This window comes from Macrosteles quadrilineatus, unplaced genomic scaffold (genome assembly GCF_028750875.1).
Source record: "Macrosteles quadrilineatus isolate MER2022 unplaced genomic scaffold, UCM_ALF_1.0 Scaffold_7__1_contigs__length_78375512, whole genome shotgun sequence".
In the NCBI taxonomy this organism is placed as follows: domain Eukaryota; kingdom Metazoa; phylum Arthropoda; class Insecta; order Hemiptera; family Cicadellidae; genus Macrosteles; species Macrosteles quadrilineatus.
The window spans coordinates 19,668,676-19,729,623 of NW_026542600.1; the positions used below are offsets into that span (position 1 = coordinate 19,668,676).

The window sequence follows — 60,948 nt, forward strand, 5'->3', positions numbered from 1 at the left end:
CATAATTACGAGTAAAGGAAAAAAGTGATGATAACTAAAGTTACTAAAGTACTTACAATTTACAATCTTTTTATGCAAATTCATTCTAATAATTTATATACTTTTTACTCAAAATTAGAGCATTGGTAGTGTGTTTGAAATTATAATCTTTTTAACAGCATTTTTTATTTCCAAGTAACGTCATTAATAGTTTCTTATACTACAAGAAAAACTATTGCTATAAAGAAACCAGTAATATTACTTGAAATTTATATTAATACATTTATAAAACTACACACATTTTAGATACAAAACATTTCTTAGATCTAACATGTACGGGAGACAAAAACAACTCAATTGTAGATAATAATAATCATTTATTTGCTCTTTCAAAAAATCTCAAACAATATCAGATCAAGAAGACCTGAAAACTTCCATTCTACAATGTCCATAGCACCTTATCCATACATAGTCTATCGATAGGAATTTTGTTTATGTCCAGCGTCCTCTAGCGAATACAAGTTGTCAATGTGTCAACACTTGAAAACCATTTGATTATCACATGATCCAAAAAAATGTTTAAACTATTAGAGATAACAATAACGGATTTAGATTTACAATAACTAACTAGTAACCTAGAATCATATCTTGAACTGTATCTATTTGCAATGAAACAGAAGAAAAAGTCAAAGTAACGAGTATTTTTTATAAAAAGAGAATTGACAATTCTCTAATGTTTATTACTAGAGAAATACAGGTGAAGCGCTATGTCTAAGTTACCAGCTGTGTAGAGAAGAGTGTAATGCCAACATTGCGAATAACAGAAATATTTGCTCCTCTTTTTACAGTTGAAACACGCAAACTCAACACATTTTAGACTCATAGGCTGTTGTTATTGTAAAGTCATCAAAATTATTTACTGTCTGAAAAATTTAATGAACATTATTGATTTGAAAATTATTACTAACTTAAAATGATTGCACATAATTATTTTGGCAAGCAATATTGTAGTGCATATTTGAGGAGAAATTAAGAAAACATTATAAATTGACAAAAGCTTTCCAAAGAGTCAAGTTTGTGGGACTCAACTATATACTTAAAACTGCATGCTATTTCTGTATTAACTGTTTATATTTATTACAAGGCATATTACAAAAAGTCTATTCATTTTATAAACTAATCTAGTTTCAAAAATTGACTGATTGAAACAAATTTGAAAAGTAGACAAGTTGAAAGATATGCCACAAACATTACCAGAGATATAACTTACTTATTAATTCTATGCATTTTTAATACGTGCTATAAAGGATAAAATAAATATAAGTATATTTGACATATTTGTACTTTTTGAAAGATTTTGTAATTGAATAACCATTTTGATATTAGTTTAGTTATGAAAGCAAAGAGTTGAAAATGTTAGTTTACAAACATGCATCATGATTATTTGTTTTTTTATCACAAGTTAGGTAGTATTGTATTTAATACATCATAACTATGTACCTTAAACGGGTTTATTCCAAAATAATTTAATCATGATAACAGAAACAAAGAATTGTAATGTTTTGCTCCATCTCTTTATCCTTCTACTACAAAGAAGGGCAATGGTAATCAGGATCTGCTCAATGTAGTCTGTTAGTTCAATTTGTTTTCAAACTTTATCAGCAGTATTACAAATAATCCTTTAACTCGTCAACTGTGCCAATCTAAGGGGCAGCTTTTCAGTTGCTACAAGTACAGCCTGGGTAAATGTTTTTAAAAATTGAAATTTTGTTTACTACTAGTATTTTAAATTGTGATTTATCTTAGCAAATTGAGGTTTTGCTCTGACTTGTAGTCTACCTAATTTGGAGTCTTCTAACACTACAAGGGCAAGCAACGTTCAGACTTTATAAGATCAGTCAAAGCTAATGGGTAATGGAATCTGGCCAAGACAGTTGTCATGACGACGGAAACAATCAATATTACAACTCTGATGGTGAGGAATAACCTATTCACATGTTATGTTTAGTTTACACTGTGTATCTAGGCTTCAAGTTATGCTGCGTTTATGCAGTGAATAGTATACAGATTTCCGTCACCTATTACAGGATTTCAACACGGTGGTAAAATATAAGTATGTTTAAAGTTTGTAATTGAGTGAGCCTTTAAAAGACGTAATTGGAGTCATTACACACTTTGTGTGGCTCTAAGAAAATACTTAGTTTTTACTAGATTTTCACAATTTAAAATCTATAAATATGTGCTTGAACTGCGGAAGAAGACTGTTCTTCAACATTCTATATGTTGAACTCCTTAACATTAAGTCTGTAGACAACAAAATAAAAACGATCCTTTATGAAACTTCCTTCTTAAGCCCCCTTCCTCTACCGTCATGCATTACATTTACTGTACCATTCATGACCTTAGAGCCATCACTGATCCAGCTTAGCACAGCGTGAACCCTGGTCTTTTACAGTCCATATGTAAAAGCCGAGAAAGAATAAAAGACTGACTGCAAAAGTTTCTTTAAAGAAAACAGTGGATTTAATAAACAAACAATCATGACGAAATGTGATAAAATAAATACATTTTGTGAGAACTCTATGATAAATACTGACAAGAATTTAGGAATTGCTTATCTCTTTGTATGTATTACACATTTTATTTAATAATTCCTTATATATATTGTATATTATGATAATATATTAGTATTCAATATTATGTAATTCATTATGTATTAGTATGTACTTTAAATGGATTCATCACGAATAAAGAAGATACAATTAAAATTTTAAAGAAGAGTTTTTTTAAACATTAATCACTCCCTTAATATAAGATTATACAATGCATTAAGCACTATTCATTTGATGAAGAATAAAATGTCATGAGTATGAATAAATGAAATGACTTTACCTAACTAAATAAAGCATTACAAGAAAGTAATCTAGAATTATACCATACAACAAACATGTCAAGTATTATGTGTACATTGCACTCATTGTTTGTGAAGCTAAAAGAAAAAAGATTATAATATAAAACGATAAAGACAAGCGAATATAATTGATCAACAACATATTCCAGCTATAGACTTATAAATTCTTAAATTATATTTCTTTTTTACATGCAAAAAATATTTCCATATAGTACAATAATATTATGTAACTAAGCATAAAGTTATACAATGTGCATTAACACAAACTTTACAAATGAATCTTTAAACAAAGATTGGTGAGTCATTTCAGAGGAGTCCAGAAAATTTAAACGAGTTAAAATATTTTATTTCATCACTTTGAAGATTCTTTTTGACAGAAGCTCAAACTTAATAGCTGAGGAAAATCCAAGGTTATAAAATGAGCAGGGGTCAAAAGGACTTTACGAATTATTTATTTGTCATACTGCATTATTATTAGGCAGGCTAAATCGCAAAACAAAATGATGTATGTTGTGTATCATCTTAACAAATCAGCTCTCAAAAATGTGTTTACAGTATCTTGTTTTGTTACATGAATAAACAGCTATTCTGATGTGCTACACTATTTGGTTGTTTTGGTTCTATGAAGTAAGTAGGAATGAAAACAACTACTTTAGTCCCTCAACATATGTATACAAACAGCTGTTTTTGCAGCAGACATATGTAATCAGCTGTTTTTTTTTTTTTTATAACAGCCAAATTACAACTTTAAGTTGTCCTTTGAGCAAGATGAGTTCTAGGGGTTTTCAATAAGTGCAAATTTTAAAATAATTTAGTTTTAAGTTAGTAATTAAGTTCTAATTGGGGTCAATTACATAGAATCATTTACTGAATAAAAAATCCTTTTTAAACAGAGTTTTCAGAAAGTTTTTATTTTAATTTTTACTCATCAAATTGAAAAGTTTTCCATAAGTTAATTAATTAGTTTTCTTTTTACTGAACTCCATTTCAGGTGGATGCATGATTAAGTAAAATTTAATATTACTCAGAAACAAAATTTTTTACACAGATGTTGTACTAAATTATCTTTTTTTTTATTAATTATAGCCAATTGCAAATGGTAGGTTTGGGTTAATGCACTATAACTGATATAAGGAGCGATAAGGATAGTGACAACTAATTGAAAATTAACATTCATAAAATATTCAATAACATGATAAGATCAAGAGACTCTCAAACATTTATGAAAATTAAAAATATCATTAAAATAAAAGGAAGTTAGTATTATGCAATTTCATGACTCTATATATTATGTACTGTATTGTAATTACAGTTAGTATTATGTATGTATTATGTTTAATTCTTTGAAATGTGAATGTTTAGTTATCATAGTAACAATTCCACAAGCCTGTTTTGGAATCTGGAATGTTTACTCATACGAAAGATATCATGAAAAATTCTTTTTGTTATACATATTTTAAAACTTAATTAATTTATTCGTAAAGAATGTTTTATTTAAAATTTACAAAGATTTTGGCACCAATTAAAATTATAGTTTTTTACTTTACCTGTTTTACCTAACAATATTATGCAAAATCATTAGAACAAAAAAATATTTAAGCTACATCTTATCAAAAGGTTAATATAAACTAAAACTTTACAATATACAAAACATAAAACGTGAAACATAATAAAATAAATCTACTGTATATAAATAATACATGTGGATTCAGAAGCTTTGGTAATAAATAATACAACAGCATCCAACATGTATCAATTCAATTCACATACTCAACACATTTCAAGTATTCTGCAACAACAAGGTATTTCAACACTAACACTATTATTTACATATTTTTATTTTAATACGATTTCTTACAAGTATATTACATAACCCTACCAGTGTCATTGTCGAATTATCTGCAAAGTTTATAATTAATCTGTGTAGGGTTATGTTTTCAGTATTATAACAGAGACTTAATAATTTTTACTACTATCTTTGAACTCTCTCTGGATTATATTTAACTTACAGAAATGATAATAGATCTATCTAACAAACTAAATTAAACAAATATACATAACAAAATTTAAGCCGGTTAATGTGTAGATAGAGTTTTTGAAAGTTGTTATTTCCTCTAACCGATTTTGAAACCTGATTTTGTTTTTTAAATTTATAATTCAACATAAGTAATTTAACGAGTGTTAGTATATCTGGATGCTTTCAAACATGGTATTAAACATGGAACGATTATTACACATCACAAAAAAAACTGTCTTCTTGTTTTGGCTATTTAAGACATTCTTAAGTTCCTTACAGGTAGATGTTTTCTCATTTTTTTTCTTTTCATTTGTTAACATTAATGTTTCTTCCTTGAAACTTTTGGTGTAAAGAACTTTAATTCTGAAGAACTGACACCCCGACAAGCTTTGAAAAGAACTTAGATCTTGACAGACGGAATTAGTGTTACCAACATAACTACTTCAAAACCAAATATAGGTTCCTAACAAGTAAAAAATGTCATGTTATTTGACAAACCATCTTAAAAAACATCAATGAAGAAATCCATTATCGCTTGCATTTAGTACCAAACACTCTTAAAATTACATAAACAAATAAAAGCCAACCTTATTTAAATATTTTTATTCATGAAAAAATACTAGCATATTTTCTTTACATTTTCATGTCTAGAATTAAATTAGAGGAACAGAATTTCTGTGAGATAAATTGATTTTCCTACAGTAAAAGCCCTCTAACAAGTTAATGTTGAATCCAAGGTTTGGTCCATAAATCATCTAAGCTGGACAAAATTATACTTAGATATGAGTTATCCAACTGGTATTACTTCATGAACTATAACAAAGAAAAGCCTTTTTAAAATTATATAAGACATTACATAAAGATCAAGTTGATCCAAAAGTTGATTGTTTCAAAAGTTGTTTTGTTTAGAATAATGGTTGGTCATTAATCTTAAATTATTCAGCATCAAAACTGTTTTTATTTGAATGAATTTTCCTTGAAGGAAGAAAATATAAATTACATCATTGCACAATTGAAATTTAAACAGAGCTATAGTCAATCTTAAAAACTTAAAAACATAGTTTAGCTGTTAAATGGGCCTTTACTGTAAATGGGACAACTACTGTAATTTGTATTGTACCTTAAAAACTGATAAAATGGTTCAACATAAATAAATTGTCATGATAAAACTGTTAAAATGGGGATAAAACTAAGTGAAAAAAAACATCCACTTAAAATGTCCAACATTTATTTTTTGCACTTAAAAAACTGGCTGCCATTTAAGTCTATTAATTAGTATTTTTTGTGTTTGATTATTAACTTAATTAAATATTTATAAAAGATTGAATTTTAATTTTTGATTGCTCTGAAGCAAGTAAAGATTTCACCATCCTGTTTTCTAAGGAGTGACAAATTAATCAAACGCAGACAATCTATAACCAGCAAAATCTGAAGACAAATATTTATTGGAATTTTAAAATCCAAATACACGAACAGAATCAATAATAACAAAACAAGTAACAAGTGATTAAACAAAAGCATAAAAATTATTTTTTTACATCAACAGATTTAAGTAGTATTCTAAGACAGAAGTAAAACATAACTAACACTGTATTAAGCCTTTACAAATAATATTTTGATTACAATCAAATATATTACAATTTACAGAGCTTAGAGTTACTTTAAACTACATATAGCCTGTGCATGTAATGGGCAAATCTCTGTAAATGTACATTTCTCCATTGGCTTATTTATACTGTGCCTGATCAAACAGTTAGATAGCCCAAAGTCTTATGAACAAAATTCTTCACATGCTAGTCAGAATACATTCTTACAGGAACCCTGTATATATAAATATATCAGTAACCCTGTCTATAAAAGACATATCTTGTAAAAAAATAATTATGTTTTTCACACAACAGAGTATGTAAATACTATCACTGAAAGTACACTAAAACGAATATAAATACATTATTATGATTCCATCTCTAGACATACTCTTCCTCGGGCATTGAACCTAAAACAAACTCAATTTATGTAGTGGTCAATAAAGTACTATTTGTCATTATTTGAAATGAGATTCAAATGCATAAAAACTTTAAATTGCAATAGATAAGCACTCAAAGTAAAGAGTCCAAGAAATGCTTAGTAATTTATATGTATCGAACCCAAAAAATTATTTTGCAAACCAACAAAAACTTAAACAAGTGATATTTATAACAAACAAATATTATATTACAACAAAAATAATGTAATTCTGTACAATCTCAAAAGTTCGACAAATGTTCAAAACGGCCAATCCAAATTCCACAAACAACAGGTTTACTGGAATCTGTTTTAAGTGGGATGCATGGTTATTAAGAGTTGTGGATAGTAGAACATAAGCTACTGGTTCTGTTGCACTGAGCGGATGTATACACCAAATCAACATCTTCATCTACTTCCACTTATGATACAGTGCTAGGTAGTAAAACAATGCACAGAATACAGTATCAACATCAACACCATGACATATTCACTAGCACAGATATTTCCTCTACCTTGCAAATCGTAACCATTAAATGAGTAGATACAGACAGGGCCTGATTAAGGCTCTAGTCGCCAGTAGGCTGACGTTTTTCGCGCCCCCTCCTCCTCCCTACCACTAGCCCTCCTCTCTGCCACCACTTTCAAAATTTCAATGTATGAATATTAATTCTGAATTCAAAAATTAAAAATTACCAAAGGCATTATACTATATACTACTATTCAGTTTATTTAAAAACAAAAGAAAGCTGATCATAAATTAATGCATGGTTTGATTAGGAACTTTTAAAACTGCAAATCTTTCGACTTTGAGATAATATTTCAAATTCAAGAGCTAAACAATATGACATAGTCATAGGCACTATTAATTCTGGTCGAGTATAGATACAGAAGGTAAAGATATTGTTTGAACTAAGTTCACAGTACGACCTTATAAAGCTTCGTTTGCACTAGGGTGGCACGGCACAGTAATGTATTTATTTTACAGTTTATTAAACATATGATTGTATTAAATCAAAAGTAGACCTAACCTAAAATATCAAAAAACCAAACAATAATATACGTACTTTCTAAATTAACTGTTAATCACCTAGGCCTAAAACAATTTTATTAGGGCCTTTAGATGGGGCGTTTACACCCCCAGTCACAACTTTAAGTCTTAGCTGTCTGGCGCCCCCCCTAAAACACTTGGCTGACTGGCGCCCTAGGCTCCAGCCTAATTAGCCTAATGGGTAATCAGGCCCTGGATACAGAGTGTCAACCGATAAAAATCACATGTTGTTTGTTAAATTCAGAAATCACTCAGAAATTTGAATCACACAATCGGTAATCGATTTCTAAAAGAACTTTTTATTTAATAAATAAAAACAGTAGAAAACTCCCTAAACCAAACTAATTAGGACTAATCAGTAATCAAAATTAAGGTTAGGCAACGTTTTATTATATGATGTCAATTTAGTAGACTCCCTCTTATCCGGACACCTTTTCACCGGACATCAGTTTAACCGGACTACACTTGGTGGGAATGACATTTCTTTAACTGGACAACTTTTATCAGCATATCGGTTTAACCGGACTAGATCAGCAGGAAGTGGGCGGTACTGAAACGACTGTTCTCGTGGGAAAGATTTGAGACCAGTGATCACGTGTCTAAATACAGTGCTCTCCTAAATTTAAGTCAAATACTGTATACAGTATGCATTTAAACGGTCCGTTTTAACGAGTTTTTGGGGACGTCGGTTTAACCGGAAAAAATGTTATCCGGACTGGCCTCGGTCCCGAGGAGTCCGGAAAAGAGGGAGTCTACTGTATTCAGTTTATAAAGGGTCAGTGGCGGTTCTAGGACCTTGTCAACAGGGGTTGGGGGGGGGGGGGCTAACGGGGGTGTTTCAAACTAGGAGGGAGATCCGGGAGTCCTTCCCCAGAAAATTTTCTATTTAAAGCCGTTTGGTGAATTTTAAAACCATTTTAACGTATAGAACTGTGTCCAAAAACCAATGTTAAGTTTTTATGAAAAAAATTATGTTTCAATTTTCCCTAGGCTCCAACTTGGAACCGCCACTGTAAAGGATATTAAGAATCTGTAAAAAAGTGTAAAATTTTAAGGCCATAAATGATGTATTCTAGCAGGCCTACACAACATTTAAAACTGCATTGTACAATCAGGGTATGATGTATATGACAGGATAGTGCTTAACACGTTCAGTGCTGACTACATCAATTGATGTAGTCGCGCCACGAGCGGCCTACATCAATTGATGTTGTAGTTGCGCAACTCCCACTTCATTAGTTCAGTATGAGCTCAGCCATTGCCGGGGAATGTTAAAATCGTTGCTAGCCTGTAGCTTAGAATGAGAGCTTTATTTGGGTATTAGGTTGGTACTAAAATTTCCCGTAAAATCCCGTCTGACAATGATTTTGTCCCGGTTTCGGGGATTTTCTCTCTTCAAGCCATATTACAAAGCCACTGACTACTGATCCAGGCAGTGCTGCTACCTTTGGGTGTTTTAGGGAACTACGTCCAATCTCGGGCTAACATAGTACAATCGCCGCTGCTCTTTTGTTATTCGTCAGATTGAAATATTTGAATGCCAATTGCGTTCGCTGTTACGGTATCGCGCCTGGGCTTCGCCCGGACCTCGCCGTCATTGGCGAGCGCCTGTTGGAGTGCCTGCCGCACTGAACGTGTTAAGATGCAAGAAGGCGAATGACCTAGACCCCTAAACAATTCTCGTAAATTTGTATGCATACTAAATGCACAACTGAATAGGGTAAGGCAGAATTGTTTGCTAGTAAAGTAAGGCATGTTTTTTTATCAATGGTTCTCTACTGTGAAAACATACTACTTGACCTCCTTGATAGTGTGTGTATAGTTTGTGGGTTGTGGGTAAATTCTATAAGTTTACTCACCAGCATCCTGTTAGGAGTCTGAAGACGAGGATGAATGATTCTCATTATTTTCATCGTTATTTTCACTACCTTCAATGCAGCGATTCTTATTATTTGAGCCGTGACAAATGTATTTTCCTGTAAAATATTAATGTCACATAATAATAGTGAAATGAGTCATTATATTTAAACTAAGAATATTCATCAAAGGCCTTATTGGATAATGGATTATTTCTATCAGGTGATGCCATTAATTTGTTCTGTCATTAAAATTGTTTTCAACAGAAATCACACCTGTGTATCTTCTCAAAATGTAAAGGTCGCAAGACTTCAAGTTTTCTGTCATAAGTCATTTTTCTTCACTATTGACATCTTAGTTATAGACATAATTAATTTCCTTTCCTTTTCCTAAATAAATGCATAATATCCATCTAATCAAATCCCTGTTTTGCTTCAGCATACGATCTCAAAATATAGTATCTGTACTTCTTGTACTAACCTGACACAAATCTCTTCTTGACCAAAGACACCCTAAATCCAGGCCCTTGCAGTTCTAGGTCCACGCCAGAAAGAGTAGTTCCCTCACAGTTGAACTGGACAGCGATGATGCCGATGGAACTGGGACCTTTGGCCACCTCAAACCTGGCACGCAATGAGCCAATCGGACCATTCTCTGTGAGATCCGATAGCTCTGTGAACCTCCAAACTGCGCAGTTGTTGTTCTTGTCCCTGAAATAAATCCAAAATGTCAGTAAAAAGGTAAGTATTGTTAAACAATGAAGAGAAGTTATCCAACCTGCTTCTTCACTCCCCTTCCCCAAGATTGCAGACACTGTGACGATCAACTTTCCAAACCTTTAGATAAGTGTCGGACAGTAGATTTTGTTACAAGGTAAAGTTTCAAATTGTGTGTAGTTTTTGTCAGGAGTTTTGCTATTCAGGTTTCTTTTAGTCCCTCACTACAGTAACTAGATGTAATAAATAAGAGAAGGCTCGTACCTTAAATTTTCTACTCATGTCGTTAACACTATTTATGGGTGTTGCATACACTACTTTACCTACGACAGTGTAAAAATCACTAAGTACTCATAACTTCTAAGAGAGGTTATTGTTTTTGTTTATAACCTCTCATTGCCACTGACGGTGATGCAACGAAACATTGTACCAAACACGAATTGCACCACTCAACAATTAAATTGGCCTGAACAGCTGATTAGTTAAAGTTCGAATCATTTCAATTTTACTTCTTCTCTCTTAAACCTTGAACCTCATTGGTCCGTTACCCGTGTTGTTATCAGTAAAACTATGCTGCTATGAAAGTAAACAATGCTGTTATGTGAAACTTTTCAATTCAAAGAACTGAACTGAAACGGCTACTTTAAAAAACTGTTATAGATAAATAAATAAACCTATGCGTTCAAATGGTTAAAACTTTTACATAATTGTTTTGGCGTAGCAAGTTACCAGGTTAACATTGCCAAAAATGGACCAAAAGTGTATTATCTATTCTATTATAGCAATTTAGATTTTTCAAAATTTTTTTGTATTTTTAGTAAGTGAAGTAACTATCTTGGGAAAAAAAATATATTTAAACTTAAGATTGTTTAAATTTTTTTAAATGAATAAAACAAGTTACCGTTCTACAATGGTTGAAAATTCATGATGGTATTCCAGTTCAAAGAGGCAAAGTCAAATCTCTAGCTATACTAATCTACCCTTGCTATTTATCTTGAACATTTTGAACACACATATTTTAGTTTTGAAAATGAATAAAGTGAGTTACCATTCAGCTTGAGGCTCAGCATTCATAGCTTTGACATCCCCGTCTACAGGCACCGACACTGATAGGTTCAATAGAGGGGAGGGTGATCCCATAGCCTTCTTGTTATACATGTAATCTACCCTGATGTCTGTCTGGTTCTTCTCACACTTCCAATAAGCCACTAGTTGGAACGGACAAGATGCAGCCCCTATAAACGGTTTCACCTACAACAGTAAACAATGTATTAGATATAGGTAAATCAGAGTAAAAGTTAGGTTAGGTAATGTTACATAGTTGTATGTCCAATGGCACCAAACAGTCACCAAACATGAACTAACCTTAAAATTTCTTTCTTAAACCTTCTCATACCACATAACAAAAATCTAAAACTTCTAGATGTTAAATATTTTTTCCTACGGTTACCTAACAATGTACATGTTCTCTCACTGATTTGAGAAAGCAAAGTGGCCAATTCGCTCATCAGTGAGACAATGTTAACATTGTCTCACTCTAATTACTTTGTCTCACTCCAGATTTGCAACGTGAAGGCACGAAATAGTGAGCGCGTAACAAGCAGGCAACGTCGTATGCGCGCGAAATACGTTGGCAGCACTGGCTGTAAATCAGCTGGTCAGCTGTTGTACTGTTGTATTTGTCACTTCACGTTAAATGTAATATTAAAAGTTCACTTCTGTGTAAAAATAAGTTATGTTTCTTCACCAATTTATTTGTTTTATGGTAACTGTAGGAAAAGTATAATGTGCAACTCGAGTTCAAAGTACAATTGCCTCACTCGAGGCATGTATTTATATATACAGAAATATACAGAAAATAATAACTCGCCTACGGCTCGTGAGTAAGGATTTCTCTCGAGTGAGTCAATTGCTCACTTTTCTCACTAGTTGCACAAATAACTATTTCAACCATAAAAACCCGTATTTCATGGATCAATTTGGAAATTTTAAAATAAAACTGTAAACACAAAAAATGAAACAATGTGAACTAAACGCAAAGCCTAAAAAAACTGCTTACTTTCTTATACAAATGGTTTCTCATTATAATGGTGATGAAAAATTCATTCAGACCTTCGTCATTTATTGATTATATTCAGGGATTGAACACAAACAACTAAAACTAGCTTCTATTTTTTTGTAGAAATGTAAAAAACTGATACATACTTGATACTTAAGTATGTCTACATTGAAGTAGGAAGCTGTAGGATTCTTTTCAGCCTGGCGTTTCAATAGAGCAGTTAAGGCACTCATGTTGAATTTGAATGTAGTCCAAGGGGGCAAAGTTTCTAGGCACGGTTCATCATAATCCCTGGAAAAAATGACATAAATATGAAAAACATATTACATAAAATAAAACAAGTGTCAAATTTACTGTACTAACATTATAACAATCAAAACCTACAGACACACGCTCAAGTAAATTAATATTAACTGATTCACTTATACATGTCTAGAAAAGGAAAGATTTTTCTATCAACAAAATTCACTTTCCGATAAAAAATAAAAATACACATGTATATTTTCTAAATTTTTAGTCCTGCAGAAATCAATGAATACCAATGGTTAAGTTTCAAGTATAAAAAACAAGTTCTTGGCAAGTTTCTTGGGTTTCTAATTCACCATATGGCATGTACCAGAAATAATACTCTCTTAACAAATAAATGGTTATCATTTTTCACTATTTTTTTACATGACAAATTCATTGAACTATACAGAACGCTGCTGGTGTACTTTTTTAAAACACACACACTTTTGGGTATTTACCCAGGCCTGGGGTAAATACCAATTAATCAATTCTCTATCCAATGGGTATTTTTACCCAGCCCACATGACTAATAAGAATACACGATATTGAATCTACTTACCAAATAATTAGTTGCTTGTTAGGGAACACTTTGGTCAATCTAGAAGAGTTGGTGAGCTTAAAAATGAGCTGGGCTGGGTTCGGATTATTGGTGAGCAAATTTACGATGCCGGCAGGAAAAGAGAGCATCATATCTCCTGACAACTTCACTTGGCACCTGAACAAAAACAAGCAAACATATAGCAACACTAAAGTCACCTTTATTGTTCAACAAAGGAAAAAGGAATAATATGCAAAATATAAAAGTAATTTTGACTTATTTTAGAGATTGTAAGCATAACTGTTACTCAATTATCACAGTTTGGTTACGTAGTATAGTATAGTAGAAGAAGGATTTTAGTTATTAGTGAAAAGATAGACATTAAAATATATTAGTGTATTATTAGTGTAATTGACGAACTTTGTCCTTTAAGTGATAAGAAGAAGAACGCCACTCTAGACGCCGAGACAGATGACAGTACGAGTATAGACCCAAGTTAGTAAATACGTAACTACCTGTCCGGTCAATCTTAAATATTTAGTATTTCTTTAGTCGAGGTTGATATATTTATTTAATTAATAGTTGTATTAGTAAATCAATAACATTCTGAAAACTTTCTAACAAAATGCAAATTGACTGACCAATGCCATGCACTGTTGTGAAAGAAGGTATATTCGTTATGGTTCAGGTTGTTTCACCAGTGATTACGTTCAGCACAATAGAATAAGAAGAAAGGGGAGAGAAGGGATGACAAATCAAACCAACCACAGAGAGCTAAGATAGGAGGAAGAGAATGGTATTAATTTGTTTCTCGACTCTTTAAGAAAAACTTGAGCACAGTAGGGAATTTTGTAAATATAAACTATAAATAGGACAACTGGTTTGATTTGAACAAAACAATAGTATAAAGAAGGAAAGGGTAAATCCAAACTATAATACATTGGTTTGTTTGCATTAGTATTTCATAGAGAGCAAGAAGCAAAGATAAATCAATAATTTCTGTCAGCTGGATTCTAAATTTTAAAGTCCTGAGTGATTCATACAAGGTGATCAAAGTGAAACAGATTGAATATGATAACTGAGTAGTATTGATACTTGTTTACTAAACTGTTGTTATATTTTAGGTACTTTTCCCAGTGGATGGGATCAGATTCCAGATAAAAAAAATCTAGAAAACTTGTTTTTTATATCGTGGTGGAGAATGTCAACAAAGAAAACTGATTGTATCAACCTAAAAGTAAACATAAGTCTTACTTCTTTTCGTCAGTGCCATGGAAGTAGGAGTGTATCATCTCGTGAAAGGCCACTGCCAGTGGTATAGTGTCAGACATGCCCAGTGTAAGAGGGGACGGCCCGCGGGACAGACCCACGGGCACTCCTGCTGCACGGAACTCTAGACTGCTCACACTGTCTGCGCGCGCGATGTTGCTGGGGCCTGGGCTGCTCCTCAGTGCTGGACTGTTCCTACCTGCATTGTTGCGACTCAGTGTGCCACTCTGGAACAATGATTATGTGATTAGTCTTTTGATAAGAAGATTTTTTGTATACAAGGGAAAGGTAATATCCAGAATTCTTTTAAGATAACCAAGTGGCTGTTCAGGAGTGTTTTTGGATAGAGGTAGAGTTTACCTGAGAAAACTAAAGGGGCTAATAGATATACAACAACACATCACAAAACATTATACTGATATTTTTAGGACTTGTTTAGAGTAGAATGAAAGGAAAAGTCAGTTGAAGTTCAAAACTGGGTAGGCACCAGTTTCCACCCTATAAATACATAACTTTGCATTGGTCTGAAGGAATGGACTGTATTACTTTAGTGGTGTATCAAGAATCAAAATATAAGCTGTGTAATGATGACTGTGGGTTTCTTCCAAAAGCATATGGTGAGTCGGTGGCTCAGTCGGTAGTGCATTGAACTTTAGATCCATGGCAGTGATGTCATGGGTTTGGATCCTGGAGCCTACCACTATAACTATCAGTACAGTTAAACTCTTGTACTGCACCAAATAACCCCTTGATTTGTTGGATGCATTCCATGCACAGACCTGGGGCCAATGTGGACAGGTAAATGCAAAGTTAAAAGAGGCAGCCAACCTCTAAAAAAAAGAGTGTAAATGTCTCCTTTCCCAAACTAACAGAACCGTTACAATTATTTAACTTGTGTCAAAGCAGTAACTTACAGAAGTAATGTCGTCTCGACGGGATGGAGGCCTCGGAATGGCAATACCCGAGGTAGGGGTAGGAGTCTGTCTCTGTGTCCTCTCAACCCCTACACCTGCAGGCTGAATAACACCAACCTCTTGGAACAAATCTTGCAAATCTAGAAAACACAGAGTTAATTAATTACACTGAGTACTGGCAATTACATTCTTCAGCTAATTTGCAAAATGAAGAATAATGCATTTACCTCCCACCAAGAGATGTTTGATATAGCTCTACTGTTATAATGTTTCATTCTAGAGTGTTTTGCTAGCCCGGTACTTAGTATGTTGAGATATCTTTGGGAGCTTCTTACTGATTGATAAATCTTTTGAGGGCATAGTTCACCTTTTTTTTGTTTACACTCACAACTCATCAGGTAAAATGACCGTTGACAAACACACAAATCGTCCAAGATATTATTGTGTGTGTCATAGTTTTTAACAAGTTCTCGATAAAGAAAAAAAAAAAACTGAATAACGCCAAAAAAAATGTATCAATGATAAACTCTCCTAAAAGCATGTAATTCAATAACAGCTTCTCACTCAGTTCTGTGCTGGAGTGATAAGGTTCCTTACATGACCTTGAAAGATTTTACCTTTTTCCTAGAGATGATTTTTTCTTTGCGAGACATGTCAAAAGCCTCTAGGAAATTAACACTCAAGATACATAGAAGCATACCTTATTGATGATAAAACTAAGGCCTACAATACACAAAGCAACTCTGATAATGTAATGTTTCACTCTTTATTATTGTATATAGCCCTTACAAAGCAAATGTTGAATAGAAAAGTTAAGCTACATGTACATGAGTCAAGTTTCAAGCCATGAAACAGATCACAATCAAGTCTGGCTGAGTGGTCTGACGCTTTTTCACCCAGCTTTTGATACAGCACCGAAGATTGAGGGTTTGAATCCTCTCAGTCAGGTCTAGTGTGCAATCCACGAGGACAGATCAGGTTGAAATTAATGAGATGGGTTAAGTCTTTCTAAAAAGCACCTCTGATCAGAAATTTTCTACTTTTTAATCTTTCGTACTGTCCCACTGTTTCAGATCTATAAGATGAGGGATGGACACACCGGTAATCGTTGGATCTCAAAGTTCTAAGTACTACCCACCTGAGTATCTACTGGTGGTAACAGGTGCAGGACTAGAGGCCGAAGTTAGCGTAGGACTCTGCAACGGAGCATAGGGATGACTGGTGGTGGGGGTTGAGGCACTTGATCCTATTGGACTTTGGAACAGTGTCAGTCCTACCAGGTCATTGTTCAGCTTTCTATTAACAAAGACATATTTTCATTCAACTACAAACACACATTGACCACATAAAATATATTTTGATAAGAAAGGATGAAGGATTAACATGCAATTTATTAAGCTGAGGGGGAGACAATGAGGTAGTTCAAGTAAAAGAATAATTAACAATCTGATGTCCCCAAAGGTCAAAACACTATACAGGGTGTCCGGTGATAATTGTTAAATAAAATTTTGCATTAAACTACATGGTAATGGTGACAGAATGTCGCAAATTTGAGGTTCCCAACTTCAACAGTTAGAGAATAACAAATAAATTAAGATTTTTCAAAAATTATTGTAGTTGTTATGAAAAAGGTTATTTTACTCTGTTAAAAATGCACTTACTGTCAGTTTCAATGTCATTTTCAGAATCCTCACAAAATTTTAAATAAATATAACACATAATCGTTGGGGTACGTAAAAATATTCTATTTAAAATTCTTCGTTAAACAAATTATTTTTATATCGACGAAAATGTAAATAACATTTAGCAGTTTATTTCTCGGTTGTTGAGTTCCGGAGAGGTTATCAAATATGACTAAAAACTTCCTTATTTAAAGGGCTTTACAATGGTGTATAACAACATTTACCTACTGTCAAATCCATGGTGAATTTTACGCACTATTGTGAAAAATCACGGTCAAGCCAAAACAGATATTGTAAAAAATAATAAAAGTTTACTTACTATTTTATGAGCTGACCACTGATGATGAGGGTATGTATAATTTATGATTGACCAGACTACACTTCCATCAAACTAAAGAGTTTTTTTGAAGACTTTGGAAAATTTGTAATTAAAAAACACAACACATTAGTAAAAAACATAATACACACTACAATTTAAATATGAAATGATAGTTAACCCATTAAACAAATCAATGACACACTTTGTCCGAAGCACAAATCACAGTTTGGGTGTAAAGTGCCCACCGTTTTCCCGCAAGCAGGCCCTAGCTCTTTTGCGGATTGCGCCAACTGTGACCTCATACGTCAATTTTTCCCTTACTTTCCCAGCAGCCTCAAAGATTCTCTCCCGTAACTCAACTTCAGAGTTTACAACAGTTGAGTAAACTAGACTTTTCATGTAACCCCAAACAAAAAAATCTAACGGGCTCAAGTCTGGAGATCGAGGAGGCCATGTCACACTTCCTCCACGTCCAATCCATGTCGGGTAGTTTTGGGATAGCCACAACCGAACGCTTTCAGTAAAATGTGGTGGAGCACCATCCTGCTGAAATATGATTTCAGCTCTTTGTTGAGGATCAATTTCATCCAACAACTGAGGTAGAGAGTGCTGAAGAAAATCTAGATATAAATCACCGTTCAGATTTCCTTCGAAGATATGAGGACCAATTAACCGATCTCCAATCACACCTGCCCACACGTTGATCCCAAACCTTTTTTGAAAAGAAGCTTCTCTGGAGGCTTTTGGATTTTCATTATTCCAAAGATGCATATTGTGAATATTTATCACACCTTCTCTGGTAAAACGGGATTCGTCAGTCCATAGTATTTTTTTAAGGAAGTGATATTCAACAATATCACGTTGAAGAAGCCAGCGGCAGAACTCCTTTCTGGATTCGAAGTCACGAGGCTCCAATCCTTGGACCTTTGTAAAATGATACGGATGGAAGTTATTGTCCTTCAACACTTTATGTACTTTCCACCGGGACATACTAGTTTCAAGGGCAAGCTGCCTAACACTAGTAGTAGGATTATCCATAACTCTCTGAATTACACCCTCTTCAGCTGCAACATCATGCACAGGTCCTACTTCTTTCTTCTTCTTCTCAACCGATCCTGTTTCCAGCAAACGTTGATGCACTCTAGTAAACACCTGAGTACTGGGGGTGGTGCGATCAGGATACCGATTCTGGTACTCTCTCTGAGCAGCCGACGCATTACCGTTACACAAACCATAAATAAAATGCATTTCAACATACTCCCGAATCGAAAAAGACATAGTTGACCGATCACTGTCCACATGTGACTGATAGATCGTTTTAAAATATGACTACTGGTTCGCTTTGTTTTCTTATCGCTTGGATAAAGTATTGTTATCAGTAAAATACCTGAATCTATTGACTAAATCCATTCAACAAAATAGAAATTCCGGGAGATAATTTAAATCTTATATGAAAATTATACGATAACCGTAACTTTATCACAAACACATTTTACTACTATGTTTCTTTTCTTAGCTGGGTAGTTATAAACAAAGCGTTGCATGCGAGAAAGAAATACAAATTATTTGTTGCCTGCACTTAAATGTATTATTCTTCACAATAGATTTTCTTTGCCCAACCATGTTTTTTCACAATAATGATCGAATTACATTAGGAAATTTGAAATTCGGTAAAAACTATTATACACCATTGTAAAGCCCTTTAAATAAGGAAATTTTTTGTCATATTTGATAACCTCTCCGGAACTCAACAACCGAGAAATAAACTGCTAAATGTTATTTACATTTTCGTCGATATAAAAATAATTTGTTTAACGAAGAATTTTAAATAGAATATTTTTACGTACCCCAACGATTATGTGTTATATTTATTTAAAATTTTGTGAGGATTCTGAAAATGGCATTGAAACTGACGGTAAGTGCATTTTTAACAGAGTAAAATAACCTTTTTCATAACAACTACAATAATTTTTGAAAAATCTTAATTTATTTGTTATTCTCTAACTGTTGAAGTTGGGAACCTCAAATTTGCGACATTCTGTCACCATTACCATGTAGTTTAATGCAAAATTTTATTTAACACTTATCACCGGACACCCTGTATGTTCAAATTTTTATATGTGTATATAATTGATACGTACGAGGCACGTTTTTTAAGTAAGTACCGTTTTGAAATAAAAAAAATGTTCTATAATATTTCAATAATTGATATTTTTAGAGAACAAAACTTGAATAGTGTATTCTGTATTTAAAAATACAAACAGTAGTCATTAACTAAAATACACCTACAGTACAATGCATGAATTGTAATATATATACTTCACATTTCAGATGCTATTTTTGCTAACAGTATCATGACAATGGTGTGTAGTTCTTACCCTCTCCAGACTCACACCTAGGCACTAACAACAGCAATACAGCATGCTACCCAACAAAACAATGTGTAATTTCCATACATTCCTAACCAAGCTGTGAAATGTTTATTAACTTCTGTTGAATTGCTCTCCGGATTGAGCAAAATGTTTATGAGGGTCTACTGTACCTACAAACTTCAATAATGTTGCACTTTAGAACATTCAACTCACCCCCCTCCAATTTGCTGTGACACAGACTGAGATCTCTTCATTGTGTGATCTTCAGCATTAGAACCTCGCCTTCCCTGCAACAAAAACATCATCTGCATTCTTCCCCTACAATCAAAAACTAACAACATTTTCCATAGTTTTTGCAAATGGGGAGTGTCAATAGAGTTTTACCAAAGGGTAACTAGTTTACAGTCTGGTGGTAGTTATCTACATTATTTGTGACTCTGATGGAGGTAAATGCCCATAAATTACTAGGGGTACAAAATGGAAACAAAGATTGGCCATGCAATTGACAACATCCTAACTTCATGGAAAACTCAGAAAAAGGTTCAATAATTTCCAAGAACATATTGTACTTTTTCAGCTAGGTAAAAAAAGAGTGCAGAAAGTATTATAAACTTGGATAAGCTAATTATTCTCAAAAACTCAAGTGATATAAGGCACTGAGATTTCAAAAGGAACCGAAAAGTTCTCATGTCCTCAGTCCATTTAAACTACTTCAAAATTATTTCTGATTAGAAAGGGGTTATTGCTGGAAAATTAAGAAGACAATGGACAGGATAAGCAAGTTTAACTTAAAAATTGTAGGCATCCCACTTCACTATAGTAACACAAAATAAAATACTGAATATTTCGAGACCACTGGCCCCTTTCTCAACATTAAGAGTCACATTAGATTCTGGAACTCTTTCACCTGATTCTAAAATCCACACATTAGATTCTGAAAGTCTTCCAGAATCTAATGTGACTCTCAATGTTGAGAAAGGTGCCAGTGGTCTTGAAATATTTAGTGTTTTCTTTGTGTTTTATTTTGTGTTACTTTAGTGAAGCTGGGATGCCTAGAATTTGTAAGGTAAGCCTGCTTATCCTGTCCTTTGACTCCTTAATTCAAAATTATATCTAGTATGTGTTCAGGGATTGGCGAGTGTAAGAAAAAGTGATAAATCAGATTTTAAGCTTAATGTCGCAAGAAATGAAATTTTAGCCTATACAAGCAAGGCCCTTGATTTAATTTAATATACAAAGATGGTTTATGAATTTAAGTCTCAAACGAGCCCTAATCGCAGCAAAGCAAGGTAGTTGAAATTTGAACTTGTACATCTATCAACTAGAATGGATGTTCATAGGAGTTGACCTCTTTCCCACAGAAACATATTTATGGAACTTTATTCATAAAAGATAGAAGCGTCGATTTTCCCTCACATTTAATGATCGTTGAGACTAATTGCCGCATTAGGATTGGAATCAGCTAAATAATAGTCGAAGAAGAAAATAACAGTTGGTTTTACATTTACTAGCTTGCTTGGCTGGGACTGGAGCTTGTTGGACACATTAGGCAATTGTTGCATGAAATTGTAATTTCGTTGGTTTCTTGCAACTGGGTAATATGAAATCAAAAAATCTGATTTTGTATAAGCTTCAGATTTCTTGTTTCTAGTGGTATTATGTACTGCAACATAAAATTAAATAAAGTCTTTAAAGTGCTTACCATGACACTCAAGTGCTGTTTTTAGTATGGCAGACATTTGTTTCCAAGAGAAGTTAGCAGAAATAACTAACAAACATGTTCTGAAAGGAACATGTTTATTGGAAAGGTATATATAAATATGCCTTAAGATATTTCCCGATAGCCTTTTTTTAAGTAGTTGTCCACAATACGGTGACAAAAATTTTCATCACTTCCCTTAAATTCAAAGAAGGTTTATATGCACATATAAACATCTTACGATTTCCTGATGTAATTGTTCAAAATACAATTACGATAACTTACTTTAAAGAAGAAATGGGAATCAATCACAAAACTGATGGATAACAGTTTCTTTTGTGTGCATGTTTTAAAGAAATGGTTTCATTAAAACATTAAAACCAATTTCATGAAATCAGTTTCCAGAAACGGGTTTCTCCAGTTTGTACCCTGCCTTAATTTACACTTGACCCTCAAAGTACCTAACATATGAATTAGCATTTCCAAACTTACAGGAATAGTTCCAAGTGGGGAGAGGGAGATGTTTTCAACAGTGGCTCTAAGCTCGTCCACACTCGCACTGATGGGTCCTGTTCCATTGCCGAGAGGTTTTATCTCCACGTGAATCTTCTGTTCTCGTTCATCCTCTATAATCAAGTCTTTATTTTAGTCAGACAATAACACCTTAAGAAACTTATACACAGTTTCTCATCATAGCCCCAATATAAAAACAGTTTTTCAAAATAATAACAATTATAAACTTTTGCACATAATTGAATAGGCCTAAAACTATCTCATTTTGAAGTTGCAACTTTTATTTTTCTCATGTTTTGCTGTTGTTTGACCTACAAATTCATTTTTCAACAAAAGCTGTCGAAAGAAGCTATGCTGTCAGCCTTCATTTAGGGCCAAAAACTAGTTGACGTAGCAACCAATTTGGGTGACCGATAAATGATAATACAGGTATTTAAAGCCACTTATAGTTTAAAATTCAAAATATTTACATAGCCTATCATAATTTTGAATCCTCAAATTGAAACTCATTATCTATTCCAAAAAGGGTATCTATAGAAGCACCAGTTAAGATCCAAAAAATTAAATAAAACAGTTTGAAAATACTAGTAAACATTATTTTGCAAATAACAGAAGATGTCAGATGTTTGGGTAGGTATGCATAAGTTATACTATTACTGGAACTATTTTCTGTTTATTTTGATGATTGAAAAAGGACTTTGGATACTCTAAAAGAAGTATGGGTTGAACAAGTACGCCTTACCAGAATCTGTATCAGAGCTAGAGTAAAAGCTGCCTTTATCATGATCCCACGGGTCCAACTTGGGTCGAATACAGTAACCTTCATCATCAACTTCTGGTGTTGGAGTTTTAGACTTGTGAGTGTCCTCTTTCTCTTCCCTGAAAAATAAACAATAATGTACCCCTTGTATAACTTTTAACAACTAACTTATCTTAATTATTCATTAGCATTTAATGTGATGGTCCATTTTATATTTTTGAAAAAAGACACTTCCAAAAGTTTACATAAATAACAGATTTTTGTAAATGTTTAGCTAATATCCCATATAGGGAATATTAGCGAGTTTCCCAAATAGGGAATAGCCTAAGCTATTAATTACCGTCACAGGTCTCATGGTAAGACCGAGACTCGAGACAGATTTTTTTGTTTATTCGGTACAAATGGGTGTACCTGCGTTTATTCAATCGAGTTCGTGAACCAGCATGATCAGACTATTGGGTACGGAGTTTTATGTTGTAAAAATTAATGATTTTTTTTCATTTTAGAGCCTGAAAACTTTTTATTGAGCTTAAAAATAACTAAATATTTAGTATATTGAAGCATCGTTGTACACCTAATGGTTATGGAGGAAATTTTAACAAAATTGTAAATTAGAGTAAAAGTAAAGCACCTCTATTTTTGATATTAGCCGAACATAGCCTAAAATCTTAAACAATCAAACAGGACATATTTGGAACATGGAGCCGAGCTTTCAATGTTGCTATATTATTGCAACGTAGTAAGCATCTGCAAAGATAGCAATAGGAAAAAAACAATAGGAAAAATTTACTATATAGCATTAGATCATGGGAGACTATCATGAAATCTGGATGATCGTGGTAGATGTTGACACAATTCCATGAGATTATCACAATAGTGCCACTATTTCTAAAAATCTTGGCTAATATTAAGTTGTTAAATATCTCAATAGGATAATATTATGGGTTTTAGTCATTATCAAATTGTGATAAAAGCCTATTACACTACACCAAATGTACAAATGTACTGATGCTAATACTGTTTTTTTCTGCTGGTAACTAAGCTATTAATGTTCTTAAATCCTACATAGTTAAATTTGTGGTTACATTGTTGAAAACCATCATATTATTTAAGTAAAATTTTAAACATAAACAATTGACTTTTTTAGACATTACGCGTTGCTAAGGTATAACGGGGTGCTGTAATTTAATATTTTATTATTAAAGTGTTCACGAAGAAGGAAAGTATAATAAAATGTAAAATTCTTTGGTTACCACTACCTTAAGTAAATACTAGATTTGTTATATAGCCTAAATAGGTTTAACAGCACAGATGGGTATTTTCCTAAATCATTCCAAATTTGAGGTTAACAAATTTTCTCTAATTTTGAAATAGAACTATTTATCCCCCTTTATTAGCGAATTTCCCATTTAGGGAATAAGCTATTACCGTAGTACTCATGGTAAGACCTGGACCCGGGACCGATTTGCTTTTTCGTTTTGATGTCCCTAGGGACCAAAAAAACCAACCGTTCAAATTCATATCTAATATATAAAATTCTCGTGTCACAGTGTTTGTCTGCAAACTCCTCCGGAACGACTTCACCGATTGTTATGAAATTTGGTGTGTAAATTCTGTAGGTATGCGAATCGGACGTAAACTATTTCCCGTTTCGAAATTCTTAAAAGGGCTCCGCCCCAGTGGCTCTGGAGTTTCCCATGTTAACCTTATGAGAAATGGAATTAATGAATCTTAACAGCTGTTTCAATTAAACAAGTTGGTTCTGTTCTATGATGTTCAATGGCATTAAAGTTACAAGGATTACCAACAGGGTGCAGCACTATTATTTCTTTTACATTTATGACAACAGCTAATTTGCAACCAAAAGGTGAGTGAGCGTAGCGAACGAACTTCAACCTGGAGGCGAGTGAGCGTAGCGAACGAGCTAACCTGGAGGCGAGTTAGCGTAGCGAACGAGCTCCAACCCAAAGGCAAGTGAGCGCAGCGAACGAGCTCCAACCCAAAGGTGAGTGAGCGTAGCGAACGAACTTCAACCAGGACGTGATTGAGCGATGCGAACGAGATCATCTTGAAAATTAAACGTAACGGTACTTTCTTTCCATCGGTCTGTCTTAGGGGAAACCTATAACTTAGGCGATACGAAGTTCGCCGGGTCAGCTAGTATATATATATATATATATATGTGTCCGTTAGCGCGATAACTCAAGCAAAAATGATCCAATTTTGATGAACTTTGGTATTAACGTGTAAACCTACATTTATTCGAACGAGTTGGCGAACCAGCATGATCGGCTATGGGAACAAGGGTTAATGGGGGGTTTTATGGGGTAAAAATAGGTTTTTCCATTTTTGACCCTGAAAACACAAAATTTCACAATTTATTTCCAAACCATTTTGTAGAGCTTAAAAAAACAAATAATTTAGTATTTGAAGCGTTGTTGTGCACCTAATGGTTATGGAGAAAATTAAAAAAAAATTATAAATTTAAAATTCCCATGTTATTCTTATGGATAATAAGTCAACTGTTGTAGTTTGCTTGTTTATGAACATGTTTTGTTTGAATTTGGAAAATACATAATTTCTTACTAAACTATTAACATTTTACAACAAAAAACACTTTTTTACCCTCCCTGTTGCAGCAAACCTAAGTACTCGTTAAAATAATTATATTTAAATAGGGAATAAATGTGATATTTTTAAGGAGGCATTTTAGTGTAAATCCAATCAGGCAAATTGAAATTCGCTTAGTCTGCAGGTTTGCTGCGGCGGGGGTATTCTGTATTCTTTCAAGATTTGAGTTTAGTGTGTCAAATATATTTTCCAAAGCACTTTCATGCTAATGTGCTTTAAGTTAGTTTATTTCTATTCTAGGTTTAAGATCATACTAAAGAAAAAAATATAAAAATATGACTTTTGAAAACGATAATATGAGGTAATATTTATTTCAAAACCAGTTTCTTGTTTTATTATTGTATGAACTTTTAAATAATATTTTACTTTACACTATCTATCAACTCAAGTTTGGCTTGCATATCCTAGGCTTGCACACCTCTACTTTGTTATTCAATAATGTTATGACTATAACTATAACTATACTAATATAACTATATAATATAGTATTTTTATGACTATACTATGTTATGACTTATAAACTTAATAACGTAATTTAATAAAATGATATTAAGTTAAAATACAATTTCAATGGCTATCTATAATGATGTTGTTTTTAAGTCAAACTCTATGGAAGACTTTGCATCAATAATTATAATTCATCAGGAAGTCAATGTCATAGAATCTTTATTATAATTTCATTTAAAAATACGTGTCATTCATGAGCCATATACAAATTGGTAAAAAATAGGCTAATCGAACATAAATACTAACCTAAACTTTCTCAAGAAACTCATGTTGTAATTCTGATTCAACTGTCCGCTGCATGACTGAGTCACTTATCAGCTGACTAATGTTAAATGCCTAGCTCGACATAATCACAACTACTGCAGCTTGACTCACAAATATTTGGTCAAGTAACCTGACGCAACATTGTTTATCAATCAACTGTTTACAAGCAAAACTATTATTTTTAATTTTTAATTTTTAATATTAAAAAGGTACTTATCTGTTTCCAGGAGGACGAGCTTTTTATTTAGAACAAGAAAACCCATATTTGTCATAAAAAAAATAATACTATTTAAAGAGGTATATTTATTTATTTAATTTCATTGTAAAAAGTAACTTAATTGGCAAAGTAAGAGGAGTACACTCTGACTTCCAGTTTCAAAGGGTAAGGGGAACTTTTCCGAAAAAGGTGCTTATCAATAGTTATTTGTGCAGCTAGTGAGCAAAGTGAGCAATTGCCTCAGAAATCCTTACTCACGAGCCGTAGGCGAGTGAGGAATGGTTTCTTGAGTGAGGCGATTGCACTTTGCACTCAAGTTGTACATTATATTTTTCCTACAGTTACCATAAAACAAATAAATTGGTAAAGAAACGTGGCTTCACGTTGCAAATCTGGAGTGAGACAAAGTAATTAGAGTGAGACAATGTTAACATTGTCTCACTGATGAGCGAATTGGCCACTTTCGTGCCTTCACGTTGCAAATCTGGAGTGAGACTAAGTAATTAGAGCTCACTGATGAGCGAACTGGCCACTTTGCTTTCTCAAATTAGTGAGAGAACATGTATGTACAAAAACATTAAAAACTGATACAACAGTCACAATGTTGTAACAGACACAGTTGTAACAATGTTGTTAGGTAACTGTAGGAAAAGTAAGTTAATTTGAATTAACAAAATAATATGTCTCTTTATATATAACAATTAATTGAAGATAATTAACAATAGATGCATCAAGGTTTTTAAATAGTGCTAAAACTATACAAATAACTACCTAACCATGCTATCTCATTTTAATCAGCAGAAAAGGTAATAACTTTATATTAATTCACTTTATGCTTATATACTGTATAATCTTCAACATAATCAGGGCTCTAAACCAACTGAGTAGAGTAATCATAACAACTGATTTGATGACTCATTAACATATGATAAGAAATTTGTGGTTGCTTATGGTGAGTTTATGAGAAATTATTTGGACATTTCCCATCATAATTACTGAAAAAGGTGTTGATAATGTTTCGAGATCTGAATACTAAACTTAATTCTAAGCTAAGATGGTAACTAAAGCATAAGAAACTTCCCATGCAATCCATCTGTACCTGGAAGAATCACACCAAAATAATCATGCATATATTTTGAAACATCAAAAATAACTAGGCCTACAAGTAAGAATAATTATTAACAAAAACTACTGAAGATTTTAATTTAAAAGAAACAACATTTGACTGTACAATAGGCCTGTTCCAATAAAACTGAGATCCCAAAGAAATATTGCAGTAGTTTGTGTAAGTTTTGTGCAGTTTAGTGCAGTAATTTTCATTAGTATTAGTACCTAATTTGGCTACTAAAGTAGAACCTCTACTAACCGTCACCCTCGGGACCGGTAGCGTGATGGGTAAAAAAAATAGCTGGATAACAGAAATTCTGTTGTAAACCTGTACAATAAGTTGATTCAAACGGATTGGAAGAAATTAAGCCCTATACAAGTGAATAATAAATATTTGTTTAACATACAAGAGAACTTACATACAAGAGTAATACAGAACTTTCCATTCTGTATGTTGTACTTGTTCAATGTTTGTACTTGTACAGTAAAATAAAATAATCTAAGTAATGTAGCGGGGTGACGGATAACAGAGAGTGACATGTTTGTTTATTTATTATGTGTAAACAATTTATAATGCATGATTTGTACTGACATGTCACATATTCATTGCTGATATCCAGCCTCTGTATTGTGAATTTTTGTGATTAATAAATTGAATTGAATTGACGGTTAAAAGGGTGACAGTTGATTGAGGTTCTACTGTACATAATAATTTGTATGGTTCTTTGCTATGTTTTGGCTGGATTCTGTACAACATTGTTACTTTTCTAGTGCTACGGTGCTATCTCATCTAAGGATGGGATCAGTTTCCAGATCCCAAAACTTGGAGAAAACTTATTTATTAATTGTTGGCCAATCCACAATTATTCCTCATATTGCATTGCATTAATAGTTCTTGACAGTAAAATGTTAATAATTTATTTATAGCAAATGTTACCATCAATTATTATTAATGATAAATACAAATTTGATTCAATATTGACTTACACATCTGACTTTTCATCTTTACAGCTCGTACTGTCTTGACTCCCATCTTTCTTCTTCTTAGCTTTCTTTTCCTTGCGCTTATCTCTCCTACTCCTTAAAAACCCTAAAAATATGGATAAAACAGACTAAAATTAATATTAGTGACAGCAAAAGCTATAATGAGAATTATTTAATTATTGCTAAAAACTGTGAAAAACATAGCAGCCTGAAAAAAATCATACATAATAGGTTAAAATTTAAGTTACTAAATATTGTTTTCTAACTGTAGAAAATATTTTCCAGTTATTATCAATAAATATTGTTTATAAAAATAGCTTTAAAAATAATAATTATAGTAAAATATATGAAAGATAACAATGTAAACTAAACCAAAATAGACTACAAAATTATTCTACTTTCAGTCGACAGTGGATGTAAATAAACTATGAATTGTGTATTGTGTTTCAGTTTGAAACAATCATTAACTTAATAATAAAAAAATCAAATCAATCTTAAAATCCCATTGCCTTCAAATTGACAATATTATTCCTCATTTCCCTTCTTTAGATATTTAGAGCATTTTAACTAAGTTTAATGCTGGTACTTGTCAAAGGGTATTTCCATACATAATACATGAAAATGGGTTTGAAATCTGATATATTTAGAGAAAAAAACTGTTTTAGCTGGGGAGGAAAAAATTAAAAAAAACATAAGTACATTTTTAAGGACATGAACAAGTTTTAATTTGATTGTAACATAATTTTAATTAGGCTGGTTTTAAGTAGGGTGTTTTTCAAAGAATGCCAGGATTTAAAATGGTAATTGCTTGGATACTATTCAAGGTAACTAAACGTTTTATACGTCAAATTGAAGCTAAAATAACTACGTTTTGTCTCCTGTGTAGCAAAGGAGGACGACACTTTGACCTTGGCATGCATAAAACAGGTGCGGGGCGATAGGCCGCTATTGTGACTCATATGCCTGACGCCAGTACGTTTAGGGCGCAACAGAAGGCAAAGATTGTAAACTGTAGTTCACAGAGTTTATATCCATTGATAAATTAAACTAAATTTTATCTGCTTGATGATAAAGAAACTTGAAGCTGGTTTAATAAGTTTTGTGACACCGAAGTGTTTTGAAAAGACATTCACCTGGCCGGCTAAAAACAAGCGATGACATAGTCGAAGAAATCCAACAATTCTGCATCAGAAGCCCGAAAAAATCGATTGCACAACAAAGTCTTCAGTTTAACAAACCTAAATTGGTCACTTTATGATGTTATCTATAAAAGATAGAGTCTTTGTGCCGAAAAAGGTTCATTAAGACATCAGATAAACCCGCCGATCGCCCTAAGCGTACAGACTTTGCCAGTTTTACGCTCATACAAGATTGATGAAAATCAGCATTTTATTAAATAATTTTGAATCGTATGAAAGAATGAGAAAAAAACTTTATTCTTTTCCCTTCAACTTGACGTTTAAATCGTTTAATTATCATGAATAGTCCCCGAGCAACGACCGTTTGAAATCCCGGCAGTCTTTTAAAAACACCCTGTATTTAAACTATAGTTAAGGTTATTCTACCTTTTAATTTAAAAAATGTAAAGTTTGAAAAACAATAAAAAATTAATTACCTCTTGGCATAGGATTCCATAAATTATTTGACAGTTAATTTTAATTTATACCTAGGGATGTTATACTTTTAGGTATTTTTTAGGTTTTAAGAAAATTCTTGTAGTTTTAGCATCTTTCAGTTGGCCCTAAATAAAGTTCTAAAACAGAACAGAAAGAAGACCTAATAATAGAGCGACTAATTCTATAGCTGCATTTGATGAGGCATGCAGAAAGCTAAGTGGAGTGCTGAGCTGCAGTTGATATTATATGCCTTAGTTTTAAAAACTAAAGTGCAAAAACTCTGCTGAAATCAAGTCTAACTTAAATTACTAACTAAAAATTGATAAATCTTAAATACTTCTCTTAGTAAATAGGGGAAGCACAATAAGACACAACAAAAAACGTTGTAAATTGTGAACAAAAACACTCTTAAAGTTGCATAAGTATCTTAAAGATATATTGTTACCAGTATTGAAATTATTTATGTATTTGATTAATTTAATTGTTTTTAAATGTTTTACTGATGTTATATCTCCTGATAAAGTAAAATGAGAATGATTTACACATCACAAACAGTTTTTCCATGACAAATGATATTATCTAAAATCATTAAATAATTTACTCACAGTTGATATTTTTATAAAGGACAAACATGTGCACATTAAATATTTGATTCATATATATATTTAAATAAAGACTGAAATTTCTTCATGTCTATTTACGTTTTATTAACCCTTTAGGAGTTATTTTTCCAAAATTATTTATCTTTATTCTTTTAGGAGCATAAATACAAAAACGTCAACAAACAAAGAAGGAAGCAATTGTTTACAATTATGGACGCTAAACAATGGACTTAAAACAAAGTACTTTACTGACGTGCTACAGAATAAAAATAAGCATAAAACCAGACGCAAACTAAATCTAACAACAGTTTTAAAATCTTTAAAGGTCAGTCAAATTTTATCCTGCTCTTACAATTAGAAATTAGAATGTGAAAATGTAGAGATTAAATTGATTTGTAATGAGAAGGAGTTATAGTTGTAGAATATAGATAAGTTAATATGGATATGGATCCAAAGGTTGGGTCTATGTCTTAAGCTGGTTGTTGATCACAGATGCGGCAACTAGTGCCTTATTGTTTATATTTCTAAAGTCTTTAAATATTACTTAAAACATCTGAGGAAAGAATTAAAGTAGTTTTTTATTTTGTTACTTAGTATTCTTTTTTAGTGGTATTATTTTCTGTTAACTAGGCCTATCTGATATTTTTATAATTTCAAGGTTTGAGTTACTTATTTTAATTTCATACAATGTGGTTCTTCAACATTGCACATTGACACCTCAAAATTAATTATTAGCTGATGGGATAACCATTTAAAAATAAATGGTATGGCCATTAATAGCGATTTTAAAATATAAAACGTAATATTGTAAAGACAGGACATTGATGTCAACACGTCTAATTTATTGCTTTCAGAGTTGTTTAATATAATGCATTGTAATCATACTAACAACACATCTAATTTATTACTTTCAGAGTTGTTTAATACAATTTATTGTAATCATCCTAACAAATCATCTAATTTATTACTTTCAGAGCTGTTTAATATAAATTATTGTAATCATCCTAACAACACGTGTTATTTATTACTTTCAGAGTTGTTTACTACAATTTATTGTAATCATCCTAATAACATGTCTAGTTTATTACTTTTAGAGTTGTTTAATATAAATTTATTGTAATCATCCTAACAACACGTCTAATTTATTACTTTCAGAGTTGCGTAATATAATTTATTGTAATCATAGTAACAACACGTCTACTTTATTACTTTCAGAGTTGTTTAATATAAACTTATTGTAATCATCCTAACAACACGTCTAATTTATTGCTTTCAGAGCTGTTTAATACAATTTATTGTAATCATCCTAATAACATGTCTAGTTTATTACTTTTAGAGTTGTTTAATATAAATTTATTGTAATCATCCTAATAACATGTCTAGTTTATTACTTTTAGAGTTGTTTAATATAAATTTATTGTAATCATCCTAACAACATGTATAATTTATTACTTTCAGAGTTGTTTAATGTAAATTTATTGTAATCATCCTAACAACACGTCTAATTTACTACTTTCAGAGCTGTTTAATGTAAATTTATTGTAATCATCCTAACAACACGTCTAATTTACTACTTTCAGAGCTGTTCAATATAATGTATTGTAATCATCCTAACAACACATCTAACTTATTACTTTTAGAGTTGTTTAATATAAATTTATTGTAATCATCCTAACAACATGGTAATTTATTACTTTCAGAGTTGTTTAATGTAAATTTATTGTAATCATCCTAACAACACGTCTAATTTACTACTTTCAGAGCTGTTCAATATAATGTATTGTAATCATCCTAACAACACATCTAACTTATTACTTTTATAGTTGTTTAATATAATTTATTGTAATCATAATAATAACACGGCTAATTTATTACTTTCAGAGTTGTGTAATATAATTTATTGTAATCATCCTAACACCTAAGTTAGAATTAAAGTGAAAAACAGCTATTTCAAATCTTTCAAAAAGTTCACCCTAGAAATATTTTTTTCAGATTAAATCAAAACTTAAACATTTTAGGCAAAAAATTGGACATAAATTGACTATATTTGAGGAAACACAATCGATAAATCAAACTATAGAAGTGATGTGTAAAAGGATGAATCAGAAACGGCAAAACTAATAGTAACTACAAAACATGAATGTGTGCTCTCGTTCTACGCAGTGTTGTAGGGTTTTAAACCTGTCGTCCAGGCGGTGATGCTAGAATAATACATGGTAGGTGAAGATGATATAGAATCCCTCGACTCGGGCCCTGTCAACATACTCCAGTCAGTCAACATATCACTGAAACACACTTGGCATACTACAATATCACACTAAACATAGGCGTTAGGGCCTTCTTTCCTTCATACGCTTGGATTTTGTGGTTGTCACGGCTTGAATACACTTGAATTCCTAACAGAGAATTTATTTAAAATTGATTTTTAAAACTTTATTAAGATGGTAAATATAAAATTTGTGAAGCAATAAAGCCTTACATTTTGTCTTTACACTTCAACAGAAATCTTTCACAAGAAAATCAGGATTGTCGTAATGTTTTGCCAAAGTTGTAACTGGAAGTTATAATGTTATCACTAATGATTTTGGACGAACTTAGTGAGTTTATAAACTGATAAGTGCCCTAGAAGTTGTTTCATTAATACACCATAAACATAAGCGGATAAATTATTCTTCTAATCTAAGTTTTTTTATTACTTATAAAGTAATATGTTTGGCACTCTACTTAGAATTCAGACAATTTTAAAGACAGGCAAACCAAAAAAATGTGGGGGATTTGTAATTTATTTTGATGTTCATAATACTGTACATGCACCACCTTGAGCATGAGATTCACGCTTTACTATGTCCACGAAGACATTAAAAATGTGTATGCCAGAACGATTTTTAACGTAAAATTTTATGGAATTGGTCATATTTTAAAATATTTTGAACAACTAAGTTACACAATGCACTTTACGAACAACTCTGCATATCAAAATAGGATTTTCCCAAATATTGGTGTGAATGGAAAGAAGCCCCCTACATTCTTAAACATAAAAACAATCCCGCCATATGGAAAGAGGAGTGGAAATAAAACAGGAAATTAGGATGATTATAATGTCCAGGTAGTTCACTTTTGGAGATATGAAACTGAGAAGAAATCGGTAAGAAACACTTAAGTAAATACTATGTAAGACTGTTTAGACGTTTGTCTGCGCATTACTATGAGAACTTGTTTAATTTCAGGATTGCTGGATTAAATACACTATATGATACCTTGAGTCCTAATTCAGTGTCATAATAAAAATAAAAGGAGAAAGAAGAGTTTAAATGACCCAAAGAAATGCAAGTTCTGTGGAAATATAACAGTTTTACAAACCTGACAAAAGCAACTGGAATTGGCAACAATTTAAATTTCATTTTAAGCCACTAACAATTCACGCAGTGTACATATTTGCTGTGACAGGGGTATTAAACTTCTGATTCTGATTTTATATTATCCTATCACCCATTACTATGCTTATTTTTGATGTGCAAACCATATTGTGAATTTTTCATGTTCATGATACTCGATAACAACATTGATTTATTTGGGAGTTTAAAAAGCTACAAAACTGACTGTATTAAAAAATTCCCTTGTAGAATATTAGACAATGTAATTGGGGAAAAAATCTAAAAAATCTGCTTGCGACCTCTACAGATCACCGAGTTGAACTTACAAACGGTAAAAGAAATTAAAAATATATTTTACATTGCTTTCAAGCTACAATTGAACAAATAAGGAATTTACAACTGTAGTTTTATACAAGAATTATTAGTACCAAGGTGTGACTGTACATTAAATACATAGTGGCTAATCTAGTTAAGTTGAATCTTTAGATATACAAAAATATTTTATTTTTACAAGATCAGGACTATGTTTAATCTTAATTCAGATTTTTTATGTTTATGCAGATTTCTTCATAGATCTAAATGTTGCTAGATTTTCTAAAAAAAACTTTTTTGTAGTATTTACAGTATATGACTACAATAGGAGTTTCATTATATAAAATTTAGTTTTAATGGTAATGAATTATGAAGCTTGTGTTTATAAAGTGTTAACTATTTTTGTGGTTAAGCTCGGAATTGATTATAAACATGCAGTTCAAAACAATTAAAACTTAAATTATAACCAGCAAAAAGCACATGCAGAAAAAATTAGTACACAACCCACATGCAGATGCACAGAACACCATAGTATTTAAAAAAACACCTACAAACAATGAAATATTCTTTATAGTTTTAAAAATATATTATTTATTGGATCAACTATAAAAAATTTAACCATAGTATCAGTAAAAACTTTATGTCTTGAAAAAAATATTTTTCCATCTCAGCAAATTTTTTTTAATATATCAGTTTTAAAATCTTTTAGGGAGGAATCCTAATAAGATAAAAAAAAAGTTTTGCAATGAGAAATGCTCTAAACTTGGTTCAATTTTATTTTAAAAATTGATTATTTGTAAAATTGTTATAATAAATAGGCTATAATGGATTTTTCTTATTTCATCGTTTATCATTAATTTTAAAAATGGTCCATTTAAAATTATGGGTAAATTATAGTTAAAAAATTTACTGAAATAAAAAAACAACTTAAAGTCTCACCCCCTCCCCCTTATTAAAAACAATTGGTGTGATATACAAAATGGAAAGTGGATAAACATTGAAACATAAAAAAAATTCCACAAAGCAACATAAAAACATAAAATAATGTGATACATTACTCTTTTTATAAAGTAATGAAACAAAAAATAGTTCTGCTATTGAACCTAGATTTTTACATACAAGTGCATGTGACAAAATATGTAAATGTGTCTGAAAAGGTAACACTGCCAAACAACAATTAGATATGTATAATGTGCTTACATCAATAATATAAACATGAATATGGACAAATGGTTAAACTTGGACTTTTCCTTTAAAGTCTACTAAGGTAGAAAATAAGATAGCATAGTAAAGAAACATTTCTGATTAAATCTATCTTTTTTAGTTAGGGTCTGTGCCAGTGGCATTTTGTAAGAAAGTAACTCTTTTAGGAAAGCGTTCTAAACCCCTCAATTTCCCCCTTTTTGTTTGAGGAATTTGGCTTAAGCCAGAAATCAAATTTGTTCTCCCGCACTGAAGTCTGGTACAGTAATTACTAGGCTAGCAACACACTCAAAATCTTATGGTGAAGCTTCACTTAAAAATCTTTAAAAGGCTGTTAAAACAGGTGGTATTATCATGGATACGGAAAAAATAGTTCAAATGTCATCTTAGTTCACCAGTTTTTACAAGAAATACTTGATAAACTTTAAAATTAGGATACTTTCAGAGATCAATGTTGAAAATCTAAAAATAAATTTGCTGTGTCCATGCCAGTGGAATTTTTGTTGAAATAATTACAAACGATTTGAAAGAAACAAATTGGTATAAACCCGTCAAATTTTCGTCCAGGTATACCAGCGATCAAACCCGTCAATCCCGCACTCAAGTGCAAGATGCAAACCAAGCTACACATTCAGTATATTAACCATTTGTCCACGTACAGAAAAGAAAATGTATGCAGAGATATTAATTACATTTTGATCCTCGCAGGGGGTTTCTGGCAAGTAAGTTGGTAGAGATGGCAGATGGGGGACCGTTGGCAGAGGTAGTGGGGCTAGTGGGGGCTGAAGTTGGTGCCCCCCCGCCGTCTTTGGTCCCCACCCCTCCGCTGCCTGCAACAAGCACACTGCACTCACGCACCACAACACAATCCATACCTTCCCTACACATACATCCCACTGTTTGGACACTTTTAAAAGGTGTATAATCTAGTGTAAGTAAAAATAAGAGTATGGCTACTAGTAGAAGTAGAGGGAGATCTTCAATAACGGACACAGTTCTTCACACCTCAGAGATGTATATTTTTTGTTTCGTAGGTGGATTTGATTTGACACAGCTTAAGGTGGGTTCTGAACCATAAATTTTAGCATTATCACAGTGAAATTTCAATTATTTTTTGTTTTGTTTCAAATACATCTTAGCTGCCATTTTTTTTCCTAGGACGCTAGGCACGAGCCCGGGATTGTTTTTCACATTACTTCAGGCTAGACTAGGGGGGTTGTGGCATTATCACTTAGATAAAATCCATTGGTGATTTGGCAGGATTTGAACCCGGTACCTCAGGAACCGAAGTGCCATGCTCTAACCACTACACCAGCTCGCTCCCCATCACTATAGAGTGCAGACAGTGGTCTTAAACCAGTAATGGCTTATCTGACCAAGACCCTACTGAACAACCGAGCTACTGTATTTGGGATGTGGGCTTAAAAGTGAATTTCCATTAGTGATTGGCAAGATTTGAACCTGATTCCACATGACAGAAGTCCCTCTATCCAGAGACACCACTAGACCAGTTGTGGCCACTGGCCAGTTAAATAAACATGAACTGTGAATGGTGTTTTGTGTTTCTGTGACACAATTCATGTATGTATGTACAGCTTGAATAAAGATGTTTTGATTTGAACTATAAGCTAGCAGGATTATTTTTCAGAACCGGGAGTAGGCAGTGTGAGATGACTATGTTGAATTTATTCTATTGGCTTTGTCTGAAACAAAGATAATGTCAAATTTTATGAGTTTGTTTGATTTTAATCTAAGTATCTGTGTGAGTTCATAATAATGTCATTGGTAACTTTCTGATAGTGTGATTGTGGTGGACAACTTAATATTGGTGAAGCTAAATTAAATTACAACAAAATTCTTAATGTGAGCCAAGCAGCGCTATAATATGAATCTTACTTTATATTTATAGCCAAACAAATTGAAATTCCTGTAAAAGTCGAAATCCAAAGTTCAAATAGCTAACAAAGTAAACTCTTTGATTTGACAACATTTTTTAACGTTTCCTTGTATGTCTAAACTAACCAATAATTATAAAATTTTGAAAATTTGTTTTGGGGATGAAAACGTACATTATTGTTTTAAATGACAAGTTTTGATATCGGTGAAATAGCGTCTTTGATGAAGCAATGGAAAAACTGTGCAGATACACAATCAAAAATTGGGACCTAACATGAACTGAGGGGGGGGGGGGGGTTGGTTCAGAGAAAAGATCTCCCTCATTCACTAGCCTAGTCTTGAATTATGTTGTATCAGTAAAAATCTGGCTGAATTTGTGATTTTTTAAGTGCACATTATTGTGATTGTTGATACGTGTATCATGGCATCAAAAGATTTTAATGTGACATGTTCAACAAGAACTAAAGACTTTTTTGTCTGAGAATGATTATTCAAGGAATTAGGACAATAATTCAATTAAGAACAAGTAATCTCCATCAGATAATTTTGTGTCTAACTCTTTGTCCATCCCAAACATTATTTTGTAACTTTTTAACTTCAAAAAAATTAATGTGTCACTTCATAAGTTTTGACAGATGTTGAAGTCTTTTAATTACATAGAAGTAAACAATTCACTCAAATTGGTGACCAATATCAAACAGGAGGATGTATGTGCTAGGGAAATTATTAATGACAACAGTAGGCATGTTACCATATATATTAATGTGCGAATACCAATATTTGCTGTTTGGTAGGGTGGAAGAGAACTGTAAAAAAAATAAAAACTGAAAATTTAAATTAGGTGTTAGAGAGTAATTTACAAAAGATTACAAACAATTTAAAAGACTTTCTGATTTGGGATATTAAAAATTAAGAAACATTAACCGAATATTAAGTATGAATCAAACCATAATCTACTGAAACACATTTAAAAAATAATCGTATTCAACCCTTGACAAGGTGTAGTACCATTTTTGTTGGCTTTCATCAAAATACAAAAAAAAAAAAAAAACTGTCCAAGGCAGTACATTACTCTTGCAAATCCAGGACTTAAAAAAATGCCAGGGTACCGAAAATTCTGAACTGCTGAGTATTATCTTAATGAGCTGTTACTGCAAGGATAACGAAAGTCCTGTTAAAATAAAGAGTTACAGCTATTAATGTGTGTCACGTCATTTTTATTAGTCTAGTCTACCTTAGCCAACTGCCCGAAAACACTGTCGAACGTGTCTTGTTGTCAACAAATGCTCCCAGGTCATTGGACACGGTTTTAACGAAGTTTTACTTTATACCTTGGTTGTACATAACATAAGCTGTATCCTATGTGGGGAAACTGAAACTAATCTCATCTGCTTGTGCAATAGCACTAGGGTTGTAAAGCAGTGAGACCACCAACCATCGGGTCTGATTGGTAGCCGAGCAGTCCCCGAGTGGTTTTTTTAACTGGGTGCAGGACGGATTGTTTTTCGCGTTAGGCAAGGCCTAGAAATTTTGGCACTATCACTTAAATAAAATAATTGGTGATCAGCGGGATTTTGACCCAGGACCAAGGGAATCTAAGTCCCACGCTATAAAAATAACTCAGCTCGCTCCTGAGTGGTTATGGATGAAAATTTATTTTTAATTTATTCAAAAATAATTAATACATATTGTTTCAAATCCCAAATCATGTCTGCTTTGGTGTATAAATTAGTTTAACCACTCTATTAGAGATATTGTACTCAACCCACAACTTTAGGAACTGGATGAACAACTTAACTGTAGCTTGTAATCAACCACCCATACCAAAACACACATAAAACTCCAAAGCTATTGGGTTAGTATCCAACCTTGATGAATTTGATATGTAAATAATAAAATCCAAGTAGCACACCTGGTAATATATATGCAAGTATACAGTTCAAGGAGTAGATGAGAATACATTCAAGGAAAAACTGTATAAACCACGATTATAAGAGACAAATATAAAAAAATATTATTTCTTTCATTGTTCCGTATAATTTTGGGAAGTCCATAACATCTTTGTTAAATATTTTGGATTAGGTAATTCAGATCATAAAAATATGTAAAAAATTCCAAGGATGAATGGTAATAATGTTTTTAATCCACATTGAAATTGAATGGTGGTTTTCTGGGAGAATATTCATTGACAATTTTACTTTTCAGTGTAAATTTTGTTTTGAGTCAAAGTGATGCACTATGATATTAAGCTTTAACTTTTGAAACCGATGATGAGTTCTTTGCAAAGGGTTCAATTTAACAGTAATATCATAAATAATAAATTTCATTAACTGCTCTGAAAAAAGTACTTTAATCCATAGTATGGATATTATACAGGGTGTTGAAAATGTCTGGAACCAACATTATATCTGGTGAGTGGTTAAAGAAAAACAAATGATATTTTGTTTACGGATATACTATGGTTTTACCTATCTTTTGGTGCCTTATGAAAATTTTTATCACTTATAGGGAACGTCCTGTGGAGGATGCAGTAATAAGTTTAAATGGAAGCCTATGGTAAATGATACATCATTTTAAAGGCCAATTTTTTCTGAGTAAGGAGCCACAAGTTTCATCTCAAAAGGACCACCCTAGCAAAAATGACGACTGTTTGAAATTTAAATAACCACTTATAGGGAACGTTCTGTGGAGGATGCAGTAAAAAGTTTTCATTGAAGCCTATGGTAAATGATACATCATTTTAAAGGCCATTTTTTTCTGAGTAAGGAGCCACAAGTTTCATCTCAAAAGGACCACCCTAGCGAAAATGGCGACTGTTTGAAATTTAAAAATTCCGTTCCCTATAAGTGTTTTTTTAAATTTCAAACAGTCGCCATTTTTGCTAGGGTGGTCCTTTTAAGATGAAACTTGTGGCTCCTTACTCAGAAAAAAATGGCCTTTAAAATGATGTATCATTTACCATAGGCTTCCATTAAAACTTTTTACTGCATCCTCCACAGGACGTTCCCTATAAGTGGTAAAAATTTTCATAAGGCACTAAAAGATAGGTAAAACCATAGTATATCCGTACACAAAATATCAGTTGTTTTTCTTTAACCACTCACGAGATATAATGTTGGTTCCAGACATTTTCAACACCCTGTATATAAATTTAAAGATTTATTACACACTGGTAAAAAATTTTTGAGAAAACAAATTCTTATTAAAAATGCACATATCTTTGTGTGTTTAAGATTCTCATACATTTATTTTGTACTGATACACTTAACTAGATAGTTTATTTTGGTAAAAATTAAGATGATTAATAGATGTACTGTAATATTATCTGGATTAGCATAGATGCTATTATTTTTCAAAACACACTGTTGTTATACAAAAATGTTAAATATCCTACAAGTATTAGATAGTCAACAATAAAAAATGCAACAAAACATAAACAAAGTGCAAACACTAAGCAGTTAATATACTCAGGTTCAAAATCTAAAAACAAACAAATGATGATGGTTAACAATATGCATTATAAAAATTAATAATGTTGTAGAAATTATTTTCTTTAGAATTATAAATGTATGTGCATATTCATGTGTTATGTTTAGTAATATTACCTAAAAATGATATCAAGATTAATTATATGGATCCAGAAGTCTCTAACAGATACTTTTTTGTTACCAACCTATTGTATCCGTTCAGATTCTTCTTTTCGGGAGATATAAAAACCTAGAAGAAACTATAAAAACAACTTTGAACACAGTAATAAAAGATGTAACAAAAACAAAACAGCACAAATCCATGCAAATTACAACATGACTTACCAAAGGAAAAATGTTGGGGGATCTAAAACAAGAAAAAAGAACAACAAAACAAATACAAAGACAGATTTTAAAGGAGTTAAGAGAGTTGTAAAAAATAAGACAATTTTCCAAAAAAATATCAAAAAATACTTTAAGATACAAAAAGCAGAAAGATAAGTGTTCTAAAAATTTCTTGGGATATTCTTAACAATCGTTAACAACCGTCAATTATGTGAGGATGTAACGCAAGACTTATGAAAGATTTGTTCAAACATTCAAATGATGGAGAACTACAGGGACATTGGAAAAACACACATTACATATTAGGAATGTGCTTCAACATTCCTGATGGACCCCATAGATTAAGGGAAATATTGCTTTCGTTCATCCACATTTTTTGATAAAGAATTATCACAACGGCGCCTAAGCTATAATTGATAATAGTTACATTACAGGTGATACGATAATTCTAATACTTAAACCCTAAGTTAAAAAACATACGTTGATTCACATTTTATTAAACTTTTATGTGAGGAGAAAAATTCATCAAAACTAATCTTTAAAACAAACACGTTATTTCTGTTTGACCGATCCTAATAAATAGAAAACCAAGAGGTCAGTTCCCAGTATTTTAAAGTTTTTCTATATACTGTTTTGTATATATACAGACAACATAATACATAACCATTTATATACAATAAAAATAAGAGTACAAATATCACGGGCATATACATAGAAGCAAAAGACTTTCAACGTTAACCCATTGCCCAAGAGTTTTCATGCCAAAATATACAAAGTGTATCAAGGAATTGAATGCATGTCTGAGCATCACGTTTTGATTAGTGTTTATTAAACTCAGATTATACCCTTACCATTTTCAAAATCAGGAGACTGCAATATTGAAATGTATTTTATAAATTGATAACTCGTAGTTCATTTGCTATCGACAAAGAAAGTACGTCTTTTTTCAATTTGTCTTCTTTAATTCACATTATATCATCAGTTCTTCTACGAGCAAGGTGAAAGATATGGACATATTTTGACCAGGAAGTTTTGTGGTCAATGAAACAGAGCTCCGTTCCTTCATGTTACCTTTTGCGTTTACTAGAATCATGAATTCATTATAAATCATATTGTTTGTCAGTTATTGGTTTTGATTCTTCTCTACCAGTATTAAAAATTTCCTTTTGGTACTGTGATGTTAAAATAAGACATTTTAAAAGAATTTTCTTGTAGCCTATATAAATCTCTTGACCATCCCAGTTCACTGGCATTGAATCTTAATATGGTTATGTGTTTTGAACCTAAATAATTGTTGGCAATTATATTTAATATAGCCCTGAATAACAAGGTGTAACAGAAAATCAAAAATTGAACGATTCCTCAAAATTAGAAAGCGGTACAATAAGTATTAAAGAATTTGATCATACACCGGGATAATTTGAACCTTTTACATGAACTAAAGTCAGTTCGGATGATGTCACCTACCAAACGTAACAAAAGTTGGAAGATCAAAGCAACTCTGAACTTAAACGAAGCGGAAATCTAAAAAACAAAATACACGTATCATAATGCTCCTACACCAAAATAAACTGCAAAATTGGAATAATAGATAGGGGAAAAACGACAAAGAATCGAAGGGGTAAATAATAAAAGAGATAAACAGGATGAACGTACCGTGGGAGTTGGACATGAAGAGGTTGAGGAGGGAGGTGGTCCGGCGGGACTGTTTACCTCCAGACCACTGACTTGCATTACCTTCTCGCTTGACTCCAGGGGCCGTGGAGGGCTTAGCCTCTTCTACCCCAGCAGCCGCTACACTCACCGGCACCTCTTCAAACTCAATACAACCTGTACACAGAAAACCAGTCACCACAGATACACAACCAAACTACACAAAGAGAAGGAGCTGTGGAGGGCTTAGTCTCTTCTACCCCAGCAGCCGCTACACTCACTGGTACCTCTTTAACCTCAATACAACCTGTACACAGAAAAACAGTCACCAAAGATACACAACAAAACTACACAAAGAGAAGGAGCTGTGGAGGGCTTAGTCTCTTCTACCCCAGCAGCCGCTACACTCACTGGTACCTCTTTAACCTCAATACAACCTGTACACAGAAAACCAGTCACCACAGATACACAACCAAACTACACAAAGAGAAGGAGCTGTGGAGGGCTTAGTCTCTTCTACCCCAGCAGCCGCTACACTCACTGGCACCTCTTTAACCTCAATACAACCTGTACACAGAAAAACAGTCACCAAAGATACACAACAAAACTACACAAAGAGAAGGAGCTGTGGAGGGCTTAGTCTCTTCTACCCCAGCAGCCGCTACACTCACTGGTACCTCTTTAACCTCAATACAACCTGTACACAGTAAAACAGTCACCACAGATACACAATAAAAACTACACAAAGAGAAGGAGCTGTGGAGGGTTTAGTCTCTTCTTCCCCAGCGGCCACTACACTCACCGGCACCTCTTTAACCTCAATAAAACCTGTACACAGAGAAACAGCCTCATATTTTTTCTCTACACTGTCACTATCTTTGAGATGGGGGTTTGTCTGAGTGATCAAGGGTTCAAAGAATCCAGGTTAGGTTAGATTAGGTGCTCAATCTATCAGGTCAAAGGTCACTGCACATCCTCACCATGATCTTCTGTATACAACATACAAAACTGTAGTGGATTAAGTAGAATTATCCTAAATGATTAATTTTAACAAAGATGGCAGAAGAGCCCCATTAGGTTTTTAAGACAATATCAAGGCCAAATATAGTACTCCCCAAGGAAATGGTGTACCAAAACTACAATAAGGCTATATGGCTGATAGGTTGTGACCAATAACCCATGTCAGGGTGCAACCAAGAGAGGAGTGTAAGTCTCCAGCAGAATTTAGATGGGTACAGACATAGAGTAAAACCCCTCATATCCAACCATAACGGGACCAAGTCATTGTCGTAACGGCCAAAAGGTCGGATACGGATATCGGAAGAAGCATATCGTACAGTTTTGGCAACAGCAGAAATCATCTACCAAGACTCCGGTTATCGTCTTCCGAGACCAACACTCATGAACACATCTTGCACTTTCGGAGACACAGGTATTGGTTACCCATAGTAACAGCAACACCCGTGAGCTCATCTTGTGGTCTTTGGCAATAGCGGTGATGGTCTGCTGCAATTAGGGCAACATGATGTGATTGACTTTTTGAGGAGCCGTATGTACTTGGCGTTATAGCTCCAGACAGGAAACGAGTATACGGTCGGCCACTAGGTCGGATGTCCTAAAGAGTCGAATATGCCGAGGTCGGATATGAGGGGTTCTACTGTAGTAATGATCTAGCTTAAGCCTAATGGTGTTTTGTTAAGCATAACCTTAACCCTCAACTAAAACAACTTAATTCTTGTAGTTAAACAAACTTGAATATGTTCATTCTGTGGCAAATTACACACAAAGTCAATGCTGGTTAGAAGATCTTTTGCACTTTTATGATGTACTATGTGCGAACTATTTTATTTCTACTATTTCTAGTATTTAATCTATAAAGGCATTTTAAATTGTTTGTTAATAATGGTGGGTTGATGCTGTTTGCAGGCATTTTTATTTTTGCATTGGTATTATAAGACAGTATTAACCATTAGAGTACAATACATAAATGACCATCCTAAAATATAGTTCCCTTAAAACATTGTTTTGTGGTGCCACTAAACTAAATTCATACCTGGCTTTTCCAGCCCAGTGTATTTGCTGAGGACAAACTGTTCAAGTAGCTTTTCAACAGTCATTTCCACACATTGCCTTTTGAATTCAATGTATTCCTTAAAAAGAACAAAAAATAAAGCATGGATGAAATAATTTTGGTTTGACATTAAGCACAACAATATTACACTAATAATATTACACTTCAAAAGAATAGGATGTTAAGCAACAAATGATATGGTAAATTTAATTGAAATCAGCATTTCAGGATAGGTATACAGACATTAAAATTTAATCATACTGTTTGTTATAGCCGAAGTCTGTTTAACGAAACGCTACTGAAAAGAGTACCTAGTCCATTTAGTTAACGATTTTAGTTAACGATAGCAAGAACTGTCAAAATGCAGATAAGGGGAGTCATTGGAGTTTGCTAGTTTATAGTAAAAATAAAAATACAGTGTTATAGTTATAAATAAAAGAGTTAGTGTCAATAGAAAAAGCGAAAGTAAAAATTCTCTCAACCCTCAATCTTTAAATAACCATTACTTAGACTCTGTAAACAATTTGATTAATAATTTATCAACATCGAACAAATCTTCTGAAGTCTAAATAAATGTGTTGAGGGGTATGGACACAATGGCAGATATTAGTTTTGAATTGAAACCATTTTCTGTTGAACAGGTATTTGAGAAAATTAATAGGTTAAGCAGTAGTAGACGTCTAGATGTTTTTGGACTAAACTCAGATATCATAAAAATGGCTGCAGTTTATATAGTTGAAGTACTAACATACTTATTTAAACTCTGTATTGTTGAGGGTATATCCTGAATGTTTAAAATGTGTCAAAGAAATTCCTGTATATAAAACCGGTGATAGGTTAGATTTAATTAACTATAGACCCATCAGTATTATTCCTGTTAATAGTAAAGTATTAAGGTAACACAGTACTTAAATATAAAAATTAAAAAAAAAAAATTTTATTATTTAGTTTTGTAGAACAGACTTTTCTGAACACGTAAATAATAAAAATTAAGGAAGAAAAATTTATTTTTAAAATTTTCAGCTACTTTTATAAACTATTGCAGCCTAATTTAGCATGTCCAAGGTCCTACTACTAATCAAGACGCAGAGGGTACGCCGTCACATATTAAATTTTTTAAACATTTTTTATTATTTAGTTTTGTAGAACACACTTTCCTGAACACGTACATACAAAATATTATGGGAGAGAAAATTATTTTATACAGCGACTTTTATACACTCTTACTTTAGCATGCCCAAGGGTCCTACTACTACCCGTGACAGGGGGTACTTTTGTCGTTTTCCGAAAGTCAAGTGGTTTTTAGTCAGGTACACTTTTCTTCCTCAATTATAATCCAATTTCAATAAACATTGGTGTGTGTGTTCCTCATATGATAAGGAACAATAATATGAATCAGTTTCCATGATAACCAAAAACCTTTGAAATAAAAAAATATTTTATGTTAAAAAATTACAAAATTTTTTATAAAATTTTTAAAATCATACTAACAATTTAATTTTGCTCAAAAACTTTTTTTGCTTCATATTATTGCTGGTAATAATGTATTAAACTTAGTACAAAAATTTCAAGTTGATAGGTTAATATTTGTAAAAGTTACGTGTACCTAAAAACTGTCATTTTAACATGGGCGGGATAGGGAGTACTGTGTCACCTTAAAGAGTTTGATAAATCATCAAGTTGTATCCTATTTCGAAGGAAATAATCTATTTAATTACAATCAATTTGGGTTCAGAGCTAATAGAGAAAGATGCAGTTCAGAAGCTGATTTCTTATTGTTTAGATGATGACTTAGAAATGCAAAATAATGTATATTTGAAGTTTTATGATATGAAAAAAGCTTTTGACACTGTATCTGTGTCCCATGAACTAGTAATAGTCCAGGACCTGACTAGGGTTCTGTGTGCATGTCGTGTATAGAGAATTTTGCTTTTGCATTTCAATATAGGTGTCTTAGGAAGTGTTTTCCACTCGGGTGTCAAGTTCGCACCTGGTACATTTTCGAGCTATGACGTCATCAAAATGGCAGCCATTGATTTTTTTAAATCGTATATTTCGCAAACTATTTGTCGGATCGGAATGAATTTTTTTTTTTTTAAAGATAATTTTAAATGCTACCTGTATTACATTTACACATTTGTTGTATGTTTAGTACATTCTTCGTAATTTTGCAAAAACCTGTATTTTTAAATATTTTTGAGTTATTTTTGTTTGTAACGTTTTATTGATACAATTTATCAAAAACCACCAATGAAAAAAGTTGTAGAACATTTAAAAATCTTTACAAAAATACCATATTTGATATGTTTTACTCAAAAGATTACGTCAAGAAACTAGATAAATCTCATAAAAACACCAATTTTGGCGCAAAAACGCCTATTAGTCCGGCATCTAGGGCAGTTCGCAAGTCTTATAAAGACAGTTTCACCATTCAATGTTGATGTACGTGTCTAAATAAGTGTTTTCAACTCGGGTGTCACGTCTGCACCCACTGCAGTTTCCGGTTATGACGTCATTAAAATGGCGGAAAGGGCTATATTAAAAATAACTATATATTACATACCATGTATTGGATCGGAATGAACTTTTTTTGATTGAAAGATAAGTTTACATGCTATCTTTCTTACATTTGCACTTTTGTTTTATGTTTAGCACATTTTTCGTAATTTTGCAAAAACCTATATTTTTAAACATTTTTGTGTTATTTTTGTCGATAACGTTTTATTGATACAATATATCAGAAATAACTTAAAGACAAAGTTGTAGCACGTTAAAAGAGCTTTACAAAAATACCAAATTCGATATGCTTTACTCAAAAGATCACGTCAAGAAACTAGAAAATTGTACAAAACAACCTAATTTTGCGCAAAAACGCATATAAATCCGACATCGATGGCTGTGTACGAGTCATATATAGACAGTTTTACCATTCAATGTTGATGTATGTGTCTAAAGAAGTGTTTTTAACACGGGTGTCACGTCTGGACCCACTGCAGTTTCCGGTTATGATGTCTTTAAAATTGCTACATGTTACGATTTCACCAGCTATTTTACTTAAAATAAGACCATTGCCCTCTTTTATGCAAATAAAAGCACAACAAATCAATGTAATTAGTCCATAGGAATGTTTCCACTATATAAATACCCCCGGTGCAGCAATCCTTTTGACTAAGCGAATTTCCATTTGCCTGGATTGATTTTCAATTAATCTATTAAATTAACATTAAATTAACAACTCAAACAATGTTAATTTAATGGATTAATTGAAAATCAATCCAGGCAAATGGAAATTCGCTTAGTCGACAGGATTGCTGCACCGGGGGTATTTATATAGTGGAAACATTCCTATGGACTAATTACATTGATTTGTTGTGCTTTTATTTGCATAAAAGAGGGTAATGGTCTTATTTTAAGTCAAATAGCTGGTGAAATCGTAACATGTAGCAATTTTAAAGACATCATAACCGGAAACTGCAGTGGGTCCAGACGTGACACCCGAGTTAAAAACACTTCTTTAGACACATACATCAACATTGTATGGTAAAACTGTCTATATATGACTCGTACACAGCCATCGATGTCGGATTTATATGCGTTTTTGCGCAAAATTAGGTTGTTTTGTACGATTTTCTAGTTTTTTGACGTGATCTTTTGAGTAAAGCATATCGAATTAGGTATTTTTGTTAAGCTCTTTTAACGTGCTACAACTTTGTCTTTAAGTTATTTCTGATATATTGTGTCAATAAAACGTTATCGACAAAAATAACACAAAAATGTTTAAAAATATAGGTTTTTGCAAAATTACGAAAAATGTACTAAATATAAAACAAAAGTGCACACGTAAGAAAGATAGCATGTAAACTTATCTTTCAAACAAAAAAAAGTTCATTCCGATCCGATACATGGTATGTAATATATAGTTATTTTTAATATAGCCCTTTCCGCCATTTTAATGACGTCATAACCGGAAACTGCAGTGGGTGCAGACGTGACACCCGAGTTGAAAACACTTATTTAGACACATACATCAACATTGAATGGTGAAACTGTCTTTATAAGACTTGCGAACTGCCCTAGATGCCGGACTAATATGCGTTTTTGCGCCAAAATTGGTGTTTTTATGAGATTTATCTAGTTTCTTGACGTAATATTTTGAGTAAAACATATCGAATTTGGTATTTTTGTAAAGATTTTTAAACGTTCTACAACTTTTTTCATTGGTGGTTTTTGATAAATTGTATCAATAAAACGTTACAAACAAAAATAACTCAAAAATATTTAAAAATACAGGTTTTTGCAAAATTACGAAGAATGTACTAAACATACAACAAATGTGTAAATGTAAAACAGGTAGCATTTAAAATTATCTTTCAAACAAAAAAAATTCATTCCGATCCGACAAATAGTTTGCGAAATATACGATTTAAAAAAAATCAATGGCCGCCATTTTGATGACGTCATAGCTCGAAAACGTACCAGGTGCGAACTTGACACCCGAGTGGAAAACACTTCCTAAGACACCTATATTGAAATGCAAAAGCAAAATTCTCTATACACGACATGCACACAGAACCCTAGTCAGGTCCTGGACTATAATACAAAAACTTGCCTTTCATAAGTTTGAAGAAAATACTTTAAAATGTTTTGAATCATATCTGTATAAAAGATATCAAAGTGTTTATTTCAAGTTTTTTTTTTCTGATTATAAACAGGTGTTACATGGTGTCCCACAGGGCTCAATTTTGAGCCCAGTATGCTTCATAATATACATTAATGACTTGCCTAAAAATATCCTAAACCTCAATGTTAAGCCATATTTATTTACAGATGATTTAGCAATACAAATGAAAAAACCCAAGATTTATGTATTAGTTTTAATAATAGGCTTAATAAAAATTGTTTAACATTTTTAGGTGTTTATATAGAATCTAACTTAAAGTGGAAAGTCCATATTGATTATACAGCTAAAAAACTTACCAAAGGAATATTTATAATAAACATGCTAAAGAACAGTGTAGATTTTAATACTTTAAAATGCATTTATTATGCACATATAGATTCCCATCTCAGTTATGGAACAATTGTATTGGGAGGTAGTAATTATAAAAAAAAACTTTTGTTATTGCAAAAACAAACTTTGAAAATTATGTACAATGTTGAATTTAGTACACACAGTAAACCTTTACTTAGGAAGGCTAATATTTTAACTGTACAAGCAATGTATATTTTAGACTGTCTTGTATTTTTGCAAAAAATAGTTTTAGTAAAACAGACACGCATGAATATGTAGGCCTACACAATTTCAACACACGAAACCACTGTAATATAGAAAGTGTTGACATAGCACCACAGCTACTAGTTTTATTGAAAAATCCAAACAGTATTTTAATATGTTGCCCTATAGAATAAGATGTTTTAACTGTTCTAAATTTAAAATAGTACTTAAAAACTAGGTACCTATTAAACCCGTGTCCGTAAAGAGAAATAGACTTCATTAATGATGTTAAATTAAACCTTGGTTAAAACCTAAGTCCTAAGAAATTTCCTTGACTGTGCCATGCATGTAAACCAGTGAAACGGCAATAAAGCATTCTTATTCTTATGGTGAAACCAGCCTATTATCTACACTTTTGTCAGAAAAAAATCCTCAACTAAATTTATAGGCTATAAGTGAAATTTTTAACTTTTAAATTTATTAATTTTAAATAAAATGATAACTGAACAAACATAATGAAAATATATTTTAAACATCTTATCAATTTGATATTGTATGAATAAAAGTGCCAAATAGATAGTATTGAAAGTTTTAAAATAAAAATAAGTCTAATCTTACCCGCCCAATTAAGTCATGGTTATTTTCAACAAGTTCAGAGTAGGTGTTCAGAAACTCCTTCATTTGTTTTAAATGTGCTTCTTCAATTTTTTGAAAGTGCTGAAATTAAAAATCTGGATTAATATGAGCTTTTCAATTAACAGACATTAAGACAGTGGACTCTCACTTATCTCTTTTCTATAGTGGCAGGAGAATCAATTTCCTTTCACAACATTTTTGAATGAATACTAAAACAAGACTAAACGTCCCATCACAGAGTGGGAACCAGCTAGAATAAGAGTGGATAAAGTAAGAAACATGATGTTGGCCTAAGATTCGAACTAGCTCACTTGGCTGCGACAGGAGTTTGATGTTAATTCACGGTCAAACTTTGTACATGGGAAAGTAGAAAACTAAACCAATTTCCAAACAGAACCAACGAGAGGGAAAGAACTTATAGCAATTGGACGACCACTGGAGGTATTCAATATTTTGCCGGGTTTGATAAAAAAATGAAAGTGTCTAGACACGAACGCGGAACATCTCAAAGATTTTTCAACGATTTGGGAAGACGTTGATGATGTTAACATTACCATGGAATATTTAATATTTTGTCACAATTGTGGGAGACAATAATGATGTTTTTGTGATGATGGGAGATATTCAGGATTTAGCCACAATCAAGGGAGACAATGATGATGCCCACCGACTGTGACATTTCTGCAAAATACTGAGTCATTGTACAATGCACAAAACACCAAATTTGTGATTACTGGATTTAATGCTGCTTTTAATGCTGTTTTCCAAATACATCAAACATTAAATTGCATTTTGAAAAGATGATTTGTGTCAGTTTTACTTACGTATAACCGTCAACAAGTTCCTGAAATGAATTTCTGTAGACATTTAGCGTGATCGCCAGCGAGAAATTCGCCTTGCAGTAGTTGGTACACATCCTGGGGAGGGCATTGTGGTAGTGGGAGTATAGCTGACGAGCCGTAGTCTAGCATTGGAAAGTCTTTTTTTGTGCACCTGCAAGTCTACATTGTCGGTTACTGTCGGTTGTGTACCTGCATTAAAAAATAGCAATTCACAAACAGCGTGCAAACATTAATTTCTGTGTTTTACTTAAAAAACCACCTAGTGAGACTCTTGAATTGTTAATTCAAGCTTATGGAGAAGAGGCGATGAAGAAAAGTCAAGTTTATGAATAGCACAAACGGATTGTGAAGGCCATGAAAGCAATGACGATGACCCTCATAGTGGATGTCCTTCAACAGCAGTCAACGACGTAAACATTAAGCGAGCACAATTTCATTGATTTTAAATTTCCGATTTTCTCGCACAAATTGTCGTACTCGCTCAATGTTTACGTCATTGACTGCTGTTGAAGGACGTCCACTTGAAGGGTCGTTGTCAATGCTTTCACGGCCTTCACAAAACCATTTGTACCACTCATAAACTTGACTTTTCTCCATAAGCTTGAATTAACAATTTAAGAGTCTAATTAGGTGGTTTTTTAAGTAAAACACAGAACTTAATATTAGCACGCTGTTCGTGAAATGCCATTTTTAAATGCAGATACACAACCGACAGTAACCGACAATGTAGACTTGCAGGTACATGAAAAGCGCTTTCCAATGCTAGACTACGGCTCGTAAGCTAAACTCCCACTACCGAAATACCCTCACCAGGAGTCGTACCAACTACTGCAAGGCAAATTTCCCGCTGGCGATCACGCTAAATGTCTACAGAAATTCATTCTGCGAAATTTTTGACTAGAGTAGTATTATAGCCTGTGACATTAGGTCAAATTAATTATATAAATAAGCTGGTTCAAAAAACCAGAAGCTCAACTCAGGATCGGCTCAATCTAAAATCTCAGGCTCCCACAACTCTATTTTGTATGAATTAGAATAGTTCTAACCTTTTAATATTTTTTGACCATACTAATTTACAAAATATTTACACAAACCAATAATAATGTTTTCCTTACAATTAAGACTTTGATAAAATTTGAAAAATTTGAATTACCTGACATGCCAGGGACATTTTCTTTTCAAAGTCCTCCTTGACTGAACTATACTTATCTACAAGGGTTTTATACTCTTCTTGTGCTTTTTTTAGTTTCAATTCTGCTTTTTCTAGCTCTTTCGCTGAAGCATTATCTTTTTTCAATTTGTCCAGCTCTTGTCCTCTTTGAACGTAAATATCTTTTGCTTTTTGTAGGGTAACTGACGTTGACTGTATTGCCTGAGCAACTTCTAATGTTCCACATTCTTCTTCTTTTACCTGAAAATATGTCATATGTTATATGCTCAAAGTGATAAATCACTGGTTGGTTTAATTTAGTGGTTGACACATTAGAATATTGTCAATACGTAAAAGTCCAATGTTGTGTGATGGAATACCCCACTGACGTTGTAGTATTTATGCACTTTTTAAATAATCATGTAGCGTGTAAATAAATTTCGTGACCAATTTGGTTTCAGAATGTATTTGAAGACTTTTGGTCAAAATTGACTGTCATTATATCTACATGATATTGAATAATCTCGCATTTCGTTGATAGTGGTAAGAAATGTATAGGAAATATTATCGTAGCAAGCCATACAATGACTCACTTCCTGGTAATATCTTATTTTGTTGGATAAATAACTGCTCTATAGTAATTGTCTTCCTGTCTTCTTGAGTTCGGTATTAAAGAAAACGCTGTTAAGGATAGACAAGTGACAATGTTGTAAATTGTTGTGTGAGAAGTGTTAAATCGTTAAATGTGTTAACACATATGTAATACAATCTTGAAAGATTTTTAGCCATTAAAACATAAAATTTAGTGTTTTGTGGAGCTCCAGAAGAGGAAGAATGTCACACAATTTCAAGTGGTAATGTATATAGCCTACTGACATTATATGTTTGAATTTTTTGAAATATCAGATGAAAAAATGTTAATCTGAAAACTTGTTTTTTTCAGGCAGAACGCCTACAGGTGGTTATAAAGCTGGGACTATCAAGAACTTAACTTCTGCTAAACTAAATTATAGATGTTACGGAAGAACTTGCTTACTTTGACTAGTAAAATGTCATTACTTGTGCTGTTGACAAAGAATGCAAATACATAGTAGTCCCACTGATAAAAACTACAAAACCACAAAGTATACTGGTAAAATTGTGAATACACCATTTTCGATGATAAAAACATTGGTGGTTTTGTTAGGTCCCTTTTATTCGCCGCGGTTTTGTAAATGCATTGCCGTAAATGGGTGCTTTTATTCAAATAGGAGCGGTCTCAGAAGTTGCGGGTACCCGCGGAGGTTTGTAAATTCACCCGCTTGCACTTAGAAATTGCAGGCGGCGAGCGGTTCGTATATGCATTGTGTTTATGGGATCATTTAATCAACACGGGAGCTCTTGCACTGCTGCCAACCCAAGTCACCAGTGTCACTCACTACACGTGGTCTAGTCATTCGGCTGTGCGCATTGTACTTAATGTAGTTGTTTTGTCTCTCGCCGTTCAAAATGACTTCATGTTACGGACATTTTTACTGAACGATTTACTGTATCGACGAAGTAATAACGGCGAAGTTCACTCAGTGAGTGTCGACTATCGGAATGGGTTGGCAGCACTGTTACACTATCCACGTGACAGCGGTCGATAGCAGGTGACACACTGGTTCAGCGGGCAACCGCGGTGAATAAAAGGAGCCTTATGGACCAGAATAATACCATGGCATTTATCTCTGAGGGCCAGTTAACAAATTAGGTAGGTACATTTGTTCACTGTCTCAAATATTTGGATATTGATCTTGTGTGACCAATCACAAGAAATTCTAGATAAATAATTGCATCACAGATTGAATAAACTATATACAGAGTGTCTTGCAACCACATGAACAAACTTTGTCATGTTATTTGTGTATCAAAAGGAACAAAAAATGTAACATAACATGTGTCCTATCTCATTCAGTTTTCGGTCTATCTGTTTGTATGTTATTTCTACAAAAACATTCATAACTCCTTACTGTTTGAGCTACAGCGTAGAAATTCTGTAAAAATGTTTATCTTATTGACTACTGTTTTTGTGCAAAATAATACTAATAAAAAATCTTGAACCGTTAAAAAATGGCACCTTTTAAAAATATTTTAAGCCAAATTCCATGAAAACCATTAATTTTACAAAATATTTGCAGGGAATGTAAAATTTACTAAATTTTATGCAGATTACATATGCGGATTGCCGGCAACGTGTTCCCTAACTAAAGTGAGGTTATCCCACACTATGAAAACCATAGTTTTTAACCCTAATTGTTTTACTATTTTCGTGTCCACTATGACTTGTTTTGTGTTAAATGTTATGACACTTTCTACGAAACATAACGGGTGGACTCAACTAGGCTATACAAATTTGGTCAACCTAGACTCCGACTGATGATGGACCTTCGGGTCTGAAATTAATTTTAGATCAATAAAATAGGATTGCTAAGGTATAAGGTCCTATCCTATAATATCCTAATAAGGTCCTTATAGGCTAAGGTCCTTATAATATCAATTAATTTTATATAGGCTATATACACAATCCAGAGGCTAAAATGATTGGTTCTAAGTTATTCTTTGTCTAAACTAGGCTTATAAGATATCGTTGTAATCTGCATAAAATTTAGTAAATTTTACATATCCTGCAAATATTTTGTACAATTAATGATTTTCGTGGAATTTGGTATCAAATATTTTTGAAAGGCGTTATTTTTAAACAGTTTAAGAGTTTTTATTCATATCTTGCACAAAAATAGTGGTCAATACGATAAACATTTTTACAGAATTTATACGCTGTAGCTCAAGCAGTAAGGAATTATGAATGTTTTTGTAAAAATCACATAGGTACAGACAGATAGACTGAAAACGGAATGAGATAGGACATGATCATGTTAGTATAAATTTTTTGTTTATTTTGACATGCTGAATAACGTGACAAGGTTTGTTCATATCTTTGCAAGACAATGTTTTTGCAATAGATGTTTTTTTTTTCATATCGTAGACCTATAGGTTATTTAAAATTACCACTATGTTTAAACAGTAAGAAAAGGTTATTCACTCTCGCAATTCACGCAATACATTTTTGGGGATTTCTTAGTTCATTTAAGCATTGCCTATTTTAATATGTTATAACATGTTTAAAAGATTTACTGAAATGATAAGCCCTATTTTAATTTAAAAGTGAAAAGACATACAGTTTTCACAGTAACTTGAGCAAACTTACGGTTTTATGCTTTTTATGTAGCTCATCAGCGTATTTTGTGACCTCTTTGACAAGCTCCGATATCTTGTGGACCATCTGTAGGTGGAGTTGAGATAACTTCTCCGCTGTTGATCGAACAGCCTGCCATACTGGAGCAAACGTTCCTTGCACACATCCACTGCCAGCCTGCTTGGCTAACTTTCCCAAAACTTTCGAGTTGTACTCTTCTATGTTTGAACTGGGAAAAAAATAATTAAAAATTAATCTAATAGATAGCAGATTTATTAGAAACATTTAAAATTTATTAGATATATACTTGATCAGCATTGTTCCTGAACCTGTTATTAAATCTACAGGAAGTAAATAAAAAATATATCTGATAACACTTAAAAGATATAATTAACTTACACTTATGTAAGACGGTAAATTGTTAAAAGACCACAAGTGGTGATCAATTTCGATAGAAGTATAGTGTAAATATATGTTTTTAAGCGTTATTAGACATACTTTTTATTTACTTTGATCCCTGAATAGATTAAGTAGGCTAGACATACTTTTTATGTACTTTCCCTGAATATAAGTAGGCTAAACAGTTGAATTAGACAGAAAGTATTATGGGTATGATTTTACATGTATACACTTAAATAATTGTTTTTATTTTTTTTTGAATTTACAATTATCTCTACTCATACCTGAGAATAAAAAAATAAAAAGATATTTTGCAGCTTAGGATTCATTAAGAGTAAATACCAACATAACCATTGTGGTTTATTTTTAGTTCCAATAATAAACTATTACAGTACAGAGACGGTTTTATGTGAAGCCTGGTCATTCGCAACGTTGGTTAAACATATGAAGAAACAAAAATGTAATTGACATGTACCCCATGTTCTGCGATTGTGGAAGACAAACGCTGATATCGCCGAGACTGAAGGATATAGCCTACTAACAAGCGTTGCTCGATTACCAGTGTTGTCGAGACCTCAAGAGATGTTCACAGGTATTGCTAAAAACTCGGGAGGCCATCATTGGAGTGACCGAAATTGCAAGATAGGCATAAGGTTGACACAACAACTAGAGACGATCATGAGTACAAATTATTAAAAAAATACAACAATAAGCTAAAATGTTATCAATCAAAGAAAGATGTATTCAACTTCTTCCAGCAATGACCCACTATCCGAAAAAAAATCAGTCTTCCAGTCATACCTTACCTCCAATATTGTTTCGGATACTGTAGTTGGCTCTCTACTGTGCCAGTACTAAGATATTTTCGCAGAGGAATAAATTTTGTTTACTAATACATATTTAGCATGATATGGATTGGTTTGGCTTCAAGATCGTAGTAGGCCTACTTATAGCAAATTATACTTACATGGTTCAAGACCAGTAGTTCGGCTGGTCTTTTACAAAAACTATAAGAAATACTATTTAGTATAAAAGATCATAATCACCTCTCCCGGAAGAATTCAGCTAACTCCTTGCTGGCGACAAGGCCAAATTTCATATTATGGTACAAAACATCAAATCCATTATTCTTCTCACCCTGAAACATGTATAACAAATGGTAAAGGTTGCCACTAAAATTAAAATGACATCGCAGAAAAAACAATACTTAGTCACAAAAAAAGGAAATTCTTACAGGTAATCTTGTAAGTAGACCTATAAATAAATCATTGAGTGAGTGGAAAATGTAGATAATAAACAAATTTTATAATACAACAAATAACAGGAAAAATCTTAAAAACAGAAATTTAATCCAACAAAGTGGTTGACTTTTGTTCTTAGGTCAAATAAGGGTAGGCTAACAGGTCTGTGAAAAAGTAATTGGAGCATGACATGAAAAGTAACCGTTCAACAACACGAGCGAGTCTAAAATAGAGAATTTATAGAATGAGATAAGCAGCAACTCTTTCTAAATTGCTGTTCTAGGGTGTAACATCTAGAGCCAAACCAAACATTGTCCATCACTATTTGATTAAAATGAAAAATATTTACGATAATTTAACTTTAAGTTGAAGTTATCTGATATTGAAATTGTGTTTTCCTTTTTACTAACCAAAACCCAGAAGTGTAAACATCCTCCCGAGGGATAACTTATCTGCCCTGCCAAAAGAAGACAGCCTAGTACTTAGGCCTAGCTCTATTTCAGGGAAACATATTACTTTGAATTGAAAAGAGACTATAATTGCAATGTGGCATGTGGATGTTTTCCATTACTAGAGAGTAAGTTGAATAAAGCAGATAAAAAATTGAAAAATCATCGATGTTATCGATGTTTTCGGTATATCGACGGTTGACGTCAATATTACCATCGATGCTCATCCCTAGCCTATGTATTTTTTATGTTGGCTGCCTATTTATGTCTTGATGTAAAACTAGATGTTTTGAATGTCATTTTTAAGCCTACTGATAATAATCTAACAATATGAATAATTAAAATGACAGGAAGGGTAATTAGACTGTTGTTTGAATATCATACAGCCTTCAAAGTCCTCAAAATCCTTAAGAAAAAATAACACTCACGAAGTGTAGTCCAACATGAAATTGCCTCTCACGACTACAGATAGCCACAATGAAATAAGAGCTTATTATTATCGTCAACCAGTTGGCTTTGACTAAATAAAAGGGGCTAGGCCATAGCGACTGAAGGTGTCACTATTAGATGTACGGGACTGTAGGAATGTGATATTCAAGCCTCCTAAGAGCCCAATCAAAATTTTATATCTAACTATTTAATTTCTTTCATATTTAAAAACTAATCATCCTTTTAACCGTGTTTACACAAGGCTGGTAGACAAGCGATCTACAGTAACCTGCCTCCGTTAATGTATTTCTGAAAGTTACCTTTGACAGGATATCCTGCCTGCCTAACTAGCTTCTTGTAAACATGTCTTTTATGAATAGCCTATGTCCTTTTTTGGTCCTAAAAGGTACGATTTAAGGTAGGCTATTAATTAAAACAGTAATACAGTAACTTAGAGTAGGTACATACGACAAAAAACTACGATGCAAAACTCTGGCCCAAAAACTTTACTGGTTATTTTTAATGGCAAACTATAATACTTTGCGACTGAGCTAAATGACGAGCTATATATGCCTACAATGAGAGTAGGCTTTTACTGTAACGACTCAAGAGTAAAGTGAGAGACAGCAGTTACAAAAAGTACATAAATGGCATAATAACATTGGAGTATAAATACCAAGGTTGACTATAAATACTAACTGGGACCTAGCCTAGGCTATAATAGAGGGGTTGTGGGCTAGGTTATGAAAGACATTATCAGCAGAGCCTAGGTAAAATCTTAGTGCTATAATAGTAAAGGCTTCACAAGCACCATGGATAAAGATGACGTTAAAAAAATACTGGGAGGATAATATACAACTTATTTTTTAATAAGATTCAATAAGAAGGTACATGGAAAGAACATAAGAGAGAATTTGTATTAGTCTAGCCTTGTGAATTATCTCTGCTTACCCAAAAATAATCACTAAAATCAACCATATTGACTACAAATTTTTCATAACTTAATGGAACTTTTAACAACAACCGTTAAACACCTAAACATCCCCGTGACAAATTACACCGACTTTTATTTTTCTTTATGCTAAATATTTAAAGTTTTAACACTAATTGTCGAATTGTTCAGTCCAATAGTGACTTTTGGTTTTGACTTTTGTTTAACAGTATTCTGTGAAGTGAAGTGAAGTACAGGAGTGCCACAACCACAACTAAAGCTTTTTTTCAGATGTTTGGGTAGTTTCGTATCAGCATAGAATAAGAATTCTCAAGGGATATGGTATCAGAATCAGAATCGGCAAGGGACATTCACTTTTGATGCTGCAATAAGAATACTTCTCGTCATATCGTTGGTCAAGAACTATTTTTTCGGACCAAATCAACAAAACATAGCGTAATTAATATAAAAATGTCTTTGTAGTTCAAATAGATCAAAATAGTGGTTGTTAAATTTTAAATCAAAAGTTTATTTCAGTGTAGGCTATGTGTTTCAAATCAGGTTACGCTTGAGTGCAATGATGTTAACTGTATCTTTGTTTGTTTGTTGATCTAAGTTTAAATGTGAGTAGTGGGCACTCACAAGGGGTGCACTTGGTTCTATGTGTTACCAAATAGCGTAAAAATAGTTTAAAAACACTATATTTTCAGACATTTTCCCAGGGAAGGCCACACCGAACCCCAGATGATCGTTATCTATTGCACCCCCCTGTTCCAAATCCTGCAGGCGCCCATGATGTGAGTGAAATGTTACAGTGTTAGGTTTACTCTTTAGTAATATACCATAGATCAAGCATACTTCCTTTCTGTCGTTAGTTAGTCTATGATAATACCCAGGGGAAAAGCTTTACAAATACATTTGTTCTATTTGATTGTTAATCGTCATAATTAATTCATTGATAAATGGTAAAGTGAAAAAAACAATAAGAAATAAAAAGTGTACGGCCAAAAACTCTCTGCATATACTGTACAGTGTACAGAAAAGAAACTTACCTTACAATTAATTACAATTACAATTGTCAGTCAGGCGTAGAGTCTCCGATTTAATGTTTCTGAGGAAGATAATCTCAGCTTCAGTGGACTCACCTGAATTGTTGGGAAGAATCGACCTTCGAGCGTTGAAATCGACAAGATCAAAACAACTGTTTGAGAGGAGATATTGCTCTACACAATATGCGTACCACAG

The 60,948-nt window shown here is 32.8% G+C and overlaps 1 protein-coding gene across 2 annotated transcripts; it reads right to left on the minus strand.

Annotated features, from left to right (window-relative positions):
- Positions 1 to 6,336: 6,336 nt before the first annotated feature.
- LOC128998219 (F-BAR domain only protein 2-like) lies at positions 6,337 to 59,922 on the minus strand. Of its 2 annotated transcripts, XM_054424250.1 has the most exons (21): positions 59,724 to 59,922; positions 57,700 to 57,791; positions 56,267 to 56,483; positions 53,044 to 53,301; positions 51,031 to 51,129; positions 45,180 to 45,276; positions 43,211 to 43,303; positions 36,458 to 36,595; positions 28,662 to 28,764; positions 22,931 to 23,067; positions 22,168 to 22,301; positions 20,190 to 20,263; positions 16,742 to 16,899; positions 15,604 to 15,743; positions 14,675 to 14,916; positions 13,442 to 13,597; positions 12,741 to 12,885; positions 11,584 to 11,786; positions 10,300 to 10,529; positions 9,822 to 9,938; positions 6,337 to 6,903 (listed from the first exon to the last, which is right to left on the minus strand). In XM_054424250.1, exons 1-20 carry the CDS (start codon positions 59,748 to 59,750, stop codon positions 9,832 to 9,834), a joined length of 2,850 nt encoding a protein of 949 aa, XP_054280225.1. In that variant the 5' UTR covers positions 59,751 to 59,922; the 3' UTR covers positions 6,337 to 6,903; positions 9,822 to 9,831. The 2 variants fall into 2 exon arrangements, with proteins under 2 accessions (XP_054280225.1, XP_054280226.1); XM_054424251.1 differs by lacking the exon at positions 36,458 to 36,595.
- Positions 59,923 to 60,948: the final 1,026 nt, after the last annotated feature.

What these genes read in the sequence shown, in the direction of transcription:
- LOC128998219 (XM_054424250.1), bottom strand. Translation starts at nt 59,750, where the DNA reads ATGGTTGATTTTAGTGATTATTTTTGG. An exon ending in TCACAGCAAATTGGAGGGGG is followed by an intron (nt 16,900 to 20,189) that starts GTGAGTTGAATG and finishes CTTTGTTAATAG; the next exon opens with AAAGCTGAACAATGACCTGG. An exon ending in GTCGAGACGACATTACTTCT is followed by an intron (nt 14,917 to 15,603) that starts GTAAGTTACTGC and finishes TCATTGTTCCAG; the next exon opens with AGTGGCACACTGAGTCGCAA.